We start from the raw sequence: 72089 nt of genomic DNA, 5'->3' as shown, positions 1-72089 counted from the left end.
AGTGCTTGCACCTTAGAACCGACGCTCTGATACCAATTGAAGGATAGAAAAACACTTAGAAAGGGGGGGTTTGAATAAGTGTAATTTAAAAACTCTTAAGATAAAAACAATTGCACAATGATTTTTATCTTGGTTCGTTGTTAACGAAACTACTCCAGTCCACCCCCTTAGAGTGATTTACCTCACCTGAGGATTTAATCCACTAATCAAACTTGATTGCAATGGTTTTCCACTTAGATACCCTCTAAGTCTTCTAGAGTATTATGATCACTCTAGGAACACAATGCTTAGATACCCTCTAAGACTTCTAGAGAATCTGATCACAACTTGATCTCCTCTAGTTCTTTACAAATGAATGTAAACAAATTCTTATAAGAGTTATACAATGCTTCTTAAAAATCTATAATCACAACTGTGATATTTCTCTTAAGTTTAAGCTTAATCTCACTAAGATATTACAACAGTAATGAAGTGAGGTTGAAGATGAAGTTTGAGAGCTTTTGAATTTGACAACGTTTATGTATGTTTGCGCAAAGTGTTGTATTCAGCTTCTCATCAGAACTTCTATTTATAGGCGTTTGAGAAGATGACCGTTGGGAGCATTTAATGTGTTGCGTGATCCGTACAGCATTGAATTTAATGTTTCACTCTTTTGTCAACTACCTCGAGCCTTGCTTTTCCTGCTTTAACTGACTTTGCCTTTAATAGCTTCTAACGTTCCTTTTGCCAGTCAGCGTAGCCTGCCATCTTGTACTTGCTTCTGATTTGATCTTTGTAGATACAACGTTTGAATATATCAGAGTCAAACAGCTTGGTGCAGAGCATCTTCTTGTCTTCTGACCTTGAAGTGCTTCTTAACGTGATACCATAAGAACTTCAGTGCTTCTGCTTCTGATCTCAAGTTCTTCTGATGCTTCCATAGACCATGTTCTGATTCTTCTTTGCCATCTTCTGATGTCTTGCGAGAGCATGTTCTGATGTTGCATACTTGAACCTTCTGAGTCAGTGCTTCTTGCGCTGATTTGTGCATAGGATTAGAGTACCACATTGTCTTATACAAAATTCATATACATTGTTATCATCAAAACTAAGAATATTGATCGGAACAAATCTTGTTCTAACACATGTTGTGTAGTAGCCTTATTTTGTGCCAAAAGAGCCCTACACCCAGTGATTTTTCTAGTTAACCTAGGTCTTACATCAACTACAACTACATTCAATTTCACACCTGGATTGTTCTTTAACTTGTCAACAATAGAGTTTTGATCCTAAATGATGTTGTTCTCAAAACTCTACTGCATATGTCTGTGTAGTCACATTGTTGTTTGTTCTTACAAACAACCCTACACATTTTCCCATCATTTTTTAAAACCTAACCTTCCTACCATTCAACATATTGTGTTCAAGTACAACCTTCTTAAATTGCTTCAGAGATGAAAATATCATTCCCACCTTGAATAAGAATTATTTTCTAAGTTTTTCATGTACATTAAATCTGGTCACTGGAAGCCTATCATCAGCACTATCATCATCAGCCTCACTATCAAGCTCATCAGTCATGTAATCATCATCAATTACATGTTCCATTTCCATCTCAGCAGTAGTCAAACCTTTATGAATCCCTTGACCTGTGCCAGTACCATTATCCCCTTGACCTGTGTTAGCACCATTATCCATTTGACTTGTACTAGCACCATTATGCACATGACTTGTACCAGCACCATTATCCACTTCATTGTTTAACCCTTCATCTATGACTTCATCAAAATCGTGCATTCTTTCCTCTTCCACTATCTTCAAAGTGTATACCATTCAAAGAGTGTTCTAATGATTCACTGTCCTCAGTCTCTTCATTTTCCTCAACACTAACATGGCCTTTTTCTTGCTCTATTAACCTCTCCATATAAATCTTCTCACCACTTAATAATCTTGCCTCTGTATATATCTGAACACTGTAACACCCTTCTAAACCCCTAATAAATTAAATAATATTTTCAGAGTAAACATGTAATTCAGAGTGTTACAATTATCTCATATAAAATAAAACATCTGTCATGCTGTTCTGGGGAACATAAACAATTGGAAACATGTTTAAAACACAGCGGAATACTTTATTAGTTGAATAATCAAAACCATCATCTACCACGTTCAAGGCATAAACAACATTATTCAACAACAAAACCAAAACTAGATTTATCATCCAACTCTAAACACAAGAGCCCCCCAGTGTTACAAGACCAGAGCATGACACCGACACAACCGAACTACACGAAGTAACTCTACGAGTTATACTCACCCAGCACAAGCCGCTAATCCTTAATCTGAAAAATAATCAACAGTAAGGGTGAGTCTCATTCACAATTAAACAATGCTATCAGTTCATAAACGATAAAACATCAACAGTATAATATTCACCCAACATCGACATATATTCAGGCTATACACACATACATCAAACACACAACATTATAACATTGGACAACTTCCATTCATGTTATAATAAATCAAACACCTAATGCAATGCAACTACATGCATGTGGTACCAATCATGGGACGAACCCATCTCACCGATCCACCATCGTCAAGGATACGGCGACACCCACTCACTAATTCCACACAATGGGAATTAGCTACCACTGATCCACCATCGTCAAGGATCAGCCACATAATGATTATGAAATACATGTATCAACCATAACATGCTCATCATCCACATAGACCAACCAATGTCATAATCATCAACCAATATAGTAATCAATAGCCACACACACAGTTATGCTATTCCCAACCAAATAGAATACATATTTTACATCGACAATATATGTATAACAAACACCAATTACAACCACAACATCATAACAGATATAACATCCACCACACAGTGCAACAACAATAGCACCTCTTACAATCGTGTATCAAGTACAACAAATCAACCCAACAACAACAGAGCATTTACGTCATCATTCATCAAAACACATGATAATCATATTTACCATGAACAACATCCATTTGCATAACAAGCAGGAGCAATCACATTATAACAACACACATCATTGCACATATTCAATTATGCAACCAACAATTCATTGCACCTCATCAATTATGCAAAACAAGAATAAACCACATTTGGAGAAAACGATACTTTTCAAAATAAAATCAAGTTAATGTTGTTTTATTTATTTCATATGGTAGAGCATTCAATTTAAGGAACAACGTCCAAAACAGCGTCTAAAACGGATTTACGGTTCAAAAGATACGAATTTTTGAAAATAAATATTTTTCGTAAAAGCTGCAGCGTAACGGGTTACGAAAAGGCGTAACGGGTTACGAAAATGATTTTTTCAAAAAAAGCTTCAGCCGTAACGGGTTACGAAAAAGCGTAACGGGTTACGAAAATAATTTTCTAAAACAGTTTTAGCCGTAATCGGTTACGAACAACACCGTAACCGGTTACGAACTCGTAACCAGCCCAAAAACCCCATTTTTCACAGCCGTAACCGGTTACAAGCCCGACCGTAACCGGTTACATCACCTGTAACAGCAAAAAAAGCACTTTTGACAACAACTTATTTCCATCCAACATAACCCAAATCGAATCATTTCGACCATACACGAAAAACAAAATCAATTCACAATCATTCCATGTTATTTCATGCCTCAACAACACATCCAAACATAATCAAACATCACAACAAGCATTTACACATAATTTATCAATTGAACCCGAATGTCAAAACCCCAACCTAGAACATACTCCTCTATTGAATCAATACCATACAAATCTTAATCCTATCATCTACAACCCGATAATAGAGGTTAATCGGAAGAGTCCCCCCTTACCTTAGCCAAGAATCTGGACTTTTCCCCTTCTTCTCCATCAAACCCGTAAGCCCTTTTTCTCCAAATTCAGCAAGAATCTTCAATCTTCAAACTCGCTTATCTCCCTCATCAAGAACTTCCCTGACACGAATTAATATATCAAATCGAAGGAAATTTCGTGTAGAATCCGAATCTTCAAGAATTACCTGATTTGGAGCTACAAGCAGAGTTATGACTCATTTTGTGAAGGCTGTACTATGAGTACGAAAATAGCTTTCTCCATGAGTTCTCCTTCTCTCCCTCTTAGGTTTTCCTTCTCCATTTCCCAATTTCCTCTTATTTCCTTGTTTTATGAAAACATAACATAATTTAGTAATGGGCTCAACACTTAACACCCCCTTTATTACTAAATACCACACTTGGCCCAAAGGTGAATATTCCATAATTCCTTCAATTAATTCAACAAAATATTAAATAATTCCAAATAATAATTTAATTTCCGATTAAATTAAAATTAGAAAATATGGGGTGTTACAACTCTCCCCCACTAAAAGAGTTTTCGTCCTTGAAAACATACTTCAAGTGAAAAGTTCCGAATATGAGTCCTTCATCTGACTTTCCAGTTCCCAGGTAACATTTCCCTTGTCGATCCTCAAAATTCATCCGACGTAACCAACAGAAACATGTCTCATGCATTCAATCTCAGCTCTTAAGTCGTATTCGACCACCCCAAAGGTGTACCACTCGTTATATCTCCAAAAGGTTAACAACAATGAAACATCGAGGTGCGACCCATACAATACGCCCAATAACTGATTAATATAATTACACAATCTATGGTATAATCACAATTGATCAACAATGCAGTAATGGATTCCATCTACCAAACATACCAACCTTAGACAGCTTTTCCATCTGAGCGATAAGGTAATACTTACACTTTTCACCAACCGCTTCCTTTAAGAAACTCAATAATAATATTCATATATCATTGGATTTCAACTATCTGACTCCTCTTAAGTCACACCAGCAATTATCCAACACATTACATTCCGTTTTTGCTGCACTACTCTGATTACTCATTACAATCATCATCACCAGTTAGATTTTCTTAGTTTTACCTAATTCCGACTCTCTTTACTCATTCGTTTAAAATCCTCCTCTACCACACATGGTACTAGTTTACCACTTAGCAATACTTACACGTACCAAAAACAAATTCTTGAGTTACCACATCAATTAAAACATTTCAACCATCAGAACGAGTATACAGAAGTAGTTATAATCACATTCATCCGCCTTAATATACCATTGCTTGCAAAATAGCTCAAAATGAGTTCCACTCTTCTCTAAGAATTAAATCAACTTCGTCCTTCATAGAGTATAATTCCTCATTATATCTGAAAATCTACAATAACACCTTACAACAGCACAAAATTATTATAGCATCATATATTATCAACTTATCGTCCTAACTTCGCCGAATACATACTCGTTAACTACATACAACCACAATAACATATTCATCAACTCGGCAATTATTCAAAAGGGTTCTAATTCTCCGGTACAACATTCTTACATCCACTAGATCCTAAATCCAACATATAGATCAATACATGTTCTCTACGTAGGCTCCAGACATATTAATTCCTCACTGCCTATGAGTAGTACTCATAACATTACTCCATATCACACTTTTGCTGTGCAACTCCGATTACCCGTCTTAAGTCACCGTCCAATATGTTGCACTTTTTCATATTCACTTTTTCATAAGTTCACACAACATGGTGAGTGATTATTCTCACGGCTTAGTATTCATCACATCTTTTACCATTAAAGTAACAAACAATCTCACACCATCTATATGATTCCGTCTACTATCAACAAGAGATTAAGGGTGATCAAGTCCTCAATTTGTCAATAGATAGTCGACAACCATATTTAAGCATAAACTGTCATTACTACATAATAATGTCCTTTCTGAGTATGCACCCAAACTCATTAACATTGTCATAGCCCAATATTTCACTTTGAGTCTTTATAACTCGCACATTTCCTTCTCATTGGATCTTGTCGGTGAGACACCAACGTCCAAACATTTCACACTGTCTGCTTCATATTCACTTAGCATCACACACTTGTTAAGTACTTTTCAACTTTAGAATCACTAATATACCCGTACATTACTATTCATCTCGTTCCAAATCAAAATCCTCATCGTAACAAAAGACCGCGACAACATTCATAACTCGTGGTTTCATTCTAAATCTGATGACATCTTTCGCGTCCAAGCATCATTCCACTCGAAATCTCAACAAAGTCTTCCTCACATCAATAGGTGTTAGAAATTCTATACAATTCTTCTTTTATACTTGTCGTTACTTTGGCATCACAAAAACGACTCCAATCGTTCTAAAGTTTATTTCACCTTTACTACTAATTCACTTCTCACTAAAATCCATCGACACTCAAATCATCTTTATTACCGAACATCTCATCAACTTATTCATCAACAACATGTTCTACTCAACTTCGTTTTCAAACAATTGCAGTAGTAGGCATTCCTATTCAACAAGTTCCACGCTTCCTTAACCAACTTCAGAATCTCTCCTCATAGGATCACTCTACTGTATTTATAACTCTCCCATAAGGTAGAACATCATCTCACCTTTTTCATAGGTTCAAACGGCACAATAATCCGACACTCGGAACTCAAGATATGAATTTTCCAACGTCATCTGAAATGCAACATCGACATCATACAGCGACACTCTATACGATATATCCAAAACTCCTCAATTGTTACATTTAATTCCTAAAATTTCTTCTCAACAAACCTTTTAGTTATTCCTTCAATCCGTTTAACTCTGACACTGACATCTCGTGTCGTACCAACAAACAAGTCTAGTTCTAAGAACAAGTGTAACCGCAACTTCACCTCTTTCCAACATCATCCAGTCATAATTAAATATGTTACAGCTGCTGCAACCATTTTTATAACAAAGTTCATCTCAATAGCTTTCCTCCGCTCCAAACGGAACTCAAATCGGATGTCCAGAACTCCAGTTATGAATTTTCGAAGTTTCATAACGATTCAGCAACTTTCCTGCGTTTTGCTTGCGGAAATTCCACTTCGAAACTCATCATCTTCAAATCAATCACATTCTGTGCAGCTCCTTATCATATCTTTTCGCTTCCAAACATTCTTATAACTTGAGCAACACATTCCATCGCCGAAGTTCGTTTTCTGAAACCTCACGACAACAATCCTCTTTGCAGACCTGCAACTGAACCTCTTCCAAGACGCAAGGCTACTCAATCGACAACTTCGCAGTCCACCAGCAGAGCTGATACATTGCACTTTCTAATTTTCCTCTCATACAAATAATCATCAATTACTTCTAATCATCAAACCTCAAGATACTCCTACTTAATTACCAGCCAAGTCGTAATTCCAAGTCACCTTCGATTCGGGAAACAACAAACTCCAACAACACTTGCACTGTTGTCAACAACAGTCTACTATCATCCTACAACTGAAACATAACCGAGAATCAAAGCTTCTCCCCCACTTGTTCAATCCCAACTCTGCAGGCAAACAACTAGGAACATCCGGGTGCCGACAGTGTTTCGCACACATGTCGCATACCAAAGGAATAATTAACAATAAGACACTGGTCACAACGACCGACTATGCTCTGATACCACTATTGTAACACCCTTCTAAACCCCCAATAAATTAAATAATATTTTCAGAGTAAACATGTAATTAAGAGTGTTACAATTATCTCATATAAAATAAAACATCTGTCATGCTGTTCTGAGGAACATAAACAATTGCAAACATGTTTAAAACACAGCAGAATACTTTATTAGTTGAATAATCAAAACCATCATCTACCACGTTCAAGGCATAAACAACATTATTCAACAACAAAACCAAAACTAGAGTTAACATCCAACTCTAAACACAAGAGCCCCCCAGTGTTACAAGACCAGAGCATGACACCGACACAACCGAACTACATGAAGTAACTCTACGAGTTATCCTCACCCAGCACAAGCCGCTAATCCTTAATCTGAAAAATAATCAACAGTAAGGGTGAGTCTCATTCAAAATTAAACAATGTTATTAGTTCATAAACGATAAAACATCAACAGTATAATATTCACCCAACATCAACATATATTCAGGCTATACACACATACATCAAACACACAACATTATAACATTGTACAACTTTCATTCATGTTATAATAAATCAAACACCTAATGCAATGCAACTACATGAATGTGGTACCAATCATGGGACGAACCCATCTCACCGATCCACCATCGTCAAGGATACGGCGACACCCACTCACTAATTCCACACAATGGGAATTAGCTACCACTGATCCACCATCGTCAAGGATCAGCCACATAATGATTATGAAATGCATGTATCAACCATAACATGCTCATCATCCACATAGACCAACCAATGTCATAATCATCAACCAATATAGTAATCAATAGCCACACACACAGTTATGCTATTCCCAACCAAATAGAATACATATTTTACATTGACAATATATGTATAACAAACACCAATTACAACCACAACATCATAACAGATATAACATCCACCACACAGTGCAACAACAATAGCACCTCTTACAATCGTGTATCAAGTACAACAAATCAACCCAACAACAACAGAGCATTTACGTCATCATTCATCAAAACACATGATAACCATATTTACCATGAACAACATCCATTTGTATAACAAGCAGGAGCAATCACATTATAACAACACACATCATTGCACATATTCAATTATGCAACCAACAATTCATTGCACCTCATCAATTATGCAAAACAAGAATAAACCACATTTGGAGAAAACGATACTTTTCAAAATAAAATCAATTCATTGTTGTTTTATTTATTTCATATGGTAGAGCATTCAATTTAAGGAACAATGTCCAAAACGGCGTCTAAAACGGATTTATGGTTCAAAAGATACGCATTTTTGAAAATAAATATTTTTCGTAAAAGCTGCAGCGTAACGGGTTACGAAAATGATTTTTTCAAAAAAAACTTCAGCCGTAACGGGTTACGAAAAAGCGTAACGGGTTACAAAAATAATTTTCTAAAACAGTTTCAGCCGTATCCGGTTACGAACAACACCGTAATCGGTTACGAACTCGTAACCAGCCCAAAAACCCCATTTTTCACAGCCGTAACCGGTTACAAGCCCGACCGTAACCGGTTACATCACCTGTAACAGCAAAAAAAGCACTTTTGACAACAACTTATTTCCATCCAACACAACTCAAATCGAATCATTTCGACCATACACAAAAAAACAGAATCAATTCACAATCATTCCATGTTATTTCATGCCTCAACAACACATCCAAACATAATCAAACATCACAACAAGCATTTACACATAATTTATTAATTGAACCCGAATGTCCAAACCCCAACCTAGAACATACTTCTCTATTGAATCAATACCATACAAATCTTAATCCTATCATCTACAACCCGATAATAGAGGTTAATCGAAAGAGTCCCCCCTTACCTTAGCCAAGAATCTGGACTTTTCCCCTTCTTCTCCATCAAACCCGTAAGCCCTTTTTCTCCAAATTCAGCAAGAATCTCCAATCTTCAAACTCGCTTATCTCCCTCATCAAGAACTTCCCTGACACGAATTAATATATCAAATCAAAGGAAATTTCGTGTAGAATCTGAATCTTCAAGAATTACCTGATTTGGAGCTACAAGCAGAGAGTTATGACTCATTTTGTGAAGGTTGTACTATGAGTACGAAAATAGCTTTCTCCATGAGTTCTCCTTCTCTCCCTCTTAGGTTTTCCTTCTCCATTTCCCAATTTCCTTTTATTTCCTTGTTTTATGAAAACATAACATAATTTAGTAATGGGCTCAACACTTAACACCCCCTTTATTACTAAATACCACACTTGGCCCAAAGGTGAATATTCCATAATTCCTTCAATTAATTCAACAAAATATTAAATAATTCCAAATAATAATTTAATTTCCGATTAAATTAAAATTAGAAAATATGGGGTGTTACAAACACCACACTTAGTCTCCTCACCACACAGAGCTAACTTTGCTGCATCATCATCATTAACAAAGGGTTTGAGATCATTTTTAAGACATTCATGTTCAGCCTTCCACCACATCTTCACATCTTTGATTTTAAATGAAGAATTCATCCCCTTAATTAAGTCACAGACTTCAAAGTATGACCAATAATCAGAGTCTTACCCACTTATAGCATAAACGTCCCCCTTCATATGTTAACCCGACATCCTTTACAAAAGAGCCTTTTGTGTAAAATACAACCTTAAATAACCCCATATCCTACACATTTCAAGAAAAAAACTAGGGTAAATCAGACATTACCATCCGAGTCAATACAAAAACCCTAGATTTTTTCAGTCAACACAACAAGACAAGCATCTATCGTTTTCACTATCAATACTGGAAAGGAATAAACATTAGCACATGGGGCTTACCTTTTCGTTCTTGGGACCGCAACAAGCAACTCAAGCTTCGTCAATGTTAGGACCACAAGCTTGGAGCTTCACGATGAGTGTTTCAGAGAGAGGGAACACAGAGACCACAAGAACGTGAATTAGGAATTTTGAAACAATTAGGGCTTTTTATCAATATGAGAAATGCCACCTAAGTTAATGAAATCCAACTCAATAAAAAAATCAAAGATTTAATTCACATGTTTTGCCACATAAGCAGCCATTAGTGACATTGACATTAGGGATCAATTATTCAAACGAAAAAATTTTGAAGGAACGATTTCTTGAAGAAAAATTTTAGAGGGACTCAAAACGAAATCTGAAATATTTAGAGGAGCTAAAAAGTTATTTAATCCTAAAATCTTTAGTTAAATTGGACAAAAAAAAATTACCATCTTATCCAAGGTCCTATTGAATATTTCTTGCCATAAAAATAAGTTGTTTTGTGATATGCATGCAATGGATTGGTAAATAAATAAAACGTCAAGTTCTATTGAATATTTCTTGCCATAAAAATAAGCTGTTTTGTGATATGCATGCAATGGATTGGTAAATAAGTAAAACATCAAGTCCTATTGAATATTTCTTGCCATAAAAAAAGTTGTTTTGTGATATGCATGCAATGGATTTGTAAATAAATAAATAAAACATGTTTCTTGTATCATTTATAGATTCTTTTTGAATAAAAATTACTTCACTATATACCATTCAAGAAGTAATATGGTTGAATTCTAAAGAAAGACTAGATACTTGTTCCCATTTTGGAATATGGCTAAAGTATGCACAAAGGCAGCATATTTCGATGGTGGGTATAGTGATACTGTGGCTATAGCTAGGTAGCAACTTGGTTTATACTGCCACTATCCTATGGAACTATTTATTCCAACCAACTTATAAGCTATTTTTGTCAAACATTCTCCTAGAGAATAAAAAGATATGGTGCAATGATTTTTTTTTTTAAATTGATTTTTGATGAATTGATTTCTTAAACTGATTTTAAGTAAAAGTAATTGAATGCAAAGTTGTTTAACCATCGTTTGAGAGTTATTTATTAACAGTTAGTTGGTCCAGTATAATTGACTCTAGATTTAGTAAGAATAATTACGGTTTAATTTCGCAATTACGATCGAGAAGACACATGAATTACTTGATGACAGAATTGACCCCTAAATTAAATAGGCAGTCCAGTGAATCGGATACTCGGATACGGATGATAAAAAAAAAAAATCGAATATTGATGGTAAAAAAATAGGGGGATCAAATAAAAGATAAATTTAAATTATAATTAAGCCAAAAATTAAAATAAATATATATTTGAATGTATAAAATAATAGATAGAAGGCATTAAAAGTATTAAAAAAAAAGAGAATATATTAGTAGTATAGTATGCACTAATTATATAAAAAAACTATTAAGTATTTTTGTTCAGGCAAGTTCAAATCATTTTCAATTGAATCTTGTCTCGCAGTCAAGTTGAATAAGTCATATTCACTAGATCCATGCCACAATATATGTGGTAATGAGATTAGTTGCCATCATTGGTTGAAAATGACACCAGATTCAATGGAATTTTTACAATAAAAAGAGATGGTTAATGATCAGCCTCATCATCAATATATCTACACTAGATTCCTTATCAATCTATATGAAATATAAGTCACATAAACATGGAATCCTCTACCATAAAAGAAGATTCTTATACCATGGTCCTTCATTGCCAATTGAGATGTTGGACTGACTTGTGTTTGAAAGAGCTTATTTAAGCTTATTATATGTTCTTATAATAGAAGTATATATCTAAGCGCCCGTTTGATTCGTTTTTGTAAAATTAAAATAATAAAACTTATTTGGTAATTTAATTTAATAAAATTGATTTTGAATATTTTTTTATTTAAGAATTTTAAAAATTAAAAAAAGATTAAGGTTTTAGTTTTTAACTTTCGAAATTAGGAGGAAGAAAGAATATAATAAATCATTTTTTAAAATAATTTTAAAAAATTAAAATTCATTCAAACAAACACTAAGTGTTTGGTGAAATAAGTCTATAAATTATTTATAACGTTTTTGAAGATAACATATATAAAAAAAATGTGTAATTACACCTAGAAGCAATTGAATGAGATAGTAATTTTTCTATCAATCAATAATTTTGAATTTAAACTCAACCCGAATCAAATCTGAAACATTACAACGAGCATCCTGAAAAATAATTTTGTTTCTCAACCTCCAAATAGCCAACATCGCCGCCTACCAAATCATACTTTTCTTTTTGAAGTTAACTTTCATCTTTCCGCATCCATGAATCCACTCGATAAAACTCTCCAAACCAAAATAAGGGTTCAAGCTCAAACCAATCCAAATAACCAAACTCTGACCAGAATATCTTGAAAACTCTGCAGTCTAATAAGACATGCTTCAGGGATTTCATCTCGTCCGAGTAGAAAACGTAAAGTCTCTCATGATACGATAAACTAATGCCCTTCTTAAAAGGAGATCGCGAGTCGATAATCTATTAAGCATAACACCTCCACCCAATCGTTTGATCCTGTAAGGAACAATCGAGTCTCAGACCGAATTAACAGGTTCAAGGCAACCGCCAGATTACTCTACACCCAAACTCAACAGAGTAAGAATCTCATAACTACTTCTCACCGAATGCTCGCATTTCGAATCTTGAGTGTTAAATTTCTTAAAAGAAGAATTTTGTGATCCTCTTCACTTTGAGATATTAGTCTCTGTAATTACGCGCGTAGAAAATATCGAATTTGTAAAAACAAAATGTTATAACTTGCATAAAAAGAAATAAAATACCTCACTATTATACATGAACACTTTTTTAAGAAAAGATATTCATTCATTCAAATTGAAAATACATCGATCATTACAAATTCAAGATCGCTAAAAACTGAAAAAAGTGAATCTGCAAATAATCTTGCAGCACCTAGATTAATAGCATACAACGGTAACATGAAAGTGCCTACAAATATGATAAAATAAAAGTCACCAGAATATTCATACTTCTGGATCTGTAACATTGATGCCCAAGTCTTCCTTAGATCTGCAATGATTTGAAGTAAATGTGTCAATCTGAACAAATAAACACCGTACTAAGACGGAAAAACCAACAAACACCGTACTAAGACCAAAAAACCAACAAACACCGCACAAGATGATAAAAACTTAAAAACACACAAGAAAAGAAGCAAATATATATGGATAATCACTTATTTAAATAAAAAGAGAAAAAAAACGGTGTAATTAATGTGACAGGAGAAGTTAATATATGAGTAATAATGAATGTATTAAATGATTTTTCAGGAGAAGTTAATTTATAAGAACATTTTCTATATAAGACTAAATGAACAAAAGTGTTAGAAGTACATGGGAATATAAAATTTGTGACAAACTAAGAGAACAAAATGAAAATTCCCAAATAAAATTATTAAAGACCTAACTTTAAATCTATCAAAAATGTTTATTAAATTTTAATGATAAAACGTATGGAAAAAATATATAAATTAAAATTTGCTCACTTACTATTAAAAATATTGGACAAACGCTGCATATGTTAAACATTAGGGAAAAAATAAAGATCATTAAGTAAAGTGAAAGAAAAAGAAAATTTCTTTAGCCACCTCCCTATGGGGGGTCACCCCCAGCGAAAATTCCAAAATACCCCTGCTTCAGAAGTTCATTTCCGAAAGCGTCTTTTTTTGAAAAAATTGACTTATTTCGGAAGTTCATTTCCGAAAACATTATTTCGGAAGTTCACTTCTGAAATACTGCGATTTCTGCAGATTTATCAAAACACTCCCCCTCCCCCAATCATTTACCCTAAATCAAAACAAAAAGTGGCAAAGGCGAAAATTTGTGCAAACAGAATTCCAAAGCTGCATCAAGGCTCCAATCACACTGCTAAACAACATTCAAAAGCCCTCAATCCTAACACTTTGTAAGTTTTGAAATTTTTAGATCTATTATTCAAATGCATGTTATTTAGGGTTTTTATTGCATAAATGATATATGGTTAGGTTGTTAGTAGTATTTAGGTTGTTTAGAAGCATTTTGATTTGGTTTGAAGTTTGGTTTAGGGGTCTGCCATGGAAGTTGCAGAAAAGTCCATCGCAGGGGTGTTTCGGAAGTTCATTTCCGAAAACACCTCCATCCCAGTTTTCGGAAATGAACTTCCGAATTGTATCAGAAGTTTAAATTTTTTAGTTTTTTATTTTGTCTCGCATATTAATCAATTTCAACTGTTTACAGGAACATGTTAGACAACCAACCAGCACGCATCAGACAGGAGGTGAAGGAGGTGAAGAAGGTTTCGACCGACTCTACTTCTCGCGGAGTGAAGGAGGTGAAGGAGAAGAAGAAGGTTTCGACCGGCTCTACTTCTCGTTCTCAGGGGCCCCGGGGCCCGGATGCTCAAGCTCAACTATCTGGCGTGAGAGTCGTGGTTGATGCTGATGGTTCTGAGACTGAGTGGGATGCGGATTGGTATCAGTATCTTCATTCGGAGGAGTTCGCTCGTCGGGAAGAATAATGTGTTTTTTGTTTTATTTGACGTGTTTTGTTTTGTTTTGTTGTGATTTCGGATTGTATCGCACAGTGTTTTTGTATTGGATTTATCATCTTAGTTTTTGGATTGTTCTGATTTCAATATGTAGATTCTTGAATTTCATCGCCGCGAACACTATCCATCTTTTGGATTATAAACATAGAACTTTGACTTTCCCTATTTAAAAGAATACAAAAACCTTTTAAATTTCGAGGTGCCTTTCCTTCTCCCCACCACTCTACGGTTAACTTCTAAACACTTTCTTATTTATAAACCGCTCTCTCACTGATTTTTCTTTCAATCATATCCCAAATCATTTTCGATCGTTAGTCTTCTTCTTTGCTTTAACGTTTTCTATCTCTTGTTACTGCTTTCATCACAATGTCTCGCCGGAGTCAACCATCTCCTGCACATTCTCAACAATCATCCATCAATGCTGCAGGATCAGGCCGTGGTGGTCGTGGTCGTGGCTCTCGCGGTGGACGTACCTCCAATCCTTCTTCCTCCGGACATCCACCTCCTCCGTCATATGCTTCGGCCCCGGTTACCTCTCCTTCGTGTGTTGTTGCAGCTCCGGTTGTTCGTCCATCTGTTTCAGCGCCGTTTGTTCCATCTGTCGCAGCGCCGGTTGCTTCCTTGAGTTCGGCTCTGATCTCCATCGAGAGCCTGACTGCCGAAGTTAAACAGAAGGCTACTCTAGAGTCGGCTCCGTCGTCTCAGAAGGAAAATTGGGAAGGAAAATTCAAGTTCGTGCTAATCATTTTCAGTTGCGAGTGGCTGATAAGGATCTACACCACTATGATGTAAGTATAGTTTGCTCATAAGTTTTTTGTTGTTGTTTATTATGTTGGTAAGTTACAATGTGGTATGGATTTCTAGAGGATCAGGACTTTCTAACCTGTTGCAGCGTCTCCTCCATCGTCTTCATCCGATTAAATAAAGCGAATCGTTCTTGTTTGTTATTTTTCTTCTGTCCAGACCTTTTTTCGGAAGTGCATTTCCGAATTCCTCCAAGGGGGGTGAGTTCGGAGATGAACTTCCGAAACACCACATTTTCTGAAAATGTAACTTTATTTCGGAGATGCATCTCCGAAATCAATATTTTATATTAAAAAAACACGTTTTCGAAAGTTCATTTCCGAAAACACCTTTTTTTTTAATAAAAATACGTTTTCGGAAATGAACTTCCGAAACAAGGGGGTAGTGTTGTAAATTCACCAGGGGTGAGCAAGAAGGTTAGGAGGTGGGTGAAGAAATTTCCAAGAAAAATGGGTTATCCTGTAAAATTACAATGTTTTTGTTAAGAATAGCATATTTAACAAGATATGATTTCAATATAAATGGGGATAATGGCATGTCAATTTTATAAAATTGAATGAAACTCAACAAAGTTTAAAAGTTTTCTCAACATGTGTATAACATTTCAAGAGGATTATAAGTCACTCTGAATTATTGCATAGCAACGAATATGGAATTTTACAACCAGGAAAAGTCTCTAGCTAGCAACTAGAATGTTGACCTAAAAAAAGCATTTATATGTTCCAATTATGGCCGGAAAAGCATAAAGGCAAAGATTCAATTAAGGGAATAATCGGTAACCGACAGAGTTTGTGTAAACCATATGGTTGTTGGATGTACGTGAAAGTGCATGATGAAACACGTTTGAATTTGTCATGCTACCCAAACAAAGAAAGATGTTATAAACATGCACTAAGATTGGAAATGTAATAAGTTTATATATAAACAAATATTCAATCATCACCATCTCATCAAATATATATGATTAAAATGAAATATAATTGGACATTGTGAGTATATATAGTTAATAACTTCGTGACGTCCGTAAAGTTCAGTTCAAGTGACAATATTGATTATGTCAAGTTGGATATCTTCGTCCAAAATCTCATAGTTATGTATGCATTTTGGCTGATTTTTGTCAAATATGAACACAATAGAGCCATTATATGATACGGAGAAAACTAGGAGTAAAAACAAAAAAAAAAATACATTGATTGAACTCAAAATGCATAGAAATGAACAATAAAGAATCATGTAAACACGATTCAATTCAGGTGATAGTTGCGAAGATATAATTATGCATATTTGAATTCAAGATTTTCTTAGTATTTCTCTACATTAAAGTGTGTAAACCTAACCAGTAGACTACATATGACAAAAAAATGAACAATATAGAATATATTAATGCATGGTTTTAAGTCTTGATCAATTAGCAACTACTTTAACTAAGGGCCAACTTATACAAACCACTCTATTAATAACAACATAATGATTTGCAAGAAAACTCTATGTAGTTAACTAAATCAAATTGAACCTCTCTTTTTCAACTTTTTGTTTGAATGCTTGAGATATATATCTCCTTTTGAACTGATTATCACTCCTTCTGAACTGATTATCAATGTATATGGGTAACGTAAACTTAGTGCTAAGATTTATGATCGTACAATCGCGTAAATTATTAACCATTCTCGTGTCAATGGAATTTATTAGCAGAATAATGACATAGTTGATTTCCTCATTATTACAAAATATTGATTATTATTAGCTGTAATTATGTAATTATTTAGCATCTCCTTAATTAAGGAAATAGATTGTATACACTAGTTATATATAGAGAAATAAGACAACAGAAGAAAAACACAGTTTGATAATACGTGTTTGACATGGTATCAGTCTAGGTTTCGATCCTACCCTAATTCAGTCTTAGTTTCTTGTCTTTCTCGAATCTGTCCAGATCTAGTTTTTTTGTCCTCTCTTGTCATTTTTCTCGACCTCATGTCTACCGAAAAGTATGACAAATATGATATTTTGTTCATTCGCCTGAATGACAAGAACTATTCAGCTTGGGCATTTCAGTTCCAGATTTTTGTCACTGGTAAGGATCTTTGGGGTCATGTTGATGGCACCAAACCTACCCCTGACAAAGAGAAGCACAAGGAAGACCATGCCAAATGGATAGTCAAAGATGCTCAAGTCATGGCATGGATCATAGGCTCTGTTGATCCTACCATTGTTCTCAATCTTCGGCCATTTAACACTGCAGCAAAGATGTGGGCCTATCTAAAGAAAGTATACAGCCAAAATAACGCAGCTCGTAGATTCCAGCTAGAACACGACATTGCCATTTCTCAACAGGATAGTCTCTCAATTTCTGAATTTTATTCTCATTTTATCAATCTTTGGGCTGAATACACTGACATTGTCTATGAAGATTTGTCAACTACCGATCAAATTGCAGTGCGAAAAGTTCACGAAACTACTCAAAGAGATCAATTTCTTATGAAACTGAGATCTGATTTTGAAGGTATCCGGTCCAATCTCATGAATAGAGCCACTGTCCCCACCTTGGATGCATGCTTTAATGAGCTTCTTCGTGAAGAACAGCGCCTCCTAACTCAAACAACAATGGAACAACATAAATCGTCTTCGATTCCGATTGCATACGCTGTACAAGGCAAGCCTAGAGGACGTGATATGAGTGCTGTCCAATGTTTCTGCTGCAAAGGACTTGGACATTTTGCTTCACACTGTCCTAACAAGTTCTGTAACTATTGCAAAAAAGACGGTCACATCATTAAGGAATGCCCTATAAGACCACCAAAGAAAACTGTACCCGCTTTTACTGCCTGTGTTGGTTCCTCTTCTGCAACTGGTAGTGTGGATCAGATTGCTTCCACCAACGTCCAGAACATGACTCCTGAAATGGTTCAACAAATGATAATTTCAGCTTTTTCTGCTTTAGGAATTTCAGGTAAACCTTCTCCTCCCTGTTCTCCTTGGTATTTTGACTCTGGGGCCTCAAATCATATGACCAACAATGTTGATACTCTTACAAACGTTACAAGATATTTTGGTGATCTTCAAATTCACACGGCTGATGGGAATAATTTACCTATCACAGAAATTGGTGACATTTCCGAAAACACCTTTTTTTTTAATAAAAATACGTTTTCGGAAATGAACTTCCGAAACAAGGGGGTAGTGTTGTAAATTCACCAGGGGTGAGCAAGAAGGTTAGGAGGTGGGTGAAGAAATTTCCAAGAAAAATGGGTTATCCTGTAAAATTACAATGTTTTTGTTAAGAATAGCATATTTAACAAGATATGATTTCAATATAAATGGGGATAATGGCAAGTCAATTTTATAAAATTGAATGAAACTCAACAAAATTTAAAAGTTTTCTCAACGTGTATAACATTTCAAGAGGATTATAAGTCACTCTGAATTATTGCATAGCAACGAATATGGAATTTTACAACCAGGAAAAGTCTCTAGCTAGCAACTAGAATGTTGACCTAAAAAAAGGATTAATATGTTCCAATTATGGCCGGAAAAGCATAAAGGCAAAGATTCAATTAAGGGAATAATCGGTAACCGACAGAGTTTGTGTTAACCATATGGTTGTTGGATGTACGTGAAACTGAAAGTGCATGATGAAACACGTTGTTTGAATTTGTCATGCTACCCAAACAAAGAAAGATGTTATAAACATGCACTAAGATTGGAAATGTAATAACTTTATATATAAACAAATATTCAATCATCACCATCTCATCAAATATATATGATTAAAATGAAATATAATTGGACATTAGTTAATAACTTCGTGAAGTCCGTAAAGTTCAGCTCGAGTGACAATATTGATTATGTCAAGTTGGATATCTTCGTCCAAAATCTCATAGTTATGTATGAATTTTGGCTGATTTTTGTCAAACATGAGCAGAATAGAGTGTCATTAATTCAGAGTTCTAATATACGAATAATGATATGGAGAAAACTAGGAGTAAATATAAAAATAAAATAAAAAAATTGATTGAACTCAAAATGCATAGAAATGAACAATAAAGAATCATGTAAACACAATTCAATTCAGTTGATAGTTGCGAAGATATAGGCTCTGTTTGGTAAAACTAGCTAGTAGCTGATAGCTGGTAGCTTATAGCTGATAGCTGATAGCTTTTAGCTGGTGACTGATAGCTGATAAGCTAATATGAGTGTTTGGTAAATTAGCTGTTTCATTAGCTGATAAATACAAAATGACATAAATGATCATTTTAATTAATAAGGGTAATAATATTTTGTTAAAATAATAAGGGTATAAATGAAAAAAAAAAAGTCACAAGCTAAAAGCTACAAGCTCAAAAGCTACTTCAAATAGCTTTTGAAAAAAAAAGCTAAAAGCTAGTAAAAAAGCTACAAGCTAAAAGCTAAAATAGCGTTACCAAACAGAGCTTTTTCATTAACGTGAGCTGAAAAGCTAAAAGCTCTTTTTTAGGTGTTACCAATCAGACTCATAATTATGCACATTTGAATTCAAGATTTTCTTAGTATTTCTCTACATTAAAGTGTGTAAACCTAACCAGTAGACTACATATGACAAAAAAGTGAACAATATAGAATATACTAATGCATGGTTTTAAGTCTTGATCAATTAGTAACCACTGTATTAATAACATAATGATTTGCAAGAAAACTCTATGTAGTTAACTAAATCAAATTGAACCTCTCTTTTTCAACTTTTTGTTTGGATGCTTATATATCTGCTTCTGAACTGATTATCACTCCTTCTGAACTGATTATCAATGTATATGCGTAACGTAAACTTAGTGCTAAGATTTATGATCGTACAATCGCGTAAATTATTAACCATTCTCGTACACGAATTTAAAGAATGAACAAATAAAAAATATGATATCTTTAAATAAAAAATATGATACCAAGATATAGTAATTGTTTAGTACATTAAGGAAAATGTTTTGGCAGGAACCTTGGTTTAGCTTTTCGACCTGAACAAGCCGAGACCCAAAACTCTCTTCATCTTCCTGAAGATACCAGTGTTCTTTCCTCCTTTGGTGTGCCCTCCGGATGCAAGCTCTCCTGCAATGTGTTTAGTTTAGTTGATAAGAGTAACGATAAATATAAATGAAAATAACTGTCTATTGGCACTAACATTCCAAAATATGCAGAGATTACATAATATTGCTTTCAAAAACAGGATAAAAAGAGATGGAAATTACTAAAATTTGCATGTCAGTCTCACTGAATTATACTAGTTTAGTTCATTTTAGCTTTGAGAAAGAAATTTGATGTGAACACTCTGAGAGAAAGCTAAATACCTGTTCCCTCAGGGACATTAAAAGGAGAAGGTGCATCAGAGCTAAGAAGATAAGGTTTCCTTGCCCAATACTCTTGAAACCTCTGTTTCGCATACTCCTTGTAATCAAATTCAATTGTGTTTACTTGACCCTGAACAAAATAATCAGAAGATAAGACAATGAAGATTGAAGATTAAAATTTCCTACCTCTATTCTTGCTATACCTAGTCCATAAGGAGAAATTTTCATATTCTAGGAGGTTACACGAATTACGCAATCTATCCATTGCGGCGAGCTGAAAAAACCGCCATGTATATCCCCATAGCGCTGCCACGGCGCATATTTGATAACACTAGTCTGGTTTGTATGGAATGCAGGTATTTTTCGGCACCGCCCATATTCCTGATCCTTTCTACAGGAATAAGTGTTTGCCTCATAAGAAAACACTTCTTAAAGAAGCTAAAACTCAGAAGCTTAATTTAAGCTTTTTCTTGAAAGCTAAAAAAGTTTATTGATAAAAGTAAAACTTTCTCTAAACCAAAAGTACTTTGTTGTAGTTGAGATCCAATATTTTATAATTAAAAGAGATATTGTATCGTGAAACAAATTTATATTGCTGAGAAACCTCTTATGGGTAATTTCTTTCGACTTCAAAAGTTTAGCCATCAAAGAAATATTTATTTTGAAAAAATGATATCCCAAGTTATTCCTTTCAATAATTAAACTCCAGTTTCGTAATTGATCCATAGAAGTTGTAACTATCATTCCCTAATCCACAAATGCAATTCAAAAATCCACCAAGTTAATTTTCTAAAAACTTAAAAAGGAAACATATGTTTCCACAATCAATAATACTGCTGAAACATTTTTTTTTTCAATAAGTGATACTGCTGAAACATATCTTATGGCTGTAAAAAGAAGTGAACAATCAGAAGACAGAGGAAGTTCAGAATATATCTAGATTTAAAATATAGAAAAATGTGAGTGGAAAATATCCCTCCTTGCTTTCACAAGATCATCCTCCATTAAAGGAGCATTGGATTTCTAGTTCTGTATGTCATTTTGTAAGATTGTTTTCACTTTACAGTGATGCAATCATCATAATTTTTTCCCCATGAAATCCAGCCACGAATAGTAAATACCCTTGCCATTGGTATGAGAAGTTACGTTAAAATAAGGGAGGCAATAAAATACAATACGTATCTACTCTACTTACTTTTCTTTTGACGGTCTATGAAAACTCTAGGTAGATTTCAGCATTACTGTATTTTTAATATCCTAATCTTTCTATTCATAGAAATAGTGCAGAAAAACCTAGTGTGTTTATTGAATAACTTCTCCCTCTCTAAGGTCTCAACCCAAACCCAACCAAGAGTGAAATAAAAAAATATATAGTTAGTGCACATACCGAAATTATTCCCCAAAGGCCCCAGAATAGATGATTTGCAAGTGTATATTTCTCAACTTCTTGAAGTAGGTGCTCCATTTCACTCTCACTTGGTTCTTCGCCTGCACTCAGGTCCCATAATTTCAGAAACAAAATATAACCATACAATTCTTAAGGCCGTGCATGGGTATATGATCGACGGAATACAAGGGTACATTGAAATATAGATACTGTATGTTAATTTTAGACCATACAACTTGTTTGTTCGAAACCATGAAATATATATATTATATTATATATATATATATATATATATATATATTTTATATATATATATAGATATTTTATATATATATATATATATATATATATATATAATATATATATATATATATATATATATATATATATATATATATATATATATATATATATATATAAAATATATATATATATATATATATATATATATATATATATATATATATATATATATATATATATATATATGGGCCTGTTTGGATAAACAACTTATTTGCAGCTCATAAACTATCTTGAAGAACTTATAAAAATAAGCTAAAAACAATTTATAAATAATGTCCTACGTTGTTTTGATAAAGTCTCTCAAACAGTATCACAATTTACGTGAGTAGATAAGCTCGAATAAGCCAATCCAAACAGGTCCGTATTTAAATAATAAAAAAAAACCATTACCTGAGGAACGCAAATATGCCAAAATAAATCTTACACGCTCCTCAAAATCTGTCAAGAAAACCAGCTAAGTGAACATATTTTTCACAGCACACTAAAACAATGAATGATTCAAAAAGCCACAAGTCGCAACATACCAGGATAATTGCTGTAATCAAGAACATGAGGCGTTTCTGAATGATAGTTCGCAGCCATCTCACAGAAGTGGTTTGCTATATCATATGCTACAGGATTGTGACTTGCATATTCGTAGTCCTGTTACAGACGTAACAATAAATCATACTTGCTGGTTATGATCACTTTTAAGTCGTGCTATTGAAACATCGCCTTTTTTATTTTTCATAAATGTTGGTAAAATTCGGTTTGGAGGAAAAAGTATTAATCATGCGATAAAAAGTGCATATACTAAGGGAAAACATTTTATTTATAGTTCACGGCGAGAGCTTTGTATCACCAAGTTGCCCTTTTTTATGAGAAGATAGTTAGAATAACTAATTATTTCTTCAGTGTAGACCTAATGAAAAATTAAATATAAATCATTTTTCCGCAACGGTGTTAGCATTAGAATCAAAATTATTTTTCAACAAAGGTGTTAGTATTAGAATCAAAATTATTTTTCAACAAAGGTGTTAGTATTAGAATCAAAATTATTTTTCTGCAAAGGTGTTAGCATTAGAATCAAAATTTTACAAGCACGAAGAGAAACTCACTATTATGGTCACAGAATTGGTCTCTTCATCAAGCATTATGTTACCATATTGTAAATCATTGTGGCAAAATCCTATCTGTTGGTGTGCGCCTGATAGTTCCTTTTCCAAAATAGAGATTTCCTTGTCGACTGTGTCCAAATAAAAAGCTTCAACTTCCTTTGGAGAAGACAAACGTTTGGCCTCATTAAGCCAATTTCTGAAGCATTGAAATGAAAATACATGAGAAATGATAAATTTCTAGCAAAGTTTATACAAATGAGACAAATAACTTTTATTGCCACAAATAAATTCTTTTAAAAAGGTGACTATGAGATGGGTGTTCAGATAGCACATGCCTCAATGTACGCCAAAGATTGACTTTCTTTTCACCCGGCATATCTAGATCATGAAACTCCTTCATTTTGGCCGCTATAAGAGCAGAAATTGATGGATCACGTAGATCAGAAGCTGACAATGTCTGACAACTCAGAATGAAAAAATGGAATATATGAGCACGTCGAGTTCATAAATTTCATAGTTCTTCATTATTATTTTAAAAATCCTAAACTTACGACACATTACAATGCAAGGTTAATAATGGATAAAAAAGTAAATTTGAAGTGATGTTAGTTTAATAATACATACATTTTACAGTTTTTAATCATTAACCAGATAACACAATTTTCCAAATGTTGGTTTGAGTAATATAATATATTACTAAGAATAAAAGTAATATCAGTATCAGATTACCCGTGCATGGATAAACTCTTCAACGCGCCCATTTGTAAAACGTCCTAGTAGACGAGGTCCTTGACCATTTTTTGACATGTATTCAAATGTCCGTATTTCATCTTCCCTATCAAAGAAAATGTCCACACCCTCACCGTAGATTCTAACTACAACCTTCCGTGAGGTTTCCCCACTTGTAGCTGGCCACTTTATTTGGAATACCTCATTTGTCATTGCCCCCTTGAGAGGGATCACCTGCAATGCACTTGCATCTAGTACATCCTCCCATTTATCTGCCAATGATATCAGTATCTCCTTTGCTTCTGCTGGAAGACGGTCTATTTTGTTGCTTACAGGGGTTTCAACAGTATCTTCTTTGATGTTTGACGGGGTTTCAACAGTATCTTCTTTGATGTTTGACGGGGTTTCAACAGTATCTTCTTTGATGTTTGACGGGGTTTCAACAGTATCTTCTTCGATGTTTGACGGGGTTTCAACAGAATCTTCTTTGATGTTTGACAGGGTTTCAATAGCATCTGCTTTCTTTTCTACAAGATTTTCTGCAGCATCTTGTTTGTCAACTAAAGGATTTTCTATAGCATCAGCTTCATTGTGAACAAGAATTTTGCCTACACCACCTGCTTGGTCTTTCACAGAAGTCTCCGCAATATTTAATTGGTCATTCGTAGAAGTTTCTGTTTCTGCGCCACCTGCTCGGTTGTTTGCAGGATTTTCCACATCATTTAATTGGTCATTTATAGGATTATCTGGTTCTATACCACCTGCTTCATTTCTAGGGGTTTCTGCAACATTAGCTTGGGCAATTACTGGATTTGCTGAACCACTTGTTTGGTCATTTAAAGGATTTACTGCATGATTTGGTTGGCCATTTGTAGGAGTTTCCACATCAACCGCTTGGACGCTTTCAACCTTTTTTGAGAAATCTGCTCTGTCATTTATAGGATTTCCTGTAGTACCAGTGGCGTGGATAGTGGGATTCTCAGCAGGACTAGCTGCATTGTTTACAAGATCTTCACCTGCACCCATTGCAGAAGAATCCGAAATTTCTGTCACAGCAAGGATTTCCTGAAAATATCAAGTTGCCTTTATTTGTAATTTTAATAACTTGAAAAGCAAGGATAATTCCAGAACAAACAGAAGAATGTGATTGATAAACTCATCAAAATGATATTTAAATAGTTTCTGATCACAACTACAAACTAAAATGATGTATTGTCGTCACTCTTCCTCCTTCCAAAAATAAGTGGATAAAGTTGGGAGGGAAGGGATAAAAAGCATATATTGGTTTAAGAGCAACATAAAAGGAATGAGTTGGTTAATGGCCAAAACTGATGTCAGAAAATCCCAATATTGTTTAGTACTGAAATAATTAATAATAATCCAGTATCTCATTTACTTTCTGTTTATTGTCAAAAAAAATATAGCGCTAATTTGTATAACAGACAGCAGCGGAACTAGTTGAAATTTTATGAGGGAGGCAATTATAAAGAAAAATAATTAACCAACTACTCTACCCCGCTTCTTCCCCTTCTCTTTCTTTTCTTTCACTATTCCCACCTAGGTCCCCGGCTTTGGTTGCTTGGCCTGACAGGTGCTGGCTCTTCACTCCAGCCCTGAAGGAAGTATTCTGCGAGCTCCTTCTGTTTAAGTGGGCCCTTGGTCAAGGAGCTTTTCTGAAAAGAAAAAAAAGCAAAAACGCATCTTGTGTCGGGTTAAGGGCTTAGTGGAACCCTATTTCTTCACTTGTAGTCTAGGGCGTTGCTTGGCATTGGGCTTTAGTTAAGCCTATATCCATTTCAGAATAGGATCTTTTATGTAGCCCAACTCTTTGAATTTTGATAGATCCGGAGGACAGGACCTTGGCCTTCTTGCATAGACTTGGGCTTACTTTGATGATGGGTAGGTTTGTCGTGATTTTGCCCCCTATCTAATCAGGGGGCTTTCATCGAGGCTAGAAGACCAAGATGCGAATCACATGCTAATCAAATTCAAAATTGAATCATTTTAAGGGTTTCAGAGATAAGATAGTGAGGCTTTGCCTATACGAAGAAGAGGCCTTCCCTATAGTACTGGGGCTACTAGGCAATCGGACTTTTCCCACTACCGGGACGACTATTTACTTCCTTACTTAAGGACTTAATGATCCAGGGAGGAAGCAAGTCTAGAGAGAAGCATAAAATAAATAAGGTATAGAGCACCCTACATACCTTGCTCAGAGAGAGGCAAAGACAAGTGCTGTTGAGGTACCGGTTCAACCAAGTGCCCAAGCAGCAACAATAACTTAAATACGGCTGAAGACATATATTTAACCCGGGCCCAGAAAAAAATCTGACATTAAGTCCAAAGATCCGGGGTAGGGATGATTGACACGTTGATTTAAGTACCCCTTAAATGAGATGGTAGGTTCCTATGTTTTTGTTCAGTTCTGTTCCCGTCTCGATCTTAGCTTTAAGCTCTCATCCTATTCTATTCTTGCGCAAACCAAGTTAACTGCCTGAATTTAGGAGTTAAATAACCCGCTATGAGTAGAAGGGACTTTGCTGGGTATTCCTTCTTATTGATAGCGCAGGGGCACAGCGGTAAATACCAAGGAAAGAAGATAAGAAAATTTTATCCCGCGCCTTATGTTTTTAATGTCAAGTAAACAGACTAACAATGTCTTCTTTAATACAAAACATTTAATTCAAGAAACTCAGCATCTAGTTTGATTATAAATATTTTCATGGCAATTTATCGATGTAGACAAAGCTCTGTGTAGTTACTGTAGAGATTGAAAGTTTCAAAACAAGACTAATAAATTTAACAATCAACATAAATTCAAAAGATAAATTATTTACTTTTCCTACTAATGTTTGACAAACAGACTTATTTGGGGTAGCTAAGTCTACATAATTAGACTAGTTAAATATAAAAGTACATTAACGTATTAAAAAAATTAAAAAAGGGGTAGCCAAGGTTGCCCCATAGAAACACTACCCTCCGCCCCCGATAATAGACACTCCAACAGACACATGGGTTGAAGTCCCCTCCCTCGTGCAATATAAATGAACAGACCAAACATTTTCTAAAAGGCAAATGTTAGTATGTTAGTAAACTAGTCCCTGAACTCACAAAACATGATGCTGAATGTGTAATCCTGGTAAAGGATCATTTATTTAAGCCTCAAAAACACAATGATACGACACAAATTATAGTATGTTTCCTCACAAACATTAACTGTTTACAGGGACTTCTAGAATCTGACTTATTGATTCACAAGCATTTGGCACATGGGCTATAGTGAATCTATATTTCTTCGCAGACAAAGCTCAGAAGAATAAAATCAATAGGTCATTTTATAAACAAAGTGTGAGCTACGCAAACATGAAAATAAAATAAATATCATTTGTATGTCTATATCAAAAAGTCATACTAAATGTGAAAGAAAAATACTAGAGCCAAAATGCAAAGATTTACCTAAGCCTAACAACATCTAAACATGTTAACAACAAATACATGTTTTCCTGTGATATAGCAGCTATGGCATTACAGTGTAACAAAAATTAAACAAATTGTTACTGTTTCCCAATCGTTATTTGTTATAACACATTATCAAATAGAAGCTATTTACAATGTGATAGCACTAGCAAAACTTGAACAAATCACTATTTTCAGCTATTCATATCATATCAATGATTGAAATGAAATGTAATAACAATCGCAAACACAACTTAAAACCTTGCTCCTCAACACCAGCAAAATTTGAACAAATCACTATTTTCAGCATTTCAGGTCATATCAATGACTGAAATGTAATGACAATCACAACTACGACTTAAAACCTTGCTCCTCTGAACGAAATTGATTAAAATGCATTCCAAAACATTATAAATAATAGTAACAATAATAATCCTATAAGGTTTTGAAAAACTGTCACTTACCGCAAAAACGGTAGTGACAACGATATCCGTTACCGATGACAGCAGTATCTGCCGATGTGCTGAATACCATTATTCATCGTTTTTCGATATAAAAAGCTGTGGTTAATTCACACCGCAACTAGTGCAATCAGTGTCGCAATACATTTACCGACGAAATCACGAAAGTCTTTACGCAACAATGAGACAGATATTTAAAACCTTGCTATTGATGATTATAATAATCTGAAACAATCCTAATCAATTAACCTTAGCATCCTAATCCATCATCGTCGCAATTGCATTATAACCTTACGACGCAACAAAATCAATGTTCTACTGAACTAAACATGCAATAGAATTTCAACGCCAGAAAACAGAGAAGCTCTAATCACAAAGCATTGAATCAACGATTATTTTGATTTTTGAAAATAAACAAATCAATTACGTATCAAGAGAACGCTAACCTCAACGGATAAATTTGACGGAGAATCCAAACCGCGAAGAATCTGAAGCAACGAACGAAGGAATATGAGGAGAACCGAACCGCGAGGCGGTGGCCGGGGATAATGCCGCCGGTGAAGTCGAGATAGAGATGGCGTCGTTTAGAGAGAGAGAGAGGTAGAGAGAGAAAACGGTTAAGATGTTTTTGAGAGAATGATTTTATATGTGAAATGAAAAGAGAAGGGGTTTTATTTCCACCGCCAATGAATAAATGGATGGAATGGAAGAAAGGTGGTGCAACTTTTTATGCTATTGAATTTTTGAAGAATTTTTGTCTCTTAAAATTAGAATTCTCATTTCTATAATTAAAATCAAAATTAATTTGTGCAGAGGAATATAAAGTTATAAATTGCAAATTTGATGGGGAAAAACATGAGAAATGTAGGAGTAAGAGACATAGATTAAAAAAAAGCTAGTACCATGTATTTGGAGATTCAAATAACATAACTATGAAAAAAATGACAAATGATAGTGATATGTTTTATTAGTCTTTTAAATAAATATTTCTAATTCAAAGAAATTACACTAAATTTAATTAAGGTTCTGTTTGGTAAAATTAACATTTGGATGATAAGCTAGGTAATAGATTATAGCTTATAATTGATAGTTTATCGCTAATGGTTGATGACTAACAGCTAATAAACTAATTAAAGTTTTTGGTAAAATTAACGATTTAACTAGCTAGCTGATAAATATAAAATGACATAAAAAATATTTTATAATTAACAATTAAATATATATTTAAAATAATTAAAATCTATAAAGGTAATAATAAAAGAAAAAATGATAAGATATAAGATAAAATGCTATTTAAAATATAATCCAAAAAATAAATTATAAATTAATAAAATAAGTTATAAATTTGTGATGAAATAAAAAAACATTTTATTTTCATACAAGCTTATAAACCTAAATTTTTATTTTGCAAAACATGGATAGGTCTAGTTTTTTAATATATTTGTCTTTAAATGTTTAATATTTATATTTAAAATATAATTTAGACATCTAAAAAATATCACTGATGTGTCTCTTCAAGTGATTCTAGAATACTCTCTATCAATGTTTCCCTTGTAACGAGGATACATAATGAGCAAAAGGATATTCGATTCTACAACTGTCAAAATAGACTATTCGATCCTAAATGGATTGGACAAAAAAGTTCAGTTATAACGGGCTCGAAAATTATTATCCAAATTCACTCCTTGAGGAACTTCGGACTACTCGGTTATAAACGGTGTTTTCTTATATAAAAAATTAAAATAAAAATCATATAATAGAAATTAAAAATTATATTATTTTAAACATAATATATTTTTAAGTTTTATATTATTTTTAATTAATACTATAATGTGTTTTTAAATACAAGACATATCTAAATTGTAAAAAATAATAGTAGAATATTTAACATAAGAGAAACTAATAGAAAACGAGGAAAGAGTGTTGATTATATTAATGTATAAATTTTAAAAGAAAAAGATTGAATATAATAGAGATAAAATTTAGGCAAGATACTATTTTTGGTCCCTTAACTATATCCCAAGATTCATTCTAGTCCCTTATCTTTAAAAAGTGTCAAAGTGGTCCTTTAATTGTTCAAAAAGGTCCACATTAGTCATTTCCGTCTATTTTTTCAAACGGCGTTAATTTTTGCTTGGGTGGCATCTAACGTGGCACTTGATCATACGTGTGGCATGTGACTTGGCACCCGTTCATCTTCAAGGTTATTAAAATTCTGAAAAAACATTCCAAAAATTTTACTAATCATATTCAGAATTTTTGGAATGTTTTTTCAGAATTTTAATAACCTTGAAGATGAATGGGTGCCAAGTCACGTGCTACGCGTATGACCAAGTGCCACGTCAAATGTCACCCCAAGCAAAAACTGACGCCGTTTGAAAAAAATGGACGGGAAGGACTAACGTGGACCTTTTTTAACAATTAAAGGACCACTTTGACATTTTTTAAAAATGAGGGACCATAATGGATCTTGGGGTATAGTTAAGGGACCAAAAAGGGTATTTTGTCTAAAATTTAATGAGGTGAGAAAAAACAATATATTAATTTGGAGTAAGACAGTATAAGTATTAATATATATTTTTTTAAATTTATAATTATGCGAACCTAATGAGCTATCCACGGTTCATACGACTAACCCTAATGGGTAGTGGTTTTTAGACTAAAAAAGCCTTAAAATAGATGGACTCTAATTTTAATGTCTAAACCCTATAATTTTTCAGATTTGACGGACCGGCCCATATAGACTAAGGTATTGTTTGGCAAGCCATATTTTGAGCTTATAGCTTATAGCTTATAAGCTCGTATGATAATAAAAGACTTGTATGATAACAGTCTTTTCATCAAGAGCTTATAGCTTATTTTACTAGCTTATAGTTTATTTTTCAGATGTTATTTTAAATAGCGTTTTAGCTTATAGCTTATAGTTTATCATTTTTTCTTCCATTAATACCCTTATAAATTTAAATTATTTTAAATGTGTTGGAGGCTTGCATCTTGAGAGTGTGCTCCTCTCAAGGTCTTGAGTTCGAATCCTACTAGATACTAAGAATTCTCTTGGATTAGTCGGTCGCAAGGTCGGATACCAAAATTTCAAAAAAAATATCTTGAGCCTTTGTCTTAAAAATAACTTTTAATCAACTATTCTACCATTTCAGCATATTGCTCTTAAAAATTGTTCTATTAAATCTGTAACAAATTGAATCACAATAAAAACACAAATAACACTAATATGAAATTAGAAATCAGAAATTAGAAATCACCCTTTACACATTCGGGAAAATTTGGATGTATCCGGAGATACATCTCTGAAATACCTTCTGTATTCAATTGTTTTATTTTTATTCACTAAATTTGATTTTTTTAGGCACGCATATTTTAGGTCATTTAAGATTTTAGACCATCATATTTCAGATCATTTTATGCCATAAATCAGAAGGAAAATGTATACATTAGTTGATTTAAACATAGTGCACAATTATGAAAAAGTCATGAAATTATCAAAATGTATCGACCATATATAAGTTGTTCCAAAAATACAAAATAATAACAACAAAAAAAAAACTATTGGATATGACTACCGCTCGCCTTCTCCTCTACATGTACTTCAAGGGATTTCGTGTCTCATAAATCATTCCTTCCATGAGGGCCAACTAGGGACTGTCATCCTCAAAAAAAATCATGCATTATGTCTGGTCTACCCATCTCCACAATACGGTGACAAACTATAACACCCCAATTTTAATAATTTAATTTATTTTATTTTATTTTAATTTAATTATAATTTTGTGTATTTATTTAATTATTATGTGTGAATGATTAAATAAATATGGGTGAGGGTGAGAGTGAGAGTGTGTGACCATATGGTAGGGGTGTGAAGAGTAATTAGAGATAGATATAATAAATTAGAATTATTTTATTTAATTAAAATAATGATTTGATTTTATTATTTAAATAAAATAAATAAATAAATAAATAAATAAATAAATATAAACTAAGAGTTAGTAGAGATATTGAGGGTAGTTTAGGGAATGTAGAGATAAATGGAGATAAAATATGGATAACCTAAATGAGAGAATTAGGTTTTGTTTAAAATAGATAAAAGTGAGGGTGGAGAATTGACAATACGTAACATTGAGATTTTGGGAAAAAAGAGGCAACATGAGCAATTGGGAAGGACAAAGATTAGAAAGAAAAAATCACCATTGTTGAAGAGTTTATAGTACTTACTAGAAATTCAAGGTAAGGGTGAGAATTTGGTTCAATAATAGAGGTATGATGGAAGGGTATAGTAAGGTTTAATTCTCTTCGATTTATGATGAATGTTGTGAAATAATTGATGATGATATTGTTTTTATATGTCATGATATGAATTATAAAGGTGTATGTTGATATGTTGTTGTTATGTTATTGAATCGTGTTGAATTTGATGTGAGTTTAGTGTTTTAGGGTCTGATTTTAGGTGATTGATTCATGAATATTTTGGGGGATTTATGTTCATTATGAGATGATTAGTGTGTTGGTGTTATTAGAAGTTGAATTGGTGTAATTTAAGTTGTTGAATTTGGGACTTGTTTAGTATGAAGAGGGTTTGAAGTGAAACAGATTGCGTGACAAAGAAACAGAGAAATTTTGGAAATTTTTTTCAGTGCAATTGATTGCAATCTCAACGCAATCGATTGCATGCATGAAAAAAAATGAGTGTTAATCGATTTGCATGGTTGAAGCAATTGACTAAATAGCCTAAAAACGTGATTTTGAGAAAAACAGCAGCGAAATCCATAAGATGACAATTGATTATCATTATAGTGCAATCGATTGCACTAAACCAAATTTTGAGAAATTGTTGTTTTTGCCTGAGTAGTATTCTCGATGATTTTTGCCGTAACTTTTAATCCGTAAGTCCAAACAAGATTTCGTTTAAAGCATTGGAAAGCTAACGGTTTCCTAATAAGTGACATTGTAGCTAATGGTTGAATGTGTTGTATCAATATAATTAATTGATGAGAATTACATGTATCGTTGACATGTTATTGACGATAAATGTTATGACTATATATCTTTATGCGTTATGAGTAAGAATTGATGTATTATACATGATGAGTGTAATTAAGGTGCGGATGTGTGTTGTTGAGTTAATGGCGAGTTGTATATATGTGAATTAATAATTCATTGAGTTGATTTATTATATGTGCTTGAGTTGTGTTTTTATGTGAATGGTGTTGAGTTGTTGTGGTAATCCAGAAGAGAAGATTACGCGAGTTTGTCAATGCAAGTATGTTAGGGTTAGAAGGGGGCCTCAACACATTGAGTTTGCTAATAAGTTCATGCATTCATGTTAAGTTGTGTCAATAGGCATGTTTTCTATTTCAGAAGAGGGGACTAATGACTTGTCCCAATCTTAGAGATGGGGCTTGGAGAGGGGGCTCATGGGTTCGGAAGAGGAGACATGGTTCCTAAAAGAATCAAATGTTGAGTTGGTACCACATGCATATGCATTGAGTTGCATAGTTGAGTTGCATTACATAAATAAGTTGTATGCATTTTATCTGTGGTGTGTGATGATTGAGTTAGGTGTGAGAATGTATTGTGTAATATTGTAAGTGATTATCTTTGTAATGTATATGTGTTAATATCTTACCTTGCAATATACATGTTACTATTGAATGTGATTTCTCACCCTTTCTGTTTCAATGTTGCCTTTACATGGGCATCGTACAGTTACTCAAGAGTAGAGACACTGATGTGAGTGGAAGCTAACTCTTTGAGCTATTTATTTTAGTTTCATTGTTTTAGTTTTGGTTATGCTCTGATATGTAACACTGAGGAGAAATTTATTTGCTTTATATTGAGATTTCATGAGAGACGATGTATGCTCTCGTATTTTTCTTTTTTGGTTTGATAAGCATTTTGGTAAGACTTACGAGTCGGTGATTTTTATTATAATATGAATTTTTATTATGATACTTAAATTGATGTGTGTTTTAAGTATGATTCCGCTGCCATGATATCCAATGAGTTGGATGTCGTGTATACATCCCAAGTACATAACAGATGAGTTAGATGTCGTATAAAAATCCTAAAGGAAAATGTCTGCATTAAAATATTGTGTTGTATGTTTATTTAAATTAAGTGTTACATGATCAACAGGTGTGTGTGTGTGTGTATTTTAAGATGTGTAACATCCTATGTGAAAAAGTTGTGAAAATTCTTTAATTTAATTATAATTATGCATTTGGGGAAATAGGATGTTACATTAGTGGTATCTAAACAGGTCGGTCTGTCCTAACAGGTTGTCTAATGTTGTTTTTCCATACTATGCGACATGTATGTGAAACACTGTCGGTGCTCGCTTGCTTTTTTAATCGTTTGTCTGCAGGAGTGGGATTGAAACAAGTGGTGGAGAATATTTTGCTTCTCTGAAATGTTTCACTTGTGGAGTGTTTGTTCAATGGGATGTTGATTGCAAAAATGTAGGTCTTATTGAGGTAGTGTTGTTTTCCGAACCCGAAAAGAGTACGGATTCGAGATTCATGTCTTCCGGTCAAGTCGAAGTGTCCTTGAGAGGGGATGATAAGGTACGTGATTCACATCTTTGAGAGTGGAGAGTGATGTCGTGGCTATTGATATGTCTGTTATGTGTGAGTTTTCTGACATTTTTTCTTGGGGATATTTGCAACTTGCCGCCAGAGCCAAAAATTGGATCAACTAGATCTCATCCTTGGTATAAACTGGTTGGAGTTTAACCACGTCCATCTTAACTGTTTTAATAAGATAGTTTCATTTCTCTAGTTCGTGGAAGAAAAGGATTTATTTATATTTGCTAAGCAAGTAGACGAGTCAGTGAAAAATGGTACGATGATGTTTATGGCGTTGGCTTTGTTATATGCTAAGGGTAAAGAGATAATTAGCGACCTTCTTGTTTTTGGTGAATTTCCAGAAGTGTTTCCTAAAGACATCAATGATTTGTTTCCAGAGTATGAGGTAGAATTCACAATCGACTTAGTACAAGGTACGAGTCCAGTGTCAATAGCTTTGTATCGAATGTCTGCAGAAGAGTCGAGGGAGATGAAGAAGCAACTAGAAGATTTACTCGAGAAGAAGTTTATTCGGCCTAATGTCTCGCTGTAGGGTACACCAGTGTTGTTGGTGAAGAAGAAGGACGATAGTATGCATTTGTGTGTTGACTACCGACAACTGAATAAAGTCACTATCAATAACAAATATCCGCTTTTGAGGATTGATAATTTAATGAATCAATTAATAGGTGCTTGTGTCTTCATCAAGATTGATTTGAGATCAGGATATCATCATATTTGTGTGAAGGCTAAAGATAATTCGAAGACTGTATTTAGAACGAGGTACGATCATTATGAGTATTCAGTAGTGTCGTTTGGTGTGTCTATTGCTCCTGATGTGTTCATGGAGTATATGAATAGAGTCTTTCATCCATATTTGGATAAGCTTGTGGTAGTGTTTATCGATGATATTGTAATTTATTCTATTGTTGATGAAGAGCACGCCGAACATCTGAGAGTTGTATTAGAATTGTTGAAAGAGAAGCAATTATATGCTAAGTTGTCCAAGTGCGGGTTTTGGTTAAGAGAAGTGAGTTTCCTCAATCATGTTATTTCTAGTAGAGGTATTGTTGTTGATCCTTGGAAGGTCTGACCTGTGTTGCAACGGGAGATTCTGAAGTCTGTCACCGAAATTTGAAGTTTTCTTGGATTAGCTGGTTATTGTCGAAAGTTCATCTTCATTCAATATTTGAAAGTATACTTTTTTGCTTTGCACATCTTCATTCAATATTTACTAAATCTTTGATATGAAAATCATCCTTGAAAAATGTAAGTTCCTTTGGTTTTAGGATTGACAGCAATTTTGCTAAAACATGTATCATTGTCAGATGTTGGACACGGTGTTGTAACATCCTGATCAACTGTCATCGCAAGAGCCGAACTGCTGTTATTTTCTTGACATATTTGATTTGATTTTGTGAGATTCTTTGTGGATATATCTTAATTATTTGCGCAGGTCAAGAATATTTTATTTGGAACAATTAATTTAATCTCCAAATATGCATAAGTTTCTAAAATTGAATATTGAAACAATTTAGGAAACTTGTGATATTTTGTTCCAAGATTCAAGGAGATTTTTCTGCATAATTGGTGTTGCCCTCAACTTGTGGATCAAGAAATATTTGGTGAAGAATATGAAGACCATGGACAATTGAGGAGTATATAAAGAGAAACCTAATCCTAATATTTGTCATGTCTTTCACAACTTTGTAAAAGAATCATGGGAAATTTAGAGTCTTAGGTTTTGAGAGTCGTTTAAGTGTGATGTATTTTATATATGTCACTCATGTATTTTCTGATGCATCGAGATTGACTGATTGTTCATTGCCAATCACTTAAGAGATTTTAAGCAAAGAGTGTATTGTGTGTAATTGAAAGTATGATCTTCTATTTTGGTCTTTTGTTATTGACATCGAGGTGATTGGAAGTGAAAGGGGGATCTCATATCTAGGAGTGTCCTAGGTAGAAGTTGCACAAGGTAGCGATTAGGCGATAAGTTGTAAACTAGGGTTGTTTAGCTTTGAACTAATACTATCATAGTGAATTTCCTTCTTAGCTTGATAACCCCCAAAGCAGGTGAGTTACACCGAACTGGATTAACAATTGATTGTGCATTTTACCTTCTGCTATTTACTTCTGCATAACTATTAATTTGGTAAAAGTTTTATGTCAACAAATAATGTCTTAACATCTGTCTTGCCATTGTATTTTAGTGTTAGGACATCAGTCTTGACATCTATTGTAAAGTGCCAGAATTTCACAACAAATACTAGCATTACACCTTTGGTATCCAAATTTTCTTGTGTCCAATAGCGTCAGTTCTTCCTGGAGGTCTAAGGTTGTTACCTTTAGACCTATTCAACTTATTAGAGCAAAATGGATCTAAGTAACCAATTTTATTAGAGTGTGTAAATTTATAAATGGGATAATTCTTTTTCTTATTATTTAAACTTTTAATAGGTGTTCTATCTAATTTGAATCCTAGTTGACTTTTATTTATGGAAGATCTTTGATTTGATAGGATCAGGTCAAAATTTTCTTTCCCCATAGTAAATATACTTAGGATTTCGTGCAAATCTGTCACTTCCTTTAACTCCCCACTTACGAACGTACATGTGAAAATTCGCTCTAGATCATCACATATGAGCATGATTGTTGTGTTCATCTCCACCATTGATATGCATCCAACGGTCTTCCACATCCCACGTCAGATAATCAGGAACAATTCTAAGTGTCTCTCATATATAAGTGTGACTTTTAGTTGCACTCATATATTCTTTTCATTCACACTTGCATAGTTCAACCTCTCTCAAACACTGACTTAAACATTGGAGTGTTAATCATATAGATACTCCCTCTATTTTGATCACGAGAGACCTCAACCATCATATCAAAAGCATTTCGATAATGGTTATTTTCAACCCCTCATTCATTATCCATTCCAATTCAAAATATGACTTGTCAAAAAAAAAACTTTATTCAATTTATGTGATTCTAGTCGCAAAAAGGTTCATTTTGGACCATAGCTACTTTAATAACCAATTCTAAAAAAACACCTTGATTTGATTCAAGTTGAGTCATGATTCAAATGATTGACTTTGGTAAAATAAATATTTTATGCATGGAAAAAAGTTTTTCAAGGTGATGCAAATGCATGATAATGCAAAGAACTCAATGACACTTCTAATTTAAATAAACAAACAACAAAGTACCCAAAATTCAAGAGAATACCCTAACATCATTTTCAGCATCTCTTTCTAATTTAAATATACAAGCAACAAAGTTCCAAAATCCAAAAGAATACCCTAAGATAACTTTCAACATCTCTATTTTACCAAATCCGTAATAAATACTCTTAAAAAATATTAATTAATTCTTCCTCTAGAATGATACTATTTCATATGACACCCTTTTTAAACAAATATTCAATTTTTAAATTATTGAATAACTATTTTATTTTATCTTAAATATAAATTAAATACAACAATAACTCAATAAATTCAAAACAAAATTATTTATAAACACAACAACAATAATTAATAAATTTATCACCACAACCAAAACCACAACCAAATAAAAGAGTAATAGTTGATGTATATTTTTGTCTAAATTTTAAACTAAATACACAAAGTTTTGTTTATATTTAAAATAGATCATTGTCAATTAAAGCTTGTCATAATCACAATGAAAATTGAGCACTACTAGTAGTTTTTATTGAATGTCAACGTCACAGTGTCCGAAGTCATTTAATTTTTTCCCGCTGAATCCGCTTCCTAATCACAACCCCCAACTCCAACTCTCTCTCCCACTTCTCATTAACACTTTCTCTTTCTCATTTTCATTCTCTTTCTCATTCTCACACACAAACACTTCAATCTTCATAACAAAGAAAAATAAAATTCAACTACATTAGTATTATCTTTTCTCTCTCATGTCAACCACAGCTCTTCCACCATCCACCACCGTCATCACCACCACCACCGCTGGTGTAGGTCTCGGCTACGGCATCGCGATTGCCGTAAGCATCCTCGTCCTCATCTCAACAATCATGCTCGCCTCCTACATTTGCGTCCGCTTAAAATCCCAAGGACGTCGCAACTCCTTCCATCTTGACACTCGCCGCGAAAATGTATCTATAAATCAAAATAATATAAACGGCTCGGGCATTCAGACTGAATTACCCGGGCCGTTTATCTTGGGCTTAGAAAAGCCCGAGATAGAATCCTACCCGAAGATGTTACTTGGAGAGAGTATGCGACTGCCGAAGCCGAATGAAGGCCCGTGTTCGATCTGTTTGAATGATTATCTTCCGAAAGAAATGATCCGGTGTGTGCCGGATTGTCAGCATTGTTTTCATGCGGAGTGTGTTGATGAGTGGCTTCGGATGAGTGCTACGTGTCCGCTGTGCCGGAACTCGCCTGCTCCGTCGCCCGTGGCTACGCCTTTGTCGGAGCTTGTTCCTCTGGCTTTTCATGCTAGGTGATTTTTAGTTTTGTAATTTTTGTTAGTTCAAAATTACTAGTTGATATTAATATAATTTTATATTTTTCATCATTTTTAAAGTGTAAAATAAAAAAAAATAAAAAAAAAAAAGAGATTTTGTTGTATAGAACAGAGGAAGTTAAAAAAAATATTGTACAGGTAGTATTATAGATTTGTTAGGATCTAGCGTTACTGCAAATGCAGAGAGGTGGTATTGATATTGAAGGTACTGTGTCACAAATTCAATATTGCAGAGCCACATCAATGCAATCTGATAAACAGTATAAACTATTATAGCAAGTTGCAAGAATTGACCGTTAAGATAGGTGTTTTTTTTTTATAAAGTTCATTTTTCAATGAATGTATATCTATAAAATTTAATTTTAATTAAGATTATTAGGTGAATCAGAAACTTTGGTCTAAAATAGAAGTTTCATTTTATCACTTCTATACTTTTTAAAAAGGGTTTATAAATGAGGTTGACTTTTCACATGGGCTATACATCAGACTTTTTGCAATTAGTTGGAAAATTATAAAGCAACATTGTAGAAATTTAATGTAGCCATCATGAGATTTTAATATAGCAATCACAGATATGAAAAATAAAATGAAATCAGCTAATTGAAAATTTTCATGAATTAATAAAGCTTTGTGTAGAACTACATAATAGAATTTTGATGATAATACTTAAAGCTCAAATTATGCTGGATGCTGTGATGTTCACAAGGCGAAATAAGATATAGGTCTGCTTGATTTAGTCTTTTAAAAAATTATATTTTTGTTTTTAAAAGTTTAAAACTTAAAGATTTTATTTATTTATTAATCAATCTTAAGAAAATAACAAAAGTCAAGGAAATAAGTGAGTTTTCAATGGGAGTAGAAAGATAAAGCTCTATAAAGCTCTATAAAGCTCGATTGTTGCTAAATGTATCAAACAAGTTCACAGTGTAGACTATGATGAACCATTTTTACCCGTTGTGATGGTTAAATATCTATTTGTATTTTACTTGTTATATTGTTGCATACCATAATTATTGTACTTGGCAAATAGTTGTCAAACATGATTTCTTTAATGGAAATATCCTTAAAGATGTGTATATGACCCAACCTGAAAAATTTGACATCCTTGATGAAACCAAAAAAAGTATGCAAGTCACAACAATTGATTTATGTATGTATTGAAGCATAAAGAAATTGGAAATTTTATTTTGAAAAAAATGTAAAGCATAAAGAAATTGGAAATTTTATTTAAAAAAAAAAAAGTAAAACAATATGAATTCATTAAAAACAAAGATGAATATTGTGTTTATGGAAAGGTTAGTAGAACCATAATCGTATTTCTGATGTTATATGTATATGACATGTTATTTATCGAAAACGACATCCCTACTTTACACTAAGTTAAAACTTAGTTAGGAAGTTAACTTTCTTTAAAAGATTCGGATGAAGCAGTCCATATATTAGGAATCAAGACTAATGAGACATATGACAAAAGTTGCAACACCATACAACCCTAAAACTTGATTTTTAAAGATAAATTACACACAGGACGTTACTTCATCAAAACATGCATACATTATTCATGCAACTTCAATTAATTTGCAGTGGAACATCAAATCGTAACATAACCTTGACAAAAAACATTAGTCAAGGACATAAAAGTTCATTCACAACTCAATAAAACATAAGCGCCCCATTCCCCGGTGTTACAAAATCAGAGCATTATTTCGACTAAACAAAAACAAATAAATGTGAAGAGGGCCATAAAGCCATATTCCGATATCACGAACTATCACTCGGGCTGATTATCTGTACAAACATTGCACAAGGGCATTCAACAAACAAAGGAAAGGGGTGAAAAAAATACACCATATAATAATAATGGTGAAAATCAACAACATACTGATAAAAATACAAATCGAACTTCAGCGATGAAATGTGTTGTTTAAGTTATAAGAAGTTTGGAAGCGAAGAGATGTGATAAGATGATGTTAATAATGAGATTAATTTGAAAAGAATGAGTTTTGGAGTGAAATTTTCATAAGCAAATCGCAGGAAGATTGCTGAATCGTTATGAAACTTCGAAAATTCATAACTGGAGTTCTGGACATCCGATTTGAGTTCCGTTTGAAGCGTCGGAAAGCTAAAGAGATGGAGTTTGTTATAAAAATGGTTGCAGCAGCTGTAACATATTTAATTGTGACCGGGTGTTGTTGGAAAGAGGTGAAGTTACGGTTACACTTGTCCTTAGAACTAGACTTGTTCGTTGGTACCGCACGAGACTTCAGCGTCGGAGTTGAACGAATTGAAAGAATAATGAGGAGGCTTGTTGAGAAGCAATCTTAGAGATTAAATGTGCTAATTGAGAAGTTTTGGAGATGTCGTATAGGGTTTTGTTGCATGGTGTCGGTATTGTATCTTGGATAACGATTGGAAACATTCATGTCTTGAGATCTGAGTGTCAGATTAATGTACCGTTTGAATCCACGAAGAGGAGAGATTATGTTATACCTTATGGAAGAGTTATAAATACCATAGAGTGGTCCTATGAGGAGATATTATGATGTTGGATAAAGAAGCCTAGACCAGTGTTGAAATAGGAATGCTTATTACCGCGATTGTTCGGAACGAAGTCGAGTAGAATATGTCCTTAATAAATAAGCGGATAAAGATGATTTAAATATTGATGGATTTGAGTGATGAAGGAATCAGTAGAAAAAGTGAAATAGACTTTGGAACCATTTGTGGTATATTGTGATGCGTCGTTGATGGGTTTGGATGGTGTATTGATGTAAAATCAGTAAGTAGTAACTTATGCGTCGGGATGATTGAAAGCGCAGGAAGGGAATTATCCGACCCATGACTTAGAGTTGACGACTGTGGTTTTGTTTGTGGCAACATTATTTGTATGGTTGAGGTTGGAAGTGTTTAGTGATCATAAGAGTCTGGAGTACCCGTTTGATCAGCAAGGGCTTAATGTGAAGCAATAGAAATGGTTAGAGTTTTTGGATTACCATCTTGGTGAGGAAAAATGTTGTGCCAATGCACTGAGTAGGGAACCTCTAAAAATGTCGATGCTGATGGTGAAAGAGTTGGATTTAATTGAACAATTTAGAGAAATGGTGTTCCTAATGAGATTAGAGAAAGTCAGAAAGCTGATGTTAAGTTGATCGATAAGTCGACCTTGAATTACCAAGGTAAAGACGGTGAATTCAGAATTGACGAGGATGGTGTAATGAGGTCTAGAAGTCGCAGTTGTGTTCCAGATGTTACCGAGCTGAAAAGGAATATTCTAGAAGAAGGACACCATAGAGAATTAATAGACTATGACAATGTTAATGAGTTTGGGTGCAAACTCGGAAAAGACACTATTATGTAGTAACAACGGTTTATGCTTAAATATGATTGTCGGCTATCTATTGACAAATTGAGGACTTGATCACCTTTAATCTCTTGTTGATAATAGGCGGAATCATATAGATAGTATGAGATTGCTTGTTACCTTAATGGTATAAGATGTGATGAAGGTTGAGAGGTGAGAATAACCACTCACCATATTGTGGGAACTTATGAAGAAGTGAATATGAAGGAGTGCAAAGTATTGGACGGTGACATAAGACGAGTAGTCGTAGTCGTACAGCAAAAGTATGATGTAGAGTGGTGTTATGAGTGCTACTCGTGAGCAGTGAGGAATTAATATGTCGGAATCCTACATAGAGAATATGTGTTTATCTATATGTTGGGTTTAGAATCTCGTGGACGTAAAGATGTCGTGCCAAAGGATTTGGACCCTTTTGAATAATTGCCGAGATGATGGATATCCTATTATGGTTGAATGTAGTTAAAGAGTATGTGTTCGGAGAAGTTAAGACAACGAGTTGACACTATGTAATGCCATAATAATTTTGTATTGTTGTAAGGTGTTATGTAAATTTATGAATGTAATGAGGGATTATACTCTACGAAGGACGAAGTTGATTTGATTCTTAGTGGAGAGTGGGACTCAGTTGAGCTATCTTGTAAGCAATGGTATATTGAGGATGATGAGCTATGTAATTATAACTACTGATGTGTGCTTGTTCTGATAGTGGGAATGTTTTTAATAGATGAAGTAAATCAGGAATTGTTTTTGAGTGCGAGTAAGTATTGACGAGTGGTGAGTTAGAACCATGGATGGTAAAGAATGATTCTTGAACGAATGAGTAAAGAGGGCCAGAGTTGGGTATAACCTAGAAGTCTAATTGATAATGATGGTTGCAATGACAGAATGTAGCGTATTGAGTAATTCTGGTGTGACCTAAGAGGGGCCAGACAATTGGAATTCAATGGTATAGAAATATGAGTATGGGGTTCTTGAAGGAAGCAGTTGGTAAAGAATGTAAGTATTACTTTATCGCTCAATTGGAAGAGTGTGCCTAAGGTTAGTACATGGGTAAATGAAATCCATTACTACAGTGTTGATCAGTTGTGAACATACCATGGATTGTGTAATTGTATTATTCAGTTATTGAGTGTATTGTATGGATCACACCTCGAAGTTTCATTGCTGTTAACCGTTGGAGCTATAGCGAGTGGTATACCTTGGAAATGGTCAAATGCAACGTAAGAACTGAATTGAATGCATGAGACATGCTTATGTTGGTTATGTCAGATGAACTTGGAGGTTCGACTAAGAAAGTGTTAATTGAGAATAGGAGAGTCAGATGGAGGACTTCTATTTGGAACTATACACTGGAAGTATGTTTTCGAGGACGAAAACTATTTTAGTGGGGGAGAGTTGTAACACCCCATATTTTCTAATTTTAATTTAATTGGAAATTAAATTATTAATTAGAATTATTTTGGTATTTGGTTGAATTATATGGAAAATGATGAGATATTGGCATTTGGGCCTAGAGTGGTGATTAGCAGAAGAGGGGGTGTTGGCTAAGCAAGCCCATTATAATATTTTATTTTATTTTCATAAAATAAGGAATTTGGGAAAAAGAGGAAGCAGAAGCAGGAACTGAGTCTGAAGAAAGGAGAACACGTGAAAGTGAGAAGAGCCAAAGGGGAAGAGAACCTTCGAAGTTTCGACTCTGAGGTAAGGGGGGATTCTTCGGGTTAGTATTCCTTATGTGATTATAGGTAGTATGATTGATTAGGATTGTTGTCTAGTTCAATCGTACGTGTCGGGTTTGGGACTTTGTTAGGTTTTGATGAATTGGTATGAATTACATGATTCTGTTGATGCTCATGTTATGTGTTGTTAATACTTGTATAAAATTTGTCTGAATTATGTGTTTATATGAAAATTGATGTTATATGTGTCGTATGTTCTATGTACCTGAAATTGGGGAAAAGGGAATAGGGAAATACTGTCAAAATAGTGAATTTTGCTGTGCAGGTACGTAGGAACCGGTTCCCGTATGGGACGAACCGGTTCCCCCTTGTAAAAACAGAGAAATATGGATTCTGGGTAGCTGGGAACCGGTTCCCATGTAGGGACAACCCGGTTCCCCATAGTAAAAACCAGAGACGAGACTTTGAAGCTGCCAGGAACCGGTTCCCACGTAGGGACAACCCCGTTCCTGCAGCACTTTTCTAAAAATGTTTTATCTTTGAAAACTCATAACTTTTGATCTGAGTATCCGATTTATGTGCCGTTTTGGGCGTTGCGAAGCTAATGAGATACTTTATCTGATGAATTGATAAAATGGGCAATAGCCAACTTTACTTTTAAACTCGATTTAATTATTAATGAATTGAAAGATAGTATATGTATATATGCTTATATATGACTATTGATGCATGTATTTGTGTTGGTGATGAGATTGTGATATCCATTGAGTGATGTTAGTATATAACATGTCGTAGATGATATATGTTTTGTGATTATGTTGTTGGGTTGCTTTGACAATTTGTTACATTGTGTGCAATGATGATGGATATAACGATGTTTGATCGTGGTGATGATTGGTGATTGTGAATATTAATATATTGTTAATATTAATATGTCGGTTATGGTGGCAATTAACATTAATATGATGTGTATGTTAATTGTGAGGATGTAGTGTACATATGTGAATGATTGTATATGTATGATGATGATGATTGATGATTGTGAATATTAATATGTTGTTAATATTAATATGTTGGCTATGGTGGCAATTAACATTAATATGATGTGTATGTTAATTGTGATGATGTGATGTATGAATGTGAATGATTGAATGATGCTTATACATGTACATACTTGTTGTGACCTTATTGGTAAGAGGTGTTAAGCGATGTTAAGCATCGGAATGATGATGATGTATGAAGATGTAAGTATGTGTCATGTGTGCATTATTCATAAATCATTTGCATTGGAAGGCTAATTCCCATTGTGTGGAGATTAGCGGGAAGTCATCGTGTGCCCATGTGGGGTGTGAGCGATGAGGCAGTAGTCGTGTGCCCATGTGGGGTGTGAGCGACTAGAGGGCAGTATCAAAGAGAGAAGTCCTGTGATATGATTCACGAATTTTGGTACCACATGCATAGTGTCAGTTGCATCATATGCATTGGTGATAACATGATTGGATGAGATCCAGTGTTATGCCTTGGTGTGTTTACATGATTGATGTGTTGAGAAGATGTTGTTAATATAACTTGATCATTGATGAAATTGATGAGTTGTGGGCCGATGGCCAATATTGTTGGATTGATGCTTGCTTGTTGTAATAATTCCGATTATATGTATGATTGAGTGGATGATAATTACTATGAGATTTTATTGCTTATGATTGCATAATGCTTATTAATTCGAATGAAACTCACCCTTACTTTGATGATTTCAGATTAAGGATGTAGCGGCGTCTTAATTGGGTGAAGATAGCTTGTAGGCTAGCCCGTAGTTCGTGTCGAGTCATGCTCTGATTGTAACACTGGGGAACGCTAGTTTAGAGACGAATTACTCTGTTGGTTTTGTTGTTTTATAATTGTATTAGAGTAACTTGCACGAATGATGATGAATATGCAATGTTATGAATTATAATCCGCTGTGTTGAACATGAATTGTATTTATGTTAAATGGTTCCTCGTGTGGCATGACAAATGACTATGGTATTTTATGTTAAAGAAGTTGTGACACCCTTGTATTTCATGTTTACTCTGAATATTATTCTATTTTCCGCGGGGGTTTAGAAGGGTGTTACAATAGTGGTATCAGAGCATAGTCGGTCCTTGTGACCAGAGTCTTGTTGTTAATTTCCTTTCGGTACGCGACATGTGTGTGAAACACTGTTGGTACTCAGTGTGTTCTAACTGTTTGCCTGTAGAAGTGGGATTGAGACTAGTGGGGGAGAAGCTATGCTTCTCGGATATGTCTCAGATGCAAGATGTTAGAGTGATGCGTATGGCAGCAGTACAAGAGGATGGAGTTATTGTTTTCTGAAGTGAAGGTGACATGGGCTGAAAACTGTGGTCGTTATTCAGTCGGAGTGTCTCGGAGTAGATGATGGTTATTTATGAGAAATGAAATTTCGAAGTTGTGATGCTTCAAGTGCTACTGACGGACTGTGATGTTGTTGTGTGAGTAGCCTTATGTGGAAGGTCGCTGTTGAAGCAGTGATTAAAGGAAGTATTGTCGTAGACCTTGTCGTAGGATTACTAGTAAGTAATTGAGATGATGGTAGAGGTTATCGATGTTGTTGAAAACTCTTTAAAGAGCGAGTAATGTGAAGAGACGAGTACGATCTCAAGGATAAGAAGGTTGATGATGGCGTACATGAATTTGGTTTCCGGATGTTGCAGAAATCGAACTTCAGCGATGAAATGTGTTGTTTAAGTTATAAGAAGTTTGGAAGCGAAGAGATGTGATAAGATGATGTTAATAATGAGATTAATTTGAAAAGAATGAGTTTTGGAGTGAAATTTTCATAAGCAAATCGCAGGAAGATTGCTGAATCGTTATGAAACTTCGAAAATTCATAACTGGAGTTCTGGACATCCGATTTGAGTTCCGTTTGAAGCGTCGGAAAGCTAAAGAGATGGAGTTTGTTATAAAAATGGTTGCAGCAGCTGTAACATATTTAATTGTGACCGGGTGTTGTTGGAAAGAGGTGAAGTTACGGTTACACTTGTCCTTAGAACTAGACTTGTTCGTTGGTACCGCACGAGACTTCAGCGTCGGAGTTGAACGAATTGAAAGAATAATGAGGAGGCTTGTTGAGAAGCAATCTTAGAGATTAAATGTGCTAATTGAGAAGTTTTGGAGATGTCGTATAGGGTTTTGTTGCATGGTGTCGGTATTGTATCTTGGATAACGATTGGAAACATTCATGTCTTGAGATCTGAGTGTCAGATTAATGTACCGTTTGAATCCACGAAGAGGAGAGATTATGTTATACCTTATGGAAGAGTTATAAATACCATAGAGTGGTCCTATGAGGAGATATTATGATGTTGGATAAAGAAGCCTAGACCAGTGTTGAAATAGGAATGCTTATTACCGCGATTGTTCGGAACGAAGTCGAGTAGAATATGTCCTTAATAAATAAGCGGATAAAGATGATTTAAATATTGATGGATTTGAGTGATGAAGGAATCAGTAGAAAAAGTGAAATAGACTTTGGAACCATTTGTGGTATATTGTGATGCGTCGTTGATGGGTTTGGATGGTGTATTGATGTAAAATCAGTAAGTAGTAACTTATGCGTCGGGATGATTGAAAGCGCAGGAAGGGAATTATCCGACCCATGACTTAGAGTTGACGACTGTGGTTTTGTTTGTGGCAACATTATTTGTATGGTTGAGGTTGGAAGTGTTTAGTGATCATAAGAGTCTGGAGTACCCGTTTGATCAGCAAGGGCTTAATGTGAAGCAATAGAAATGGTTAGAGTTTTTGGATTACCATCTTGGTGAGGAAAAATGTTGTGCCAATGCACTGAGTAGGGAACCTCTAAAAATGTCGATGCTGATGGTGAAAGAGTTGGATTTAATTGAACAATTTAGAGAAATGGTGTTCCTAATGAGATTAGAGAAAGTCAGAAAGCTGATGTTAAGTTGATCGATAAGTCGACCTTGAATTACCAAGGTAAAGACGGTGAATTCAGAATTGACGAGGATGGTGTAATGAGGTCTAGAAGTCGCAGTTGTGTTCCAGATGTTACCGAGCTGAAAAGGAATATTCTAGAAGAAGGACACCATAGAGAATTAATAGACTATGACAATGTTAATGAGTTTGGGTGCAAACTCGGAAAAGACACTATTATGTAGTAACAACGGTTTATGCTTAAATATGATTGTCGGCTATCTATTGACAAATTGAGGACTTGATCACCCTTAATCTCTTGTTGATAATAGGCGGAATCATATAGATAGTATGAGATTGCTTGTTACCTTAATGGTATAAGATGTGATGAAGGTTGAGAGGTGAGAATAACCACTCACCATATTGTGGGAACTTATGAAGAAGTGAATATGAAGGAGTGCAAAGTATTGGACGGTGACATAAGACGAGTAGTCGTAGTCGTACAGCAAAAGTATGATGTAGAGTGGTGTTATGAGTGCTACTCGTGAGCAGTGAGGAATTAATATGTCGGAATCCTACATAGAGAATATGTGTTTATCTATATGTTGGGTTTAGAATCTCGTGGACGTAAAGATGTCGTGCCAAAGGATTTGGACCCTTTTGAATAATTGCCGAGATGATGGATATCCTATTATGGTTGAATGTAGTTAAAGAGTATGTGTTCGGAGAAGTTAAGACAACGAGTTGACACTACGTAATGCCATAATAATTTTGTATTGTTGTAAGGTGTTATGTAAATTTATGAATGTAATGAGGGATTATACTCTACGAAGGACGAAGTTGATTTGATTCTTAGTGGAGAGTGGGACTCAGTTGAGCTATCTTGTAAGCAATGGTATATTGAGGATGATGAGCTATGTAATTATAACTACTGATGTGTGCTTGTTCTGATAGTGGGAATGTTTTTAATAGATGAAGTAAATCAGGAATTGTTTTTGAGTGCGAGTAAGTATTGACGAGTGGTGAGTTAGAACCATGGATGGTAAAGAATGATTCTTGAACGAATGAGTAAAGAGGGCCAGAGTTGGGTATAACCTAGAAGTCTAATTGATAATGATGGTTGCAATGACAGAATGTAGCGTATTGAGTAATTCTGGTGTGACCTAAGAGGGGCCAGACAATTGGAATTCAATGGTATAGAAATATGAGTATGGGGTTCTTGAAGGAAGCAGTTGGTAAAGAATGTAAGTATTACTTTATCGCTCAATTGGAAGAGTGTGCCTAAGGTTAGTACATGGGTAAATGAAATCCATTACTACAGTGTTGATCAGTTGTGAACATACCATGGATTGTGTAATTGTATTATTCAGTTATTGAGTGTATTATATGGATCACACCTCGAAGTTTCATTGCTGTTAACCGTTGGAGCTATAGCGAGTGGTATACCTTGGAAATGGTCAAATGCAACGTAAGAACTGAATTGAATGCATGAGACATGCTTATGTTGGTTATGTCAGATGAACTTGGAGGTTCGACTAAGAAAGTGTTAATTGAGAATAGGAGAGTCAGATGGAGGACTTCTATTTGGAACTATACACTGGAAGTATGTTTTCGAGGACGAAAACTATTTTAGTGGGGGAGAGTTGTAACACCCCATATTTTCTAATTTTAATTTAATTGGAAATTAAATTATTAATTAGAATTATTTTGGTATTTGGTTGAATTATATGGAAAATGATGAGATATTGGCATTTGGGCCTAGAGTGGTGATTAGCAGAAGAGGGGGTGTTGGCTAAGCAAGCCCATTATAATATTTTATTTTATTTTCATAAAATAAGGAATTTGGGAAAAAGAGGAAGCAGAAGCAGGAACTGAGTCTGAAGAAAGGAGAACACGTGAAAGTGAGAAGAGCCAAAGGGGAAGAGAACCTTCGAAGTTTCGACTCTGAGGTAAGGGGGGATTCTTCGGGTTAGTATTCCTTATGTGATTATAGGTAGTATGATTGATTAGGATTGTTGTCTAGTTCAATCGTACGTGTCGGGTTTGGGACTTTGTTAGGTTTTGATGAATTGGTATGAATTACATGATTCTGTTGATGCTCATGTTATGTGTTGTTAATACTTGTATAAAATTTGTCTGAATTATGTGTTTATATGAAAATTGATGTTATATGTGTCGTATGTTCTATGTACCTGAAATTGGGGAAAAGGGAATAGGGAAATACTGTCAAAATAGTGAATTTTGCTGTGCAGGTACGTAGGAACCGGTTCCCGTATGGGACGAACCGGTTCCCCCTTGTAAAAACAGAGAAATATGGATTCTGGGTAGCTGGGAACCGGTTCCCATGTAGGGACAACCCGGTTCCCCATAGTAAAAACCAGAGACGAGACTTTGAAGCTGCCAGGAACCGGTTCCCACGTAGGGACAACCCCGTTCCTGCAGCACTTTTCTAAAAATGTTTTATCTTTGAAAACTCATAACTTTTGATCTGAGTATCCGATTTATGTGCCGTTTTGGGCGTTGCGAAGCTAATGAGATACTTTATCTGATGAATTGATAAAATGGGCAATAGCCAACTTTACTTTTAAACTCGATTTAATTATTAATGAATTGAAAGATAGTATATGTATATATGCTTATATATGACTATTGATGCATGTATTTGTGTTGGTGATGAGATTGTGATATCCATTGAGTGATGTTAGTATATAACATGTCGTAGATGATATATGTTTTGTGATTATGTTGTTGGGTTGCTTTGACAATTTGTTACATTGTGTGCAATGATGATGGATATAACGATGTTTGATCGTGGTGATGATTGGTGATTGTGAATATTAATATATTGTTAATATTAATATGTCGGTTATGGTGGCAATTAACATTAATATGATGTGTATGTTAATTGTGAGGATGTAGTGTACATATGTGAATGATTGTATATGTATGATGATGATGATTGATGATTGTGAATATTAATATGTTGTTAATATTAATATGTTGGCTATGGTGACAATTAACATTAATATGATGTGTATGTTAATTGTGATGATGTGATGTATGAATGTGAATGATTGAATGATGCTTATACATGTACATACTTGTTGTGACCTTATTGGTAAGAGGTGTTAAGCGATGTTAAGCATCGGAATGATGATGATGTATGAAGATGTAAGTATGTGTCATGTGTGCATTATTCATAAATCATTTGCATTGGAAGGCTAATTCCCATTGTGTGGAGATTAGCGGGAAGTCATCGTGTGCCCATGTGGGGTGTGAGCGATGAGGCAGTAGTCGTGTGCCCATGTGGGGTGTGAGCGACTAGAGGGCAGTATCAAAGAGAGAAGTCCTGTGATATGATTCACGAATTTTGGTACCACATGCATAGTGTCAGTTGCATCATATGCATTGGTGATAACATGATTGGATGAGATCCAGTGTTATGCCTTGGTGTGTTTACATGATTGATGTGTTGAGAAGATGTTGTTAATATAACTTGATCATTGATGAAATTGATGAGTTGTGGGCCGATGGCCAATATTGTTGGATTGATGCTTGCTTGTTGTAATAATTCCGATTATATGTATGATTGAGTGGATGATAATTACTATGAGATTTTATTGCTTATGATTGCATAATGCTTATTAATTCGAATGAAACTCACCCTTACTTTGATGATTTCAGATTAAGGATGTAGCGGCGTCTTAATTGGGTGAAGATAGCTTGTAGGCTAGCCCGTAGTTCGTGTCGAGTCATGCTCTGATTGTAACACTGGGGAACGCTAGTTTAGAGACGAATTACTCTGTTGGTTTTGTTGTTTTATAATTGTATTAGAGTAACTTGCACGAATGATGATGAATATGCAATGTTATGAATTATAATCCGCTGTGTTGAACATGAATTGTATTTATGTTAAATGGTTCCTCGTGTGGCATGACAAATGACTATGGTATTTTATGTTAAAGAAGTTGTGACACCCTTGTATTTCATGTTTACTCTGAATATTATTCTATTTTCCGCGGGGGTTTAGAAGGGTGTTACAGTGGCGGTTAACCGTAATTTGTGGAATTCATAATCATGCCTTGGATGTCAAGTTACACGGGCATCCAATGGCGTGTCGTTTGTCCCGCGAAGAGAAGAATGTGATATCGGACCTAACGATAGTCAAAGTAGCGCCTCGCAACATACTTGCCGATTTGAAGCGTAAGAATCCGGATAGCGTTTCAAATATCAAGCAAGTTTACAATGAATGGCACAATCTCAAAGTATTGAATATGGGCCCTCGGTCGGAAATGCAACAACTTTTGAAACTACTAGACGATAACAAATATGTTTCAAGCTTCCGAACCTCCGAGGATAAAGTTACGGTGCGTGATATTTTTTGGACTCATCCCGAAAGTATTAAATTATTCAACACATTTCCAACCGTTCTAGTCATGGATTCGACGTACAAGACAAACAAATATAGGCTTCCTCTTCTAGAGATCGTCAGTGTGACCTCGACGGACAAGACTTATTCGGTGGGGTTTGCTTTTTTGGAGTGTGACAAAGAAGACAACTTTACGTGGGCCTTGGGAATTTGCAAGTCTTTGTTAGTTGATCAAGAGGTTATGCCAAACGTCATTGTCACCGATCGGGACAATGCTTTGATGAATGCGGTCGATACCGTCTTCCCGACATCTACCGCTTTACTTTGCCGGTATCACATAACTTGCAACGTGAGAAGCAAGTTGAAACCCGCGGTTGGGACAAAAGATAGGCCGGATGAAAATGGTAAAGTTGTCAAAGCCGGTGTTGTGGTTGATAGGATAATGGCGGCATGGAGGGGAATTTTGGATGCATACTCCGAAGAGGATTATACCGAGAAATTGGTACACTTTAGGTCTTTGTGTGGTTCCATTAAGACTTTTTGTCATTACGTCGAATCCATCATTCTTGACAAAGTTAGAGAAAAAGTCGTGTGCGCTTGGACAAATCGGGTTAGACATCTTGGTTGCACCACGACTAACCGAGTTGAATCCGCACATGCGGTCTTCAAGAGGTGGTTGGGTGATAGCAAGGGAGATTTGTGTCACGGATGGGACACCGTGAACCAAATGCTTGAAAATCAACACAATGAAATTCAAACATCGTTCGGTCGGAGCAAGACGGTTATGGAACACCGGTATAAGGGCCAAATTCTATTCTCCCAATTGATTTACAACATATCTCGAACGGGTTTGAATTTTTTGTTTCATGAAGCTAAGCGGTCGGAGACCACGGGGACGGATAGTTCATTATGTGGGTGCACCATTAGAACTACATACGGCCTTCCGTGTGCTTGTATACTTGCAAAAAAGAAAAATTTGAATTCACCTATACGCATGGATGAGGTAGCCGACCATTGGAAGAAACTTCGTTTTGATGATTTTGACCCGCCGAAAGAAAATGACTCCAAAATCACCATCTCCGACGAGTTGGAAGTGATAATGGAGAAGTTTGCTAAAGCGGACGACACAACAAAAATGCACATAAAAGAACAATTGTGAAAGATCGCATTTCTGGAGACCACCGATTTGAAACCGCCATCTCAACCGGTTAAAACGAAAGGTGCACCGAAAAAGTCCAAAATTACACAAGATGACACGTCAACAAAACGATCTCCTTCCTACTTTGAACATGTTGATGCATCGTTCCCGGAAATTCATGAGACACCGAAGTCTAAGTGTTGTGGTAACAAAGGAGCCCGTATTTCGAAGCCACCTCGTACACCGCCGATCAAAAAATCACCAATTGTCTACATTGATGAGATGCCACTTTTTATGCACAAATATATCAATAACATCGTTGATGTTGGAGGCAACGACAATTGTGGATATCGGGCCGTTGCGGGTTTGCTCGGTAAAGGGGAAAATAATCACACTTTAGTCCGACGGGAACTCATTGCGGAGTTGACTTTGTATCGGGACATCTACGGCCGACTATATGAAAATCAAGAAAAGTTTGCAAAAATTCATGATGCACTTGTTCCATCACTTACCGGTATCGCTCCGGTTTCGAAGTGGATGTCATTCCCCGATATGGGTCATCTAATAGCAAGTGCGTATGATATGGTGTGTATCGATTTGACGAGGTTTGGACTAAGTGAGACTTTCTTTCCACTTCATAGTCGACCGCCCTTGGACGCGTCGGGCCGCATCATATGCATCGGGTATCTACGATCGCGGCACTTTGTTCAAGTGTTTTTGAAACCGGGTTGTCCTATACCGACTACTTCTTGTCAATGGACGGCACATCGTTCAAATGAGGCGGAGACTTGGCCGGATCCGTTCGTTTCGAGGATGGCGGAGTTTGAAGAAATGATGAGCAAAGAGCGCGAGCAAAATAGAGAGCGGTCGAAGAACGTGCCTATTTTGGACTTAGGATCCACCAATTGGTTCGGTGAATTTTAGTTCGTTCCGGATCGTTTTTGTTTGTAACGATCATTTTTTGTATGTATTGTTGTTTATCATGTAAAATCGGACCGATTCAATACATATATAATATAAGTATGTGTAGCAACCTGCCTAAAAAATATAGATTTAGAGAGTCACCACCTATTCTACTAAGGCGAATAGGAAACCTTACGTAGTTGAGAGATCGGGGTAAGATACTATATTCAGGTCGAGGGAAGGTGTTAGGCACCCATAACCCTTTCCTAAAGGCTAACATCTCAAAGATAAAGGTTTATGGCAAGGCTTATAAAGAAAGGTGACAGAGAGTAATAAGAGTTAAAGGCTAATTATTTGAACATGATTAGAGTTTGGAAGAGGGACTCGCCTTGTTGCCAAGTGCCTACGTATCTCCTTAGGGAGAATCAGAGTCAACGTAGTTCGGGAACAGGATTGTACGCCTTAGAATTGAATTGAATGTATTTGAATTTGTTTTGAAGTTGTTTTGAAATGCGGATGTTCGAAGGTATTTTGAATTACCTTATCGTAGTTGTGAACATCGCAGTGTTGAAACACCGTAGTATCGTGGTTTAGTGTATTTTGAGTGTTTTGAAGATGTTTTGGGCGTACAACCCTGATTTAGTTTTGCACTATTAACCGCAACGATCAATAGATTCGATCGCCATAGTTAACAGATTTGAAGTTGCACCGTTACCAATTTTCATCAATTGATTTGATTATTACTGATAACGAATTAAGATATTTTTTAATAATTTTTATAATTAGTTTATATGATTTAATTTGTATCATTACCCCTCGCAATCGATTGATTCGATTAAAAAGAATAATGAATTGAAGTATGGAAGATAGAAAGGTTAATCATCGCGACTAATAAGATAGTCGAAACCATTTAACCAAATAGGAATTAGTTGCATTTTAATAACATTAAAATTATTATTGTCCATAGCGATTAATCGATTTAATCGGCACAAACAATAAATTGAAATTTTAACATTTTATAATATATATTAACCTATTTACAAAAATAAATTATTATTATTATATAAACAAATGTTTTAAAATGATTTAAATAAATCAAATAAATTAATTAAAATTAATTTAGTTATTAGGGTTAGGTTTTAGTGTGGCAGTCACTAGGGTGTATGATATGAGCAATCAGATCCTGGGTGTTAGATCTAAGAGGACGAGGATCCTATGGCTAATAGCTGAGGGTATATGGTGGGCCATCTAGCTGCGCTCGTACTGAATCAAGCAATGCTTCTCAATAATAAAATGAAATTAACGTTGGAGGAGGGACTCGAACCCACGCCCTCCCCCTTACAAGCGTATAGTCTAACCACTACACCAAACGCGTCAATTTGTTTACCAAACGCGCGCATCACATAATATATGAAACCTAAAAAGAGAATGAAACAAGAGCGCCAAAATTTGAATAGACCAATGACCTATCGCCACGTTACCTTCTTCTTCCCCCCAGGCCTGCAAACCTCTGCAACTGTAGCTACGAATTAGCTACGAGACGCTCGTAGCAAACCCAGAATACGAAAAATAGCGAATAGGGCATAAATATATATAAATCTTTCGCACCCTCTCAAAACGTTTCTTCCAGGCCATACGATCTCACCCCTGCATCCGATTTGACCTGATTTTTGCCCTACTAAAAAGCCCTATTTGAAAGCTCTTAGAACCCTAATGGTCAACAATGGTGGATCGCCCCACAACCACGCAAACGCTAAACCAATTGCCCAGAAACGATTGAAACATTAACATAAACCATAATATGCAACCAAAATCCAGTATAGATGCATGAATCAATACAATCGACCTTAAATTCAAAGTGACATACCGTGGGCTTTTGGAGGTTGTTCTGGGAGTGTTGATGACGCGTAATGCTTCCAACACGTTTGGAATTCTTCAAGGATCCTCGTGCAACCTTTCAATCTTCTTGCAATTGCTTGATCCTTCCCAATCAAATCTGAGTTTTTGAAGAATTTTCTTGTTCTTGAGTGTGCACTTCCGGACAGAATTCCGACCCCTAATCCCATGCTTTAAGTTTACTACTTATAGGGGAGTAAATTAGGTCTAAAGAGGAGCTCTAGAATCTCTTAAATCAAAACTTGCCATAGTTGAGAAATTTGATTTGTTTCTTGAATAATAAGCTACTACATTTGGCCAAAATTTAATTTATTCTTCCCTAATCCAATCATCACGAAATTAGCAATATATTTTATCATTAATATTGATTGGAAATCACCAAAATATATTTTCCAACAAAATATTTGATTTTCCCACTTATTTAAATCATAAAAAATCAATTTTAAATGAAATAAAATTGTGTAAAGTCAAATAAAATGTTATTATTCGTGGCATGTACTTTGGATAACTTATGGGCCAAGTTTAAGTCATAAAATATAGGCCCACTTGCAAGAAATTCAATTTGGACTTCCTTTATTTCACATTTAGTCCTCCAAAATCACCCAACTTTGATCAATCATATCTCACTCAATTTTTAAGCTATGAGGGAGTTCTAAGACTTTTTGGAAACCTCAAAGTGTCCTCTACAAGCCACTTTGGAACATATTTTTCATTTGGAGCTTTTATCTTGATCATATCTTCTCTGACAAAAAACTGCTTTTGAAGGATGCCTGAAAATGACCTGTAATCTTTTGCACTGTTCCTCTCAAATGAAGCATTTCTAGCCCTGGCTTGTGAGAGACAAAATTGTAGAGAATCCAATTTCCTTCAAAATAGGCTTTGAGTGGGGAATTTTTGATGTTCCATGTGAAAGTTATGCCCAGTCAAAGTTGGGTTGACTTTCTCCTAAGAAACCCTAATTTGAACCTTTTTGTATTTGTTCATCTCTGAGTTTCTATTAATGGAATCATGATCGATCCTTGATCAAATGATGGTTATACTTCCCATACTTGATGTTGGCCAAAATTGGGAGGCTTTGACTATGCCCTGATTATGGTTGACTTTTTAGGTCAAACCAGTTGACTGTGGATCATCTGGACTTTTGAATGAGTAATCTTTGGGACTGAATCTTGAACTTTGAGTCATTGTCAATGGAATATGGAAGGCAAATTTTGGGGTATGACAGTATGTTTTATGTCATCTTTGTGTAATTTATGTCTATTTTGAATTCCATTTGTTCAATTTACACAACACACTAAGCAATCAACAAAATGTAAAATTTAAGTCTGTTTCTGCATAATTCGGAAATGAACTTCCGAAATATACATGTTTGGAGCCTATTTTCGGAAGTTCATTTCCGAAATGTCCCCTGATGCAGGATAAGATTTGTTGGGCCATCAATGCTCCAATAAGTCTATAAATACCACACACTCTTCTTCATCCTCTTCACACCACAAAACACAAATGACACAAACCTACCCCCACCTAGCATTCGTCTACTTTGAAACCGGCTACCCGATGTCGTTCCAATTTCGCTTCTCGCGCGACACGCAGTTTGCGGAGTTGATACCGTCGCTCAACACGCTTTTGCGCTATCCCGAGAATCAAAAGGTTGTCAAGCTCGAGTACCGCTCGCCATCGCTTAACGACGAGGGAGGCATTAAGTTCACACCTTTTGAGATCAAGAACGACGAAGATTTAGCGGTTTTGTGGACAACGTTCGACCGATTTTCTTCGAAAGGCCCGATCGAGTTGGACGCGAAACTTCAAAGATCGGCGGACGACGTAATCAAAATGTTGACTCATCCCCACCTACCCGTGTTCAACAATATGTAACTTTAATTTTCAGTAATATTATCGTTGTAATCTTCACCCGATTAAATAAAGCGAATCGTTGTTGTTTTCCATTTTTCTTCTGTCCAGACATAAATTCGGAAGTTCATTTCCGAATTCCTCCAAGGGGGGGTACGTTCGGAGATGAACTTCCGAAACACCACATTTTCTAAAAATGTAACTTTATTTCGGAGATGCATCTCCGAAATCAATATTTTATATTAAAAAAAACACGTTTTCGGAGATACATTTCCGAAAACACCTTTTTTTCAAAAAAAAGTACCTTTTCGGAAATGAACTTCCGAAACAAGGGATAGTGTTGTAAATTCACCAGGGGTGGGCTGGAAGGTTAGGAGGTGGGTGAAGAAATTTTCTATTTTAATTACTACTAAACTAACTTAGTTTAAAATTATATAATTATCATTAATAAATTGAATAATTCTAATTTAAATATCCATACTATCAAACTTAATAATTTTAGTATTTATTAAATTACTAAAATACCCTTATGACACCCAAATCACCCAAAATATCACAATTAATCAAAATAGTTCTCACATCACACAAATCAAATATTATAATATTTAATTAAAATATTAAAGTAAAGTATTGGTGTTACAAGAGTTACTTAGTCTAAGTCAAAGTAGATACATAGCTAAAGTGTTAAGAAGTTAAGTAATGATCCCTCTCATTTATTAGATCAAAACCAAATAAGAAGGATTCCTAATTTGTTGCAATCACATCTTATATCTAGGGTGACAAAACGGACCGTCCGCCTTATTTTATGTCCGCTAAAAAAAACTGGTGCGGGCAAGCCTGCTAAGTCGAAATGAGCCTAAAAATCAAACTCGTCCCGTCAAGGTGATAGGCGGAGGACTTGCCCGCCTATTTTTTTATTTATTTTATTTTATTTGTTTAATAAATTAATAGATTTTTTATCTTTTAATTAAATTTTTTACTTTTTTTTAAAAATATATTTTTATATAACATCTCTTTAACAAGTTTTACTTAAAAAAATGTTACATATATTTACAAATAAATGTATAAATTAAACCTTCAACAATTAAAACTACTAGAATTAACTAAAAAAAGGGCGGACTTAAGTCGGGATAGGCTGAACAAATAAGGGAGACAGACTTTGGCGGACGGCGATTTTTGACGGGACAAGCATTGGCAGACGATGGATTTTAGCGGGGCAGACCCAAAATCCTAAAAAAACCCGCTATTTTATAACGGGTGTGCGGGCCGGCTCCGCGGGCCACAACCCATTTTTCCACTCATACTTGTACCATTATATGCACATCTCTAAATTTTATTGATATTATTTATTGTAATTATTATTATATTTATTTGAATAAATTATTCCCTTCCATAGACACATACTTTTTCACTATATATGTAAAGACATTTCTGTCAAATAAAACAAGTTTTTTTATTACAATATCACTATCATAGTATCATATATGGTTGTTAGCATGAAAACACTCATTCAAACCTTAAAAAAATATCTAGCCACACTATTTCTATCAATGAAACTTCTAATGTCATTGTTCTACACATCCAGTTCTTCATCAAACTAACATGCCCGATTTTCCCAGCATGAAAAGTGCAATTCAATGTCATTCTCATTGGTTATGATTTGCTTAGTTTTGTAGATGACACAAAAATCTGCCCAGCCCAAACACATGGTGACTATGACTATTGGACAAGACAATATCACTCATACTATTAGCTTTATATGATTATGGATCATAGTTGGATGAAAGCCGGTAGAATAAGTAAAGAGTATGATAATAGAGTTATACAATTTCTTGATTTCACAAGAAAAAAAACTTCCTAAAAATAATGAGATTTTTTGGTGTCCTTGTAAAAATTGCCGAAATATGAAAAAACATCCATAGAAAGATATATTCAGTCATTTAGGTTGTGATAAAATTATTCAAAATTACACGAAATGACTATGGAATGACGAAGTGACAAAAAAGAGACCTTTGTCACATATAGTTGAAGATGATGAATTTATGAGTGATATTGTAGAAGACATGATTCATGATATTGAAGTAGATGCTTTCAAGAAAGTTAATGTGGTAAATACTTTGCAAAGAAACATGGAAAAGTCATTGTATTTGGGATGTAAAAGTTTTACAAGAGTGTGAGTTGTTTTACATTAATGTTGTCTGTGGAAAAAAACAAAAAAAAAAAACTTTTGGAAAAAATATTTGGAAAAAGAGGCCAGTGTTCTTTGATCTTCCATGATGGTCTAGTCTTGATGTAAGACATTATCTTGATGTGATGCATATGGAGAAAAATGTCCGTGATAGTTTGATTGAAACACTTCTCAACATTAAAGGCAAGCCAAAAGATACTAAGAAATCCTGTGAAGGTATGGTTGTGATGAGTATACGACAAGAGTTAGCCATAAAAGAAATAGGAAATAGAACCTATTTTGCCCTCAGCATGTCACACTCTGTTTAAAAAGAAAAAAGTTTTTACGATTGTTTGTATGATATCAAAGTTCTCCAAGGGTACCCATCAAATATGAAGAAACTTGTGTCAATGAATGATCTCAAGTTAGGTGGCTTAAAATCTCATGATTGTCATGTCTTGTTGAAACAACTTCTACCAGTGGCTATCTATGGCATTTTACCAAGAAATTTAAGGGTAACTATAACAAGAATATGCTTATTCTTCAATGCTATATGTAATAAAGTCATTGATCCTGGAAATTTAGACGACTTGGAACATGAGGCTGCAGTTATCTTGTGTCAATTAGAGATGTTTTTCCTTCACCATTATTTGACATTATGGTTCACTTAGTTATTCATCTAGTAAGGGAGATTAGAATTTGTGGTCCAGTTTATTTGTGGTGGATGTATCCGGTAGAGCGATACATGAAGATTTTAAAAGGTATACAAAGAATCATCACTGTTCGGAAGCTTCAATCGTTGAACGGTACATCACAAAAGAAGCTATTGAATTTTGTACAAACTATTTGTCATAAGCAATCTCTATAGGAATTCATGAGTCTCGTCATGATGGATGTTATGATAGTAGAGGTATTCAAGGTTTAAATGTAAGACATTTGACCGAGAAGTAGTTCTTCATGAACATTTGTATATATATATTGAATAACCTTTATGAAGTTCAACCATACTTGACCGCTCACAAAATTCTTATAAAGGAAAACTTCTCCCAATTAATGAAAGATGGTTGTTGACAGAGCATAACAAAACTTTCATAACTTGGTTTAATGAAAGTGTTTCCAAAGAGAGTAGTGCATCACATACAATTAAATGATTGTCACGAATGCCTAAGTTTAATGTAATTACTTGGAGTGCATACGACATTACTAAATTTTCATTCTATACTAAATCAAAGGATGGTCGTAGCACCATGAAAAATAGTGGGGTTATAGTTGAAGCTGAATCTATGTAGTTTTCTAGTTCCAAAGATAATAATCTTGGACTAACATCTAGAGCATACTTTGGGGTCATTGAGGAGATTTTGGAGATTTACTATGTTACTTTTGAAGTGCCTTTATTTAAGTGCAAGTGGATTGACAATAACAATGGTGTAGAAATCGATGAATTAGGATTCACACTGGTTGATCTTCGAAAGGCAACTTATAAGAACGAATCATTCATCATGGGATCACAAGCAAAACAAGTTTTTTATGTCAATGATTCTTCTAACGCAACATTATCAATTGTTCTTCATGGGAAATATCTTCCTGATAGTACTAATGAAAATCAAGATTTTGACTATGAGGCCCCTTATTTCGCAACACGTGTACGCCATTCATCTGAAGAAAATGATTCACATGATGTGCATGTTATTCGTTGTGATCATAAAGAGGGGATATGAGAAAACTAGTAAGTAAATGTTTTATATCACTTAGTAATTTATAATTATTCAATTTATTCATTTTACTAAAGATTTAAAGTTGTTATTGATTAACCTAATTGGTTTCAAATTATTGGAGCTTAACGACCAGTGACAAATCCTGTTGGACAACCTACAAAATTTTCTATTTTGGGTATTGATTTTGTTGGCTAACCATTTATTTTAGTTTTGTTGTAAAATTATAAAGTGTGTGTCATTTAGGGTTTGTATTTGGAGTAAACAATGAATATTTATGTTATAATGTTTCTGTTTGAGAACTTGGCAAAATGTACAATGCTTATGTTTCAGGATTATGCAAAATATGGTTCTATATTCTGTGATATGGTTCTATAATACAAATGCATTCGGCAGTACCAAAAAAAAATCTTATCCCCTTGGTTTTTACTTAAAATTGAGGTTAAAATATTAGGCTATTACCTTATATTTACACAACACCGAGAGTTAATATTGGACGCACCATCCAATTTTGAAAATAATAAAAATGCAGATGTTGGAGATTGAACTCACGTGCACATAACTTTACCCTCAGTTATGATAATTCACTTTATGTGAGATATTTAATCCATTTATACTTGAATTTTAGGATAATTTATATCTTAATTAATGCCATTTATTTATGCTTTATGTTACTTTGGTTAATTTAGGATAAAGCATATTAGGTGCTCTCTTTTGTCAATTTTATGTGTTTTGTGCATGTGCAAAATTAACGTCCATGATGAGTACTGTCACGACAGGAATCCTGGAACACCAACCAACAACCTTGATCCTGAACATTTTGGTATGAGTTCTTAACTTTAGTGCAGATGCTGACGTGGTAGAGATTTAAGAAGAAAATAGGGATGAGTGGGAGAGAATAAATGGATAAGAATGAAACACTACAAGAAAAAGGAGAAAACGAATGGATAAGAATGAAACACTACAAGACAAAACTCTGAAAAGTTATTTTTGGTCTGCTGCAACTGCTCCTGCTGCATTTCTACCACAGTGTCATGTTGTCTCCCATGTTCAGTGTACTATCATACTATCATAGTACAACACATAAGAATATGCTTTATTCTTTCGGCTTAAGTTAATGGATCATTGTGAAGGCCCAAGAAACCAAAGAGAGACAATATGCAATTGAGAAACCTTTATAAATAGAGCTATAATGCAATGAAGAAAAATATTATGAAACTTGGAAAATTCTGCAGAAGTGAAATTAAGAAAGACGGAGAGTCGAGAGGAGGCATGATAGAAGATGTCACTTGCAGATTAACAAAATGCAAGTGATTAAAGTGTCATCCTTAGGTTTATCATTTCTATCTTCTTACTTAAGAATGTGTAACTTAAGACCTCTCTGTATTGTGCTTATTTTACTCATTATGAGCTAAATTTATTTTGTTGGATAATGTGAAGTTTAATGAATTAGTAATCTTTTGTATGTTTGAATAAGTTGTCTTGATATATTTTATTCCTGTGAATTTATGTCATATGTTTATTTCTTTGTATGGACAACTTATAAGTAGATAACAACTTGTTAATGTTGTGAGATATTTAAAAATGGATTTCATGATAAATGTGGTTGAAAATAGTAGGATAGAGATATTTACTAGATTAGCTACTTTAGAGATAAAGAGCTACACTCACAGGGGAAATTCAAAATGAACCCAAACATGCACCAAGGTTACAGGTGAGACTTAGAGATTTGTCCCCTTGATTTCATGTATATGTTTATGATGTTGTAGATATATACCTCACATTCTGACCTCACCTGTCACGACAATACTTATCTGACTCATACATTAGATGAGTTCATTAAACAGAATATTGTCTAACATATTCTTTCTCTCCGTGTTAACCTTTAATTATCTTCTCTATTTTTTCCACTTTCTTAACCACGTGACACATACCACTATTTTATTACCTTTGCTTATGTTTACTTTACAACTTCTTGTATGAAAATCATAACGCTTAATACAATCTCTATAGGATCGATACTTTTTCTTATCACTTGCTACTAATTTGACCGTGTATACTTGCACGTACATAAATTAGCCCGTCAGGTTATTAAAAATCCAAGGGGTAAAATGGTAGCTTTTCATGACGTCATTCGTTACCTCATTTCTGTAGTTGAGGTTAAAAGCATTTCGTGTCCGAGGTTAAATGTGTTTTTTTTTTGAATTAGTGTCCGTTTGATGAAAGGATTGAAGACTATTTTCCAGACGCTATTTCAAATAGCATTTTAGCTTATAACTTATAACTTATCATTTTTCTGTCACTTTTATCCTTATTATTTTAACAAAAACACACTTTTATCCTTTCTAATTTATTTTAATTTAAAATGAAATAATTATGGATTAAATACCTTTTATGTCAATTTACATTTATAACTTAGTTGAACCGTTAATTTTGCCAAACAATTCAATGAACTTATCGACTATCAGTCTCAATCATCAGTTGTAAACTATATGCGATAAGTCATTAGTCATAAGTTATAAGCTATCAGCTAACTTATCAGACAAACACTGTTTTTGTCAAACAAACTCTAAAAACATCATATTTTTTCTTCCCAAAGTCATTGGATCTGAATCCATTTAGAATACACTACTTAGACAAACCACTCACCTCCCTAAAGTACATTTAGAATACACTACTCAGACAAACCACTCACCTCCCTAATAGTAAACATTAATTTTTGTAGAAGTTTGATTTTTTTTAAAATCATATATAAATTATTTTTTTTAAGGGTTGTATCGTAACTTAAAATTTAAAGTATAATATGGCGGAATTTACCGTGGTAATTGATTCACAGTGTAATTTTTACGCTCCTCATGCACATACCATTTACTCTTATTTTATTTTATTTTTCCATTTAAAACACCTAAAAATACACTTTTTTTTTACACTAAAAACACCGTATCTTTTTCTTCCAAAAGACAAAAACCAGCCAGAGTAACAAGGCTTGCACATTGTAATACCCTAGACCAACCCCTCACAACCCCTCAGAGAATCCCCGGCCACCGCCTCGTGGTTCGGTTCTCCTAATATTCGTTCATTGCTTCAGATTCTTCGCGGTTTCGATTCTCCGCCAAATTCACCCGTTGAGGTTAGCATTCTCTTCATATCTAATTGATTTGTTTATTTTCAAAAATCAAAATAATCGTTGATTCAATGCTTTGTGATGAGAGCTTCTCTGTTTTCTGGCGTTGATATTCTATTGCATGTTTACTTGAGTCGAACATTGATTTTGTTGCGGTCGCAAGGTTACAAATGCAATTATGATGATAATGGATTAGGATGCTAAGGCTAATTGATTAGGATTGGGTTTGTGCTTAGTGTGAGTGTCGCGGTCGTGTTCGGGGTGCTCATGCTTCATAGGGTGTTAGTACTGTGTTCATTGTCACTATATGTATGTCACTGTTTTCATAGACCTTTTACCTACTTAAGATTTAGAAATTACTATTACGATTATTGTGGTTGTTTTGCTTCTAATTTAATGAAGTATTCTTACAGGAACTGATTTGTTTCGTGTTATAAACCTGTACTGCACTTCATCGGATTGAATTAGGGTTTTGTTAATCAGGAGGGTTTGTTATTGAGTGTCTGTCTATCTGAGAAACATGTTGAAGCAAGCAATTGGCAGAATTTGCAGCGGAACCAATGCTTATTCTTGTGAAGGAAATAGAGTTTTGCCTTGGATTTATGTGCCTTCCTGTTTTTTCCACAATGGACAGGTAATGTCTCTAATTCTTCATTTTAAAGCTTAGATTTTTATTTCTTTATGTTACTCGAATTTCATATTTATCTGTATACTAGAATAGTTGAATTTGATTGCTTTTAGATTTAAGTTAGTGGCTATGAGTAAGCATATGTTTTGAAAAGGTTTATAGTTCAAATGTAAAGTGAGTTGAATATAAATTGTGATGAACACTTTGTTTCCATCTGATGCAAGTTATCAAAATGAGCCGGTCTGGTCCACTCGGGTTGGTTCGCTACGTGTTGATGGTTGAATGGATTGGCTCAACAACACAGATTGAGGGTCTAGTAGTGAGTTAGGATATACAAACTCAGTTCGAACCATCCCAGATTGGAGGGTTGCCTCACCTAATTTTCCATTAGAAGGCCAAAAAACTAGAAAATTGGATTTTTTTAAATGGGAGGGTTACCCTAGCTTGAACTATGAGTAACCCACCTCAGCCTAAGGGTTTGGTGTGCCGGCTCATAATGACAGAGGGTCTTAGTGACGGATTTTGCAATCCAACTCACTTATGGGCAATGTAGTCGAGCACAAGATCTTAAGTAGGATTGTACCGAAGGGAAAAAGGGTAATTTCGTACACATATATGTATCACACAGGCCCAAAAAACAGACCCAACACGTTTTTTTTTACGATCTTGCTTCAAAAAGGTCGATGTTGATCACGCCGCCGACGAAAACAACTTTCTCTGATCGTAGCACTCTCAGGCATCCTTAGACGTGATCTTACAATCCAACACTCGATCTTGACTACACTGCTTAGGGGTTTGGTTGGCTCATGGGTCAAGACAGCTCTAGTGTGATAGGCTTAATGTTTTTAACTGAAATAGTTCATTTCATAGACAAATCAGAGAATCAAATTTAGAGTACTGGAACAAAGTAGGAAATCCCAAAGCTTATAAAACTGGACAGGGTTAAATTGGCATTTTGATTTGGTGAATTCTGGTAATTAAAATGATTTTGTAGCCTTTTGAATGTTTGATGATTTCACATTACTTTCTATTTTGCGACAAATCCATAGACTAGTCATTTCACATTTTTTTCCCTTTTAAGTTACTGTTGGGGTGATTGCTTTTAAAAGATTTTAAGGAAGAGCTTTGTATCGTGCTCAAAGTTCTGTGCATATTATATTTTAGCTTGTAAAAGGATTTCAGAAAGGATTCTCGTTTCTATAAGCCATGTAGTATATAGTGTTGTCAAATAGCGGGCATGGCGGCTCTATGGCGGATTTATACAGCAGTTTTTGGGCTCGCCGCAATAGTAAATATCGGCGGATATTGCTGTTTTTTTTCTTCTCGCCATAATCTGATATACAGCGCCACAAGGCGGCTGGGATGGCGGGATTTGGCTTTTCGCCATGGACCTCCCTTGACAACACTAATTCTACTAATGAGTCCATTGAGCAAAAGGTCCGGAAGAAGCACTTCTTGCATCTCTGTAATAACATTTGTTGTGTGGATTCTCTAATTAAGTGATTTTCATTAATCGTGTAGGCTTATCAAGAATCTTATACCAACTTTGAGTATACACTATACAGTCTATTGAATAAGATTTGTTGTTCATCTTCCACAAGTTTGTATGATTTCAATATGGGAATCCCTTTGTCAGAACTGTTATTCCTACACTCCAAGAAAATCATTAATTTTTAGCCAAAATTTTGTTCAAAACAAGATCTCTTTACCTGAAAATTGCCATCACCTTTAGACTCACATTTTATTTGCAAAGCTATTGCTTTATGGATTAGATGATCCTACATATACTTCTACCTAATATTGTTATTTATCTCAAAACAATGCATTTCAGTAGGATAGTGGCACTTTGTACTCCTACTTTGTTGTTATCTATGTGTGAAGTTATTCTTACAAGAGTCAATGTGTGTTTTATCGGTTCAATGTTGAACTTAAAGTAGAATTCGGTCTTGGACTTTTGGTGAGTCTTCAGGATCAAACTCACTTAAGCTTTTGTTTTAAAAAAAGTTGACATTGGAAGTCATTGTATGGATGCCTCGTAAGCATCAAATTTGAATTTGAGGTGAATCATATATGAAAAATTGATACTCAATTTAGTTCGTCTCTTTTATACAGGCAAATATGGCACCTAGAAGCTTTTTTGGGGTAGAGGATTTCGTCGATGATGACAACAGTCGACCTTATACATACCAAAAAGGCAAGAAGTCAAAGAATCCAAACAAGCATATATCATTCAAACAAAGAACAGTTGCATACATGGAGCCATTTACACTTGACGTGTTCATCTCAAAACGTTTTGTATCTGCTTCACTCACTCATAGAGTAACAAGCAAACAAGTTGCAGTTGCAGGTACCAACTCCAAGGACATAAAAGCCGTTCTTAGATCTCGATCAGACATACCAGCGTGCATAGCCATTGGTCGGATTTTAGCTGAACGAGCAGTGGAAGCTGATGTTTACACTGCTTCGTATACTCCAAGGGAACGAGATAAATTTGAAGGGAAAATCAGAGCTGTTGTTCAATCACTCATCGATAATGGGATTGATCTCAAGGTTTATCTTGATTGAGTCTTGCACAATCTTTTAAAGCAAACACTACCAGCCAGTTAAGTTATTTAGATTCTGGTTGTGTTTCATTTATGTCCATGTAGCTTGATAATTATAAATTGATATCAATATTAGTATTGTGAACGAAAGATTATGGCATAACGCATGGAATTTTGTATTTATAAAACACACCATAACCATCTTCTCGGGTTCCAATTTCTGAATCATGTTGTAGAGGTGTCCATAGTTCATATTTTAGTCAAATTTCTAATTTAATTTTCCACAATTCCTTGTGATACACTCTACTTAATATTTGGACTTATGTATTTGTGGTAGTCATAGAATTTTCATTTTAGTCATGAAACCTCTTCTATTAATCACAAAAGTATACATCGTGGCTTCGAAATTTGAGTCTGGAGTCTGCTGCAGGTTGAGATTTTTGTAAGGGCAGGTGTAACACCAAGTGAAAGTGATAAAATATTATCACATGCGTCAACGCCATCTTCATGGCGGAACTAACTACGCATTGAGTCTGAAGTGTCATTTCCACATTCATATTTACATACATTTGACAGTATAAGAACAAAACTTGCAACATGATAAAATGATAGTTATCAGAATACACTGGTACCTCTTTTGCTCTTGGTACCAAGAGTAATTGGCATTAAACGCTGCCTTGACAGGTAATTGTCTTTTGTCAAGAGATATCAAATAAGAATAAAACCAAAATGATCAAAATAATGAAAACAAACGGTTTCTAAAGTTGAGCCTCCATGATCCAAACGGAGAAAAACAAATGCATTTGAACAAAAGTAGGGGTGGCAAAATGGATGGATTGGATGGATTTGGATTGTATTGTTAATGGATGGATCAAAACAATCCATTAATCCATTAACAATCCACTAAACTTTCTTTTGAAAAATCCAATCCATCCGCTAAGAGATATAATCCATCCAATCCATCATTAAGTTATTTCTAATGGATGGATGTCCATCCATAAAAATCAACTTAAATATTTTATTTTTTGATTAATTTTACAAAAACAATTATTTTATGAAACTTTTTTAAAATTCTTTTAATTATAAATTTTTATCTCTATATTTAATTCTAATTAACTAACATCTTGAATAACTTAACTTTTTGATTAATTTTTTAATTCTAACCAATTAACTTCTCCATTAACTAATTCTATCAGAAAAAATTTAAAATTCAATGCACACTAATCAACCTATTTTAACGTGAATATTAAATTAAATAATTTTATTGCATCCGCTAAGAGATATAATTCGTCCAATCCATCCATTAAGGTATTTCTAATGGATGGATGTCCATCCATCCATAAAAATTAACTTAAATATTTTTTTTTAATTTTTGATTAATTTTACAAAAACAATTATTTTATGAAACTTTTTTAAAATTCTTTTAATTATAAATTTTTATCTCTATATTTAATTCTAATCAACTAACATCTTGAATAACTTAACTTTTTGATTAACTTTTTAATTCTAACCAATTAACTTCTCCATTAACTAATTCTATCAGAAAAAATTTAAAATTCAATGCACACTAATCAACCTATTTTAACCTGAATATTAAATTAAATAATTTCATTGCATGCGTACCGATTAAGCAATTTTAACGTTAATATTAAATTAAATATAGACAACAAACCACTCTCTACATATTAAATTAAACACACATAGGTACTGTAGTATACAAGTATGAAGTATCTAAAATAGTAAAATTGTTGATAAAGAAACAAGTTATTGATGTCTTATGTCCTGATCTATACATATTATATTTTGTCCATACTATTTGATTTTATATATATTTTCATGTTTATATCACAAACAAATATTAATTTTTTTCATATTACGATACATGAAAGAAAATCAATGGGGTGAATATTGTGAGAATAAAAAATATTAAGACATACCGTCAAAAAAAATGTTTAGAAATGGTTTAATTTTAGATTTTTTTTAGTAAAAAATTAATTTAATAAATAATAAACTAAAATTCATTGGATTTATAAAATGAGACGGATGGATTGAATCCATCCATGTAGTTTCATGGATGGATTAAACCAATCCATTAAACTTGTTTTTTGTTTAATGGATGGATTGGATGGATAAATTATAGGATGGATTGAATGGATATTCTCTTTATGGATTTTATTGCCACCCCTAAACAAAAGCAACACAGAAAAATACAAATCAAACATTGGGATGAAAATACATGCAATAAATGATTCAAAGATCTACTATATCATCTTTCTTATTACCCCCTCACAGGGGCGGATCTAGGTTGAGGCAATGTGTGGCTATAGCCACACCAAAATTTTTTAATTTTTTTTTCATATTTATATATTATATAATATTTTTAAATTAAAAATAAAACATTAACTTAACTATTTTTTCTTTAAATTTCTTCTTTTACAATTTTATATTTTTTCTCCCCCTCAAACTTCACCATCAGTATTTTAAAAATTAAACCGATCATTAAAACGGAGAAATTACTGTATCACTGGTTGAACTGCATTATTAAATCTGATTAATTACATAATTCAGTCAAATAAAACAACATCTATAATAAAATTATATAGTTAATAAATCCTTCGAACCAAATGACTTTTCTCTAAAAAAATCACGAGACTTAAAAAAATTCAAAAATTTAAAATTTATAAATTTATTTTTTAAATTTAAATTTTAAATATAGTTATCACACACAACAAAATAGTACAAAATACAAAATAATATAATAAAATATTGCAATGTCTAATAAATTTAATTGCATTGAAAAAAATTATCCTAAATAAATTTTGCACAACGTCTATTTATATTTTAATTTTATTTTTTTTTAAAAAAATTATCAAAACGATGTCATTTTGTCTGAGAAAAAAAGTAAGCATTTAAACGGTCAGTTTTTTAAAACGGCAGGTTTTCCATTTTTTACCAGTTTTGACCGCAATTTTTTTAAAACTATTGATTTTTTTTGTTTTTACCGGACTTGACCGCCAGTTTAAATTGGCAATTTTTCATAATAATTTAAGTCACATTTTCATGTTTAGCCACACCAATATATAATGTCTGGATCCGTCCCTGCCCCCTCATGAACAAATAGGACAACATTATGCTATTACTCTATTATTCAATCTTCAAAATATTAAAAACAAACTTTTCATTAGTGGTAGAAATAGAATACAC

At 34.3% G+C, this 72089-nt stretch overlaps 3 protein-coding genes across 7 annotated transcripts; 2 read left to right on the top strand and 1 right to left on the bottom strand.

The window, feature by feature from the left end:
- Positions 1-13283: 13283 nt before the first annotated feature.
- Positions 13284-29211, bottom strand: LOC131622532 (probable choline kinase 2). Of its 4 annotated transcripts, none has more exons than XM_058893570.1 (10): positions 28952-29211; positions 24589-25653; positions 24195-24316; positions 23860-24055; positions 23287-23404; positions 23153-23200; positions 22460-22560; positions 21073-21202; positions 20724-20833; positions 13284-13438 (listed from the first exon to the last, which is right to left on the bottom strand). In XM_058893570.1, exons 2-9 carry the CDS (start codon positions 25612-25614, stop codon positions 20730-20732), a joined length of 1845 nt encoding a protein of 614 aa, XP_058749553.1. In that variant the 5' UTR covers positions 25615-25653; positions 28952-29211; the 3' UTR covers positions 13284-13438; positions 20724-20729. The 4 variants fall into 4 exon arrangements, with proteins under 4 accessions (XP_058749553.1, XP_058749552.1, XP_058749554.1 ...); XM_058893569.1 differs by having other exon boundaries at positions 13285-13438; positions 20698-20833; XM_058893571.1 differs by lacking the exon at positions 13284-13438 and adding an exon at positions 16655-19012.
- Positions 29212-38987: 9776 nt separating this feature from the next.
- Positions 38988-39815, top strand: LOC131622525 (putative RING-H2 finger protein ATL69). Its single transcript, XM_058893558.1, has one exon. The coding sequence runs from the start codon at positions 39012-39014 to the stop codon at positions 39561-39563; it is 552 nt and encodes a 183-aa protein (XP_058749541.1). The 5' UTR covers positions 38988-39011; the 3' UTR covers positions 39564-39815.
- A 25707-nt stretch (positions 39816-65522) lies between these two features.
- Positions 65523-69172, top strand: LOC131622531 (uncharacterized). 2 transcript variants are annotated; one of them, XM_058893567.1, is made up of 3 exons: positions 65523-65720; positions 66198-66348; positions 68455-69172. In XM_058893567.1, the coding sequence occupies exons 2-3, from the start codon at positions 66235-66237 to the stop codon at positions 68905-68907; spliced, it is 567 nt and encodes a 188-aa protein (XP_058749550.1). In that variant the 5' UTR covers positions 65523-65720; positions 66198-66234; the 3' UTR covers positions 68908-69172. The 2 variants fall into 2 exon arrangements, with proteins under 2 accessions (XP_058749550.1, XP_058749549.1); XM_058893566.1 differs by having other exon boundaries at positions 65524-65720; positions 66128-66348.
- Positions 69173-72089: the final 2917 nt, after the last annotated feature.

The sequence above is a fragment of the Vicia villosa genome, unplaced genomic scaffold (genome assembly GCF_029867415.1).
Source record: "Vicia villosa cultivar HV-30 ecotype Madison, WI unplaced genomic scaffold, Vvil1.0 ctg.000032F_1_1_2_unsc, whole genome shotgun sequence".
Classification (NCBI taxonomy): domain Eukaryota; kingdom Viridiplantae; phylum Streptophyta; class Magnoliopsida; order Fabales; family Fabaceae; genus Vicia; species Vicia villosa.
The sequence above is the reverse complement of the archived record's forward strand: the minus strand, read 5'-3'. Positions and strand labels throughout refer to the sequence as shown.

Excerpts from the sequence above, each read along its gene's own strand:
- LOC131622532 (XM_058893570.1), bottom strand. The coding sequence starts at position 25,614 with ATGGGTGCAGGTGAAGATCTTGTAAACAATGCAGCTAGTCCTGCTGAG. Across the intron at positions 24,317-24,588 it reads AAGAGTTTATCCATGCACGG|ACATTGTCAGCTTCTGATCT; the intron begins GTAATCTGATAC and ends CTGAGTTGTCAG. Across the intron at positions 20,834-21,072 it reads TAATGTCCCTGAGGGAACAG|GAGAGCTTGCATCCGGAGGG; the intron begins GTATTTAGCTTT and ends AACACATTGCAG.
- LOC131622525 (XM_058893558.1), top strand. The coding sequence starts at position 39,012 with ATGTCAACCACAGCTCTTCCACCATCCACCACCGTCATCACCACCACC.
- LOC131622531 (XM_058893567.1), top strand. The coding sequence starts at position 66,235 with ATGTTGAAGCAAGCAATTGGCAGAATTTGCAGCGGAACCAATGCTTAT. Across the intron at positions 66,349-68,454 it reads GTTTTTTCCACAATGGACAG|GCAAATATGGCACCTAGAAG; the intron begins GTAATGTCTCTA and ends TCTTTTATACAG.